At 40.2% G+C, this 72,089-nt stretch overlaps 2 protein-coding genes and 2 pseudogenes across 2 annotated transcripts; 3 read left to right on the top strand and 1 right to left on the bottom strand.

The window, feature by feature from the left end:
* Positions 1–7,592: 7,592 nt before the first annotated feature.
* On the bottom strand, positions 7,593–8,292 carry LOC128577512 (zinc finger protein 706-like). Its single transcript, XM_053579746.1, has one exon. It carries the CDS (start codon positions 8,141–8,143, stop codon positions 7,913–7,915), a length of 231 nt encoding a protein of 76 aa, XP_053435721.1. The 5' UTR covers positions 8,144–8,292; the 3' UTR covers positions 7,593–7,912.
* A 23,496-nt stretch (positions 8,293–31,788) lies between these two features.
* LOC128578551 (histone-lysine N-methyltransferase SETD1A-like) lies at positions 31,789–36,717 on the top strand. The gene is given in 3 exon segments (XM_053581231.1): positions 31,789–33,944; positions 33,946–33,992; positions 34,028–36,717. Coding segments are annotated over 3 exon segments (4,893 nt in total).
* Positions 36,718–37,276: 559 nt separating this feature from the next.
* Positions 37,277–41,919, top strand: LOC128577096 (microtubule-associated proteins 1A/1B light chain 3B-like; annotated as a pseudogene).
* A 17,436-nt stretch (positions 41,920–59,355) lies between these two features.
* LOC128578293 (galectin-1-like) lies at positions 59,356–59,791 on the top strand (annotated as a pseudogene).
* Positions 59,792–72,089: the final 12,298 nt, after the last annotated feature.

Here is a 72,089-nt window from a genome sequence, read left to right as displayed (position 1 = left end):
TATTTTTTGTGATTTCGTTCATGATTCCACATTTGAGTTTCCTGAAAACTGTGATTTCATCCACTTAGGCTCGAGGTTGGAGCTTTTGTTTCTTCGCTGCTTATGCCAGAACTTGGTCAATCCTTAAAGTTGTCAGCTCCTGGAATTACAAGTATTTACATTTCTAAAGCATCCACGTGCCAGGAACTCTATGGTTGTGATTAACTTACTTAAATATAATCCCTTACTTACGATCCCCAGATTTCCCCAAAGGAGCTACAAAATCACAGTATGCAACTTCCTGTAAATATGCAGATTATCAACAAGAACCCTAGAATGAATATCAAGAGAGTTGGTGCTACCACTACTATGGAACCTTGGACAAACTGCTTTCTCTTTCAGAGCCTCAATTGCCTGACACCCAGACATCCTCACTGTGGCACAAGCCCATGTGAGTGAAGGGCCATTCCTTTGGACTACAGTTGACTCATAGGCTTCACTCCACCATATCACGTAGCACTCTGTGTTGTCAATGTTCATCTATTTTTCATTCTCTGTGTTATACCTATAGACTCCTGCATCCCTGGGGTCTAGAATAGTGCTCAACATGTAACTGGTACTACATAATGAGTTATAAACTCCCTTGCACTTCTTACAGTTTCATATGGTATTTTATCCTGAATAATATAGAAAGAGAACAACTGAATCTCTCAATAATAGAACTAAATTTGTTGTGTTTATCTTTGTATAAAAATATTATTCAATACTTTATAGAGGAAGCCAGATGATAATTAGAGATGCAGCCATGTTAAGAGTTCAGAGATCTTGGGTGGCGCCTGTGGCTCAAGGAGTAGGGCGCCGGTCCCATATGCTGGAGGTGGTGGGTTCAAACCCAGCCCCGGCCAAAAAAAAAAAAAAAAAAAGAGTTCAGAGATCTTAGGTTTCAGGGAGAAGGAAGGAGTTTGAGGTTTAGGACAGTGCAGGGATCAGTTTGACATAATCAAGAGCACTGATCCATTTCTTCCCTTCTCATGGCCACAATTTTTTCCATATTGTATCTTTTATTGCTAAAATAGGAGTAAAAGACCGAGAATAACATGATTATGCTTTCTGGAAGCTTCTGGTAAAGTATATCATTCATATTTCTAGTGATTCCTGGAAATTTCAAATGGCAGGATCCACTGTGCAAATTGTTAGGATTCTGCCCGACATTCCTGCATCTGGGAGCTAAACATTCTACGTGTTTCTGCGTACTGAGTCACAAAGACATATTTAGAATTCTGCTTTTGTGTTCATCACTGTGCTGGGGTATGTGGAATCCAGAGATGAACAAGATGAGATTTGCACCCTTGATGGGTTCATAGCCAGTGGGAAGTGCAGTGATTTTGACATAGAAAAATAAAAATTATATTATTAGCATAGTAACTGCTTATACTGAAATGAGAACTAACTTCTGTGGAAGGTGAAAGGAGGTAGTGACTAATTCTGCCTGTGGGGGTGGAGCTTCAAGGGAAAAGAGAAAAGGAGGAGGAGTAGGTGGAAGGAGAAAATCAAAAGCTTGAGAGAAAAAAGAACACTCGAGACATGTCCACAAGAATTAACATGAATGTTCCAGGTGAAGGGGTGGGTAGTCAGAGCATTTCTGGCCGAAGGAAACACCTGCACCCAGAATGGTGAAAATGCAGAATGTGTGCAGAAAATAATGAAAGTGAAGGGTGCCTATAGGGACTGGGGGAGGCTATTGAAGGAAAGCGGGGTGGCTAAAGAAGCAGATTGCAGCCACACTTCCAATGTGTATGAAAGGAGAATAGGTCTACTTTTAGTTCCTTGAGTATTTTCCAAACTTTTTTTTGTACCCCATAAATGCATTGATGTACATAGTTATGATTTAATTAAAAAAAAGAAAGAAAGAAAGAAAGGAGTGTAGGGAAGAAAAAGAAGTGCTAAACAGATCAGAAAGGCATGGACGTGGTTGGTGGAAATGGAGGCTGTGAGCAGAGAAGAAAAAAAATCATTTCTTCAAATTTAAAAGTAATTGAGAAGTTCTGAAGTATCTGGGCTAGCTAGGGAATCAATACAGAAAATAAGTTCAGTTTCAACTATAAACTAGTTAACACTAAGTGACTTCTAACTGCAAACTGGTCACCATGTAGGGCAATTGAGTGGGTGGTTCTCTGAGCCAGGAATAAAACAGCACATGGCCGTCTTCTGTTTGCATTCTATTTGAAATACAGTAAATATCAAATTCCTGACCCTGTTATGCACAGTAAACCAACCTGGATATTTTTCTTGCTAAGATAGCAAACCATCATTCTAGAAAAATACCAGGTAAAATCTAGATCTTGTCTTGAAGTGTATTCATTTTTTATTATTGCCTAAAAAATACCTATGACTTGGTGACTTAAATTAACACTTTTATCATCTGTCAGTTTCTATAAAGTAGAAGTCCAATAGGCACAATTTAGCCAGATCCTCTACTCCAGGGTAATATGTTTGGAATCCAGGTGACATCTGGAGCTGTGGTCTCATTGGAGGTTCACTTGGGAAAAGATCTATCTCTAAGTTCCCTCAGGTTGTTGACAGAACTCATCTCCTTTTTATTGTAGGACTAAAGTCCCCATTTTCTCCCATGGCTGTTGGTTGGCAGAGGGTAGGCTGGTAGTTAACTTCTAAAGGCTACCTGCACTTTTTTGCCTTGTGGCTCTCTCCTTGACCCCTCTACAAACATTCTGGCAGCTGGTTTGCACTTGAGAGTTTCTCTGATCTCAGGGAGGACTCACTGTCTTTTTGAATAGCCTCTGCCTGATTAAATCAGGAACACTCAGGATTATCTCCCTTTTGATCAACTCAAAACCAACTGATTTGGGGACCTTAATTATATCTGCAAAATCCCTTCACTTTTTCATATTCTATTGGGTGGAAGCAAGTCACAGGTCCCATCCACACTCCCAGGGCATGATTATACAGACATGAACAGCAGGAATAAAGGGTTATTAGGGACCACCTTAAGGTCTGTCTACCATGTCAACTTCTTCTCTTAGTCTATTTGATAATTTCAAAATAAACACATCATATATTTTGATAAGACTAATTGTATATGAAAACAATAACTATCCTTTGCTTCTGCACTTCTTTCTGGGCTTCCATTCATACTAACCCCCAAACCCCTAGTCTCTGATAAAATCCATTCACCAGTTAAATGTAAAGTAAGAATAGCCATTTGAGGTCATCAAAAGAAATTTTCTCCTTTAACCCCAGGTCTAGGACAAACTGCCACACCAGAGGGGCCTGCTGTTGGCAAATTATCAGTACAAGAAGTTTCACTGAACTGAACAAATATGTAAGTTTATCTTAAAGTTCTCCTTAAGCAAGCATATAAGACCCGAAATTATGTCTTACTAAATGTACCTCTCCAACAACTAAGCAGTAACAAAATAATGATAAAGTGATGCCAATGGTTAAGCAAATTGTAAACTTCCTGAAGAAGTATACAAAAAGAAAGAGTTCTGGAGATGGTCATTTAAATTCTGAATTCTCCTTGAAGAGACCAAACTTCCCTTGTGCTTCCAGAAAAAAAATGATCAAGAAAGCCAGGCGACGTGGCTCACACATGTAATCCTAGCGCTGTGGAGGGCAAAGCAAGAGGATTGCTTGAGTTTAGGAGTTAGAGACCAGCCAGATGCCATCTGTACTAAAAATGGGGGAGGGAAACTAGCTGGGCATTGTGGCACTTGCCTATAGTTCTAGTTACTAGGAAGGTTGAGGCAAGAGGATCTCCTGAGCCCAAGAGTTTGAAGTTGCTGTGAGCAATGATGATGCCAGGGAACTCTAGCCTAGGGCAACAAAGTGAGACTCTGTCTCAAATAAAAAGAAATAAGAAAGAAAGAAATGACCGAGAAGAGCCATTCTTCTGTTCTCATAGTCCTGATTGTATAAGGGGCCATGGGAACAGAGAAGAGCCCCCAGTAATTGCTGATATTTTCCAAAACAAGTTTAGTAAGACTACCTTTGCATCTAGAGACCAAAGACAGTGTTTACGTGTTTACACATTACAGAGGTTCTTCATCCTACATTATTTCCAGCATAGAATCAATAAGAAAATTCTCATGTTTTACACATAAGAACATTGGCCTTCAAAACAATGGTGTAAATACAGTAGAACTGCAGTAAGTTGACCAGTAACAGTACTGTAACAAACTGATCAACATATAGAGGTGGTCAACATATGGAACTAGGCCTAATGTACTGATATCCTCATGTGGTACATGTCTGGTCTATGGTAATTAGGTAAACTTAAGGAGGGGGTCAATGTGGGGAGGTAGACAGAACTACAATTATATTTAAAAGTGAGAATCATCGCTCGGCACCTGTAGCTCAAGTGGCTAAGGCACCAACCATACACCAGAGCTGGCGGGTTTGAATCCAACCTGGGCCTGCCAAACAACAATGATAACTACAACCAAAAAATAGCCTGGCATTGTGGGGGGGCACCTGTAGTCCCAGCTACTTGGGAGGCTGAGGCAAGAGAATCGTTTAAGCCCAGGAGTTGGAGTTTGCTGTGAACTGTGATGCCACGGCACTCTGGGTGACAGCTTGAGGCTCTGTCTCAAAAAAAAAAGTGAAAATCATTATTCCATTAAAAATACTAACCATGTCAAAATCTCTTTGAGATATCATAAATTCTCCCTCAGTACTCATATATGTATACACAGTTTCAAAATCATTTCAGTTCTCTTGCATGGTAAAATTTCCTGTCAAGGGCATTTACACAGAAGCGGGTTAACTTACACCATTCCCTTGCCTCTACCTTCATTACAACCAATGAAAATTCTAGGGTATGGTCCTAAAGCCCTTCATTTACAAATAGAAATGATCTACTTATCTAGGATAAGGTCTCAGACATTGGAGATACTGAATAAATATTGGGATCTCACCTAATATGCACAATGCAAGGGTATATTTCCAAATAACTAAGAGTAAATTTTAAATGTATTACTACAAAAATAAAAATTCTTTGAATGAGTGAATGAACATATGAAAGAAGGGAGGTACTCTGAAGTCAGACAAACCAAAATCCCAATCCTGTTCTGCTTCTTACATATTCTGTAGCCTTAGCAAAATTACTTAACCTCCAAGTCTTTGTTTCCATACCTAAAAGTGGAAATATTAATAGCTCCCTCACAAGAAGCAGAATAGAATGTTTATGAGTGTAAACTATTGAAACAGACCCCTGGATTTTTCTTTCCAGCTTTTATACGTATAACTCCTCTCGTGTCTATGGACTAACAATAGAACCTGCCTCATCAGCTTGGTGCAAAAATGACATGAGATACTATTTATAAAGATTTTAGGGCAGGACCTGGAAGTTAGTGTTCAAAAAATGTCAGGTATTGTTACCATTATTATCATGACTGAAACCTACTAATAACTATAAGTGAAATGACAGGCTGTGATTGTGTCTATTCAATAAATGTTATTTATCTTTCCCAGTCCAGGTATCATGAACTCTTTCCCTGCCTCTTCTAAGTGGATAAAGACCACTATCTTTTTCCTTCTTACCTCTTCTTCTTCAAAATTGAAGCAGCAAGTGATCAAAAATTAGACAGGACATGTGAAATTACTGATTTTAATTATTTTTATAAAAGTCATGGAACCCTTTCTTCAAAGTAAATTATATGGGGTAGACCTGTAAGATTAACACATAAAAGTGGCTGCTCTGTTTAAAGCTGTGTGATAAGTCAGCTGGTCTATAGCTAGCACTCGCTCTCTCTCTCTCTCTCTCTCACACACACACACACACACACACACACACACACACACACACACACACCTCTTCTGAGGAAGCTCACACACACACACACACACACACACACACACACCCCTCTTCTGAGGAAGCTCACACACACACACACACACCCCTCTTCTGAGGAAGCTCCAGGGCACTGAATAGTATGTTTGATAACCTCTAAATAAGTAGTAAGTCATCAAAATTAAATACAGATACCTGGCACCTGGAACTACTGAGACATTGTCATTTGGTAAGTTGGCTCCCCATAGTGATGTCTCCTGTGACAAGGTCCAAAGTAGGGGCTAAGCTGCCAGAGCTCACCAAGGGAACTGCCACAGCTATTGCTGTAAAATGAAGTTACAAAGACTAATAAAGATGCTGCCAATTTCTGTGGGGACAAAAGCTTTCAAACTTGACGTCGTTGGCCCTAGTGACTTTATTTTTCAGCCCCCAAACTGCTCACATCTCTATAGCATACATCATCAATTGATAACCAACAACATTTGCAGTGTTTTCCGTACTGGTAGTCCTGATTTTGTTCAAGCAGACATTTTTCCCCAATGTAATTCAGGAGAGGAAAGACTCTCTCCAGCTTCAGAGGAAAATCCTGGTGGTGTTCTAACAGATCACCATGACCTACTGTCCTTTCTAGAAACTGGATTTGCAATGAGGATTTGAAACAGTTTTGCCAATAAGGAGAAGTCAGCTAAGGAATTTCTTGGAAAAGTTCACCTAACAAGAGAAATCCTGAGGAAGAGGCAATTGTTTTTCCTCCATTGTACTCTGTCTGGACATGATGCCTATATACAAAGTAGCATCACCCATTTTGTACCGGTGAAGAGAGCTAACCCAAGGAAAAGCTACCATATTGAGAATGACACAGTAAAAGACCAAAAGAATCTATGCACTCAAAAACATGATTGAGCTCTCAGATAAGCATAGGGCTTCCTTTCCTTTAGATGTCACATTGTGTGAGATAACCATCTTCTCAATTTTTAAGGCAAAGATTTTCAAGGAATAAGCATCCAGCATCACCCTGTTAGAAATGCAAATTCTTGGGCATCACTCCAAAACCACTGAATCTGAAACTCTTCGGGGTAGGAGCCACCACTTTGGGTTTTAACAAGCCCTGAGGAAATTCCGATGCGTGCTCAAGTCTGAGAACCACTGAAAACCAAGCCATGTTGCCATGTTGAGTTGGTTTTTCTGATATTTATAGCCAAGTATTTGGACTGATGATTTAAAAAAACTTTATAAAATCTTCAAATCCTTTTTTCCCCACTTTTTATGCACTCATTGTTAGTCACCTCTGCCCTACACTCAGACCTGAGTTCATGGGGATTGATCCAGAGACAAACCCAATGACAGGTCATGAATACTGTCATCAGAATCCTCCTCCTTCTTCTCATACAGGTTTATGAACCTCAGAAAAAATTTTGATATGTCTTATTGTCTCCCCTTCTTACCCTTCTTCATGTAGGTGTCTCCACCCTTAGGTGGCCTCTTAGTCCCTCTTTTGAGTAAACTTCTTGTAGGCCCATTCAGTTCTCCAAAAATGCCTCAACATGAAAGCATTTGTTATACCCAAGTTGTCTTTTAAGCTTCACAACAACCCCTTGAGACAAATATTACTGCCTTATTTTTTATATGAGGGGAAAGTGCAAGGCTCTGGAAAGACAAGGAATTTTTCATTTCTCTTAGCTAACAGGAACTTGAGTTTGCTCTATTATTTCCTTGATTCCAAAAACTATTTTATCATAGCATCCACACCACGAGTCACAATGGCTGTTTGAACCACATTTTGGTGATTTCTTTTTTTTGTTGTTGTTGTTGTAAAATCAAAGTACTACTTTATTAAATGAGTTATTTCACACAATATGAACATCAATATAATTACAATTGTAAAAAAGTTTTTTATAACAAGGATGGACTGATTTTCAGATTTTCAAATCAGAGTCAACTGTACATTTACACAGAATTGTCTTTGCATGAAGCCCAAAAGGTAACAGCATAAAAATGAGTGCTTCTGTAGCCCCTTTATTTTTGCTGATCAACAGTTTGTTAGAAAAGCAGCTGCAGGTTTGTTACCTAAGGTCTGAGACAGTAGAAGAGTCAAAGGTGTCATGAATTCACCTGTAAACAACTTTATGCCTGAACATCAGCCAATTCTGGAGGAAGTGGAGTCTTAGGATGCTTGCTCTCAAAGTGCTGCTTGAAGGTCTTAGGGTCTGGCATTTGTGTCCTACAGACAGTGCAGGTATATATTAAGGCAGCTTTGGCAGCAGCCTTTTGGTCATGTCCTTGTTTCTTCTTTTGTCCAGCTTGCTTTTTGGCATTTTTCTGCTGAGACTGAATCTTCTGCTGTTCACGAGCCATATCTGGGCCGGGACAGTCTTGGGTTGGAGAGATAGCGCAGCGCTAGAGGGCCGGGGGAAGTCGCTTGAGGGAGAGGAAAGGGGAGCGCGCCTAGCACCGCTTCAGCCGCTTCTGCCCGCCAACAAGGGGAAAGAGGAGAGCCCGGAGCACCCACATTTTGGTGATTTCTATCAGAGAGACGTAGATCTGTTCAAAATAATTCAGACAGATTCTGGACCCACAATTGCCTAAAATGTTGTTCAGAAATGTCCCTAGTGTTAGTCCTACTTTTAGACATATTTGCTGACTTTTTAGACATATTTTCTGTCTAAAACTAACTCTTCCTCTTTGGAAGGTCTAGAACCAAAGGTGTTGGAAAAGATCAACCTGGAAGCTAAGAACACAGACCAAGGTACTCATAGGCTCTGGTTGTTCAATTAAATATTTTTATAGGCCATGAGCTCTGTGTAGAACTGAGGCCACAAAAAAGTGTTATGCACAATAGGTATCCACTTAAACTATGACTGGAACCTATAGGAGGTATCAACTCATTGAATAATTTACCCATAATCTTGGGAGAAATTCTAAATATAGTCCTATTCTGCTTTACAAAAAAATAAAGGATAATTGATACTAGAGTAAAAACAATATGTCCCTGGCAGCTTCTTTCTCTCTCTCCCCCCCCCACACACACACCTCTTTCTCTCTCTCCCCAACTCCCTCCCTCCCTCTCTATTTCTCCCTCTCAGCACCATTTTACATTTAACATAGAAGTAGTACTGGTAAAAAGATTTGGATTCTGAAGACTTAGGTTGCATTATTTCCGGTAATATCATTTAGTAGGCACTTGTGGGGCTTAGTGCAACTCAAACTCTCTGAGTCTCAGTTTTCTCATCTGTAGAATGAATAATTTAATCCCAATACTGTACTCAGAGATCTTTTACTGGGGGAGAAGAAGAATATTAATTAAGAAAACACACACACAAATATTTAATCATTGGTAATATAGTGGGTTATCATTAAATATTAATAATGATAACAGTTTCAAAACATTGAGTAAATACTCATTCCTTGCCAAACTCTGTGCTAAAACTTTATGTGCCTTATTTCTTTAGATTCTCACAATAATCATATAACAACCATTCTATTATTTTCCTCATTTTACATATGAAGAAGCAGACTAAGGTAAGTAGTAGATTCCCTGAATTTAAATAAATAACATGTGGCAGAAATGGGATTCGTTCCTAAGACTGTTTGATTTCAAAGACAAATAGGTGAATACTATTATTGTTCCCGTTTCACAGATGAGAAAAACAAAAAGCTTAAGAGATGGCATAACCTGCTGTAGCAGATAGTAAAGCTGTGATACAAACCCAGCTTTCAGTCACACGCTTTTCACCACTTCTAAGAGATATTTGTTGAAATAATTAACACAGCATGAACTAAGAATAGGGCTAAAATGTCCCTTCATGAACACTTGAGTTTCAAGTACTCATATCTGTTTCCCTGAACCTTGCTCCTATTTTGATCAACTTGACACTGGTCTTAGCAATACGTAGAAATTATTTACATAGCAGGGTTTTTTTAGATGTTTTCCTTGGAGACAAAAGAAATAAAAAGAGTGTGGTGGTATTTATTTAAAATACAAGATTAAAATGGTTCAGGAAGCAGCAATCACACTAACCACACTAGCTTTAGGATTCCCTAGTTCAAAATTGCTATAAAAAATACAAGATTATTGAGGTTTTCCACAGATTGAAGTATTCCTTTCAAGTACACATATACAATATACCCAGGAGTATGGACATTAGGAATATACTGCTTTCTTTAATATGTGTTGCTTTAGTCCATTTTTGTTGCTATAAAGGAATACTGGAGGTTACATAATTTATTAAAAGAAGAGAATTATTTGGTTCATAGTTCTTCAGGCTGCACAACTGTATTTTTCAACCTTTTTTATCTCATGGCACAATTGAACCTATAGTTAAAATTCCATGTCAAACTTAAATTACTGTTGATTGAACAGAGTTTAAAAAAGAATATACTTACTGTGCTTTGAACTTCTTTCAAAAAATAGTTTAATTAATGATGTTTAAAATTTTTCACAGCACACCTAAAATCCTCTCACACCACACCAGTGTGCTATGGCACACGGGTTGAAAATCACTGCTGTACAAGAAGCACAGCATTAGTATCTGCTTCTCGTAAGGGCTTCAGGGAACTTCCACGAACAGCAGACAGCAAAGCAGAGAGCCAGCATTTTCAGAGATCACATGGTGACAGAGAAAGAAAGAGAGAGATAGAGGCAGTCCCATGCTCTTGTTAACAACCAGCTCTCCCAGGAACTAGTACAAGTGAGAACTCAATCTACTTACCTCTCCCAGCGAAGGCATTAATCTAGTCATCATGAGGAATGTGCCCCATTTTCCCAAGCATGTTCCATCAGGCCTCACCTTCAACACTGGGGACCAAATTTCAACATAAGGTTTGGGGGGGACAAATATTCAAACTATAGCATGTACCTTTTGTATTAAACCAGCTAACATTTATTCCCATGTTGTGCATCACATAAATCTTCCTGACACTGAGACGTATTATAACATTAATATAAAATAATATTTGTTAATATTAATTCATTGACTGGAATACAAAGCTGGAAAATCTTTTTGTTTTCCCTTTTGGCTACATTCTCAGATAATACCACCTTATCCATGAGACCACAGATAAAGCCCTTTCTTTCAGCTCATCTGCCAAGCTCGGTCGGCAAGTCTTTCCTAGCTATTAACTTGTCTTCTTTTTCACATGTTTTAACTCCAGCCTAGGCAGATCTCTTCTGTCTAATCAATGATAATATCACCTTATCATGATCTTTTCCACAACATAGTGCTATTCCCTGGACTAGCTAATCCACACCTACACACAGCTACCTGAGAACCATTTCCTTCATCTAGTGCTCTAATGAGTATGTGTTAGCAGCAGAAGTCTGCTCCCTTCTGGATGGTGGGGTCACCATAGTCCCATAGCAAACAAATTAATAGGGAGAGCTTGCATATTGCTAGAATATAGTACCAAACATAGCAATTCAGATCCAAGAAGAAACAGAGACAACCAGAGAAGAAATGAGGGCACATTAGGTTTTAAATCAGGCAACCAATAGTTAATGATTCTGGCTTCCACTGTACTTAAGGTTACTTGAAACATCTCTCCCCAGCAAATAAAATATGACTGCTGAGCATTTCCCCCCCTAGAAATGTACTTAATGAATATATTTAACTGTTTAATTCAATAGAAAACCTCTATTAATTCACATGTGATGGAGGCCACCACTAGAGGTTAGTGGGAAGGAAGAGACAACAGAGAAGGTTCAAAATAAACCTAAATTTAAGCAGTCATTTGGCCCTAGAAAAATTAGTGCAACAAACCAAATCAAATGCAAAACCAAAAAGTGAAGAAATCTGTAGGGTCCTTGCATATGTAAGAGGATAAAGCATACTTAGATTTCTTTAAAACATCTCTTTCAAATTTCTGGATACTTTTATGTAATAAACAGAAGATAAGTAATGCTTTACAATAACTGTCTCATTAAATCTAAATTAAGTGCTTAAGATACTTAAATGTGATCAATTTTGTACTATATTATGGGTTTTTTCTTATGGCTTAAAATCATGTAAAATGTAGCTATGGTCAATTTCTGCCCCAGTAAACCTGACAAAAAGAGGTTATTATTTATAACACTCCACTGCTGAACTGACAAGTATTGTAGAAAGGGAACGACTCAGGAGGCAAACTCACAACTCAGAGGAGAGATGAGTCATCCAACATATTTAAAAGTGAATTTGAATTAAACCAGCCCACCCATTAACGTGGTGAGGATTAGTGACAGGGTATGATTCAATTTACAGATGAAACTTTCTTTTCTTTTTGTTATTTATTTTAAGTTAAGGTGTATGCCACTCATATATTCAAATTAAGACACCAGGAATTCGGGTACTTGCGTGTGCCTATGAGGTCATATACTAGTTATTGTATTTGTCTGTGGAAATCATTTCTCTTTTGGCATTGATGAAATTAAAAAATAACTAATGGCATTATGATAAATCAGATAGTCAGGCTATAGTTCAAAAAATTTACTTTTTAAATTCCAATATTAAATATGCCTTTAATTTATGCATCTACTTAAAATGAACAATGCTAGTGATGGAGTTCTAGAAATAATTAAGATAATCCTGTCAAAACAAATAGAGGTTTGAGGAGCAAGATGGCAGCCAAGTAACAGCTTCCTTGCAACTAGGCTTGTGAGCCTGGAGAGAGAAGACTCTAGGCATCTCTGGCTGGTGGGATCTGCCCAGAAACATCTTTGGGGACACAGGGAGTCAGCAAGAGACTTCTAGACCCCATGAGGAGGACAAAAGCAGTGGAGAACTGGCAAGTGTTTGCATGTGTTCGTTTGGTCTAATCCCGCCAGCAGCTGTATGTACAGCAGCAGTGAGATTGCAAACTGGAAAGGTCTTACCTGTGAGCTCTTTGGGGGTTTTTTTTCGACTTGGCACTCAATTGATCTACCTGGGAGAACTTGGGCAAGAGTGTGGAGGACTTTAAGCATTGTGTAGGGCCCCAGACTGAGCCGTTGAGCCAGACAAAGATAATAATGTTTGGCTGTGGGCCGCATGGTGCCACTGTGGGAGAACTGCCCTGGCAAGCTCCACCCTCAGGATTGCAGAGCAAGGATCAGGCATGTGCCAGTAATCAAGTGACTGACCAGCCTCAAGGTGGGGACTGAGAGGCCTTACACCCTTAGCCCTCAGGGGCATAGAGTGAGATCAGCTTTAGCACACTGGGACTCATCGAAACCCTAGTCCAGAGGTATGGCAATGTAAAGAGCAAGAGAAAGTGAAAGGAAAATTAGGGCAAGAAAACAGATAAAATAAATCACTCTTGTGGAAGAATCAGCAGAAAAATCCTGGCAACATGAAAAACCAGTCCAGAGCAACCCCCTAAGGGATTGTGGGGTAGCTACTGCAGAGCATTCCTCCTATAAAGAAATGTTAGAAATGACGGAAAAGGAATTTAGAATACAGATGATGAAAACAATGAAAGAAATTATGGAAACAATGAAGGAAACTGCTGATAAAGTGGAAAACAACCAAAAGGAAATCCAAAAACAGAATCAGATAAGAGATGGATAATACGAAGAATATAGAAAGGATATAGCAGAGCTGAAGGAACTGAAGCAGACAATTAGGGAACTTAAAGATACGATAGAAAGTATCAACAACAGAGTAGACCATGCAGAAGAAAGAATCTCAGAGGTAAAGGACAAAGCTCTTGAGATAACTCAGATAGTTAAAGAGACAGAAAAAGAGAGAGAGAAAGAAGAATTTTCACTGACAGAAATATGGGACTTTATGAAGCATTCAAACATACAACTTATAGGTATCCCAGAAGGGGAAGAAGAATGACCCAAGGGAATGGAAGCCATACTAGAGAATATTATAAATGAAAATTTCCAAAATATCACCAAATATTCTGACACACTCCTTTCAGAAGGATATCAGACACCAGTTTGCCTCAATTCTAACCAAGCTTCTCCAAGACACATTGGGATAAACCTGTCAAAGTCAAGACAAAAGAAAAAATTATTCAAGCTGCCAGGAGTAAGCACCAGTTGACCTACAGGGGCAAATCCATCAGGGTGACTGCAGACTTCTCTACTGAAACTTTCCAAGCAAGAAGACAATGGTCATTTACCTTTAATCTACTTAAACAGAACAATTTCCAGCCCAGAATTCTATATACTACTAAGCTAATTTATGGAGAAATCAAATCATTTACTGATATACAAACATTGAGGAAATTTGCCACAACAAGACCAGCTCTACAGGAAACAATTCAACCTGTTCTACACACTGACCATCACAATGGATCAACAACAAAGTAAGAACTCAGCAATTAAAGGACAGAACCTAACTTCCACACTGATGCAAAAGATAAAACTAAGCAATGGACTCTCACAAAATAAAATGAATAGAACACTACCACACTTACCAATTATCTAAATAAATGTTAATGGCTTGAATACCCCACTGAAGAGGCATAGATTGGCTGAGCGGATTAAAAAACACAAGCCATCCATTCGCTATCTGCAGAAAACACATCTAGCTTCAAAAGACAAATTAAAACTCTAAGTTAAGGGTTGGAAGAAAATTTTTCAGGCAAATGGAATTCAGAAGAAAGAGGAGTTGCAATCTTATTTTCAGATACATGTGGATTTAAAGCAACTAAAGTCAAAAAAAATCAAAGTCATAAAAGACAAAGATGGTCACTTTATATTGATGAAGGGAAAAATACAACAAGAAGACGTTTCAATTCTAAATATTTATGCACCCAATTTAAATGCTCCCAGATTCTTGAAACAGACCTTACACAGTCTGAGCAATATGATATCCTACAATATCATAGTAACAGGGGACTTTAACACTCCTCTTACAGAGCTGGACAGATCCTCCAAACAGAAATTAAACAAAGATATAAGGGACTTCAGGGAGACCCTAGAACAACTGTGCTTGATAGACGCATACAGAACACTCCATCCCAAAGATAAAGAATATACATTCTTCTCATCAGACCATGGAACATTCTCCAAAATTGATCATGTTCCAGGACACAAAACAAACCTCAACGGAATCAAAAGAATTGAAATTTTACCTTGTATTTTCTCAGACCACAAGGCACTAGTGGTGGAACTCAACTCCAACAAAAACGTTCAACCCTACACAAAGGCATGGAAATTGAAACAACCTTCTGTTGAATGACATTTGGGTGTAGGAAGAAATAAAAGAGGAAATTACTAACTTCCTTGAGGATAACAATAATAAAGACACAAGCTAACAAAACCTGTGGGATACTGCAAAAGCAGTTTTGAGAGGAAAATTTATCACTTTAGATGACTACATTCAAAAACCAGAAAGAGCACATCAACAAACTCACAAGCCATCTTATGGAATTGGAAAAAGAAGAACAATCTAAGCCTAAATCCAGCAGAAGAAAAGAAATATCCAAAATTAAATCAGAGATCAATGAAATTGAAAACAAAAGAATTGTTCAGAAAATCAATGAAACAAGGAGTTGGTTTTATGAAAAAAAAATAAAATAAAATAGATAAACCTTTGGCCAGACTAACTAGAAATAGAAAAGTAAAATATCTTGTCACTTCAATCAGAAATGATAAAGAGAAAATAACAACAGATGCCACAGAGATACAAGAGATCATCTCTGAATACTACAAAAAAATCTATGTCCAGAAATTTGATAATGTGAAAGAAATGGATCAATATTTGGAATCACACCATCTCCCTAGACTAGCCAGGAAGAAATAGATCTCCTGAACAGACCAATTTCAAGCACTGACATCAAAGAAACAATAAAAATATCTTTCAACAAAGAAGCCTGGTCTGGATGGCTTCACACCAGAATTCTATCAAACTTTCATGGAAGAGCTTATTCCCGTACTGCAGAAATTATTTCAAAAAATTAAGGAGGAAGTAATCTTCCCCAACACGTTCTACAAATCAAACATTATGAGGATACCAAAACCAGGAAAAGACTCAACTAAAAAGGAGAATTTCAAACCAATTTCACTAATGAATACAAATGCAAAAATTCTCAACAAAATTCAGTCAATAGATTACACCTTATCATTAACAAAGTCCTACATCATGATCAAGTAGGTTTCATCCCAGGAATTCAAGGCTGGTTAAACATATGCAAGTTCATAAACATTATCCACCGTATTAACAGAAGCAAAAACAAAGACCATATGATCCTCTCAATAGATGCAGAAAAAGCATTTGATAAAATCCAGCATCCTTTTCAAATTAGAACACTGAAGAGTAGAGGCATACAGGGAACATTTCTGAAACTGATCAAAGCTATCTATGACAAACCTACAGCTAATATTTTACTGAATGGAGTAAACTGAAAGCTTTTCCACTTAGAAGTGGAACTAGACAAGGTTGCCCTCTGTCACCATTATTATTCAATATAGTGCTGGAAGTTCTAGCCAATACAATTAGGCAAGACAAGGAAATAAAGGGAATCCAAATGGGAGCAGAGGAGGTCAAACTCTCCCTCTTTGCTGACGACATGATCTTATAGGTAGAGAACCCCAAAGACTCAACCACAAGACTCCTGGAAGTCATCAAAAAATACAGTAATGTCTCAGGATATAAAATCAACGTCCACAAGTCAGTAGCCTTTGTACATGCCAATAACAGTCAAGATGAGAGGCTAATTAAGGACACAATTCCCTTCACCATAGCTCCAAAGAAAATGAAATACCTAGGAATATACCTAACAAAGGAGGTGAAGGAACTCTATAAAGAAAATTATGAAATCCTAAGAAAGGAAATAGCACAGGATATTAACAAATGGAAGAACATACCATGCTCATGGATGGGAAGAATCAACATTGTTAAAATGGCTACCTCCCAAAGCAATCTACCTATTCAATGCTAACCATATTAAGATAGCAACATTGTACTTTCAAGATTTGGAAACAATGATTCTGCATTTTGTATGGAACCAGAAAAAACCCTTTATAGCTAAGGCAGTTCTTAGTAATAAAAACAAAACTGGGGGCATCACAATACCAGATTTTAGACTGTACTACAAAGCCATAGTGGTCAAGACAGCATGGTACTGGCACAAAAATCGAGACATAGACATTTGGAATCGAGTAGAAAACCAAGAAATGAAACTAACATCTTACAACCACCTAATCTTTGATAAACCAAACAAGAACATACCTTGGAGGAAAGACTCCCTACTCAATAAATGGTGCTGGGAGAACTGGATATCCACATGTAAAGACAGAAACTGGACCCACACCTTTCTCCACTCACAAAAATTGATTCAAGATGGATAAAGGACTTAAATTTAAGGCATGAAAAAATAAAAATCCTCAAAGAAAGAATAGGAAAAACAATGGAAGATATTGGCCTAGGGGAAAGACTTCATGAAGAAGACTGCCGTGGCAATTGCAACAACAACAAAAATAAACAAATGGGACTTAATTAAACTAAAAAGCCTCCATACAGCTAAGGAAACAACAACCAAAGCAAATGGACCATGTACACAATGGGAATAGACATTTGCATATTTTGAATCAGACAAAAGCTTGATAACTAGGATCTGTAGAGAACTCAAATTAATCCACATGAAAAAAAGCCAACAATCCCATATATCAATGGGCAAGAGACATGAATAGAACCTTCTCTAATAAAGACAGATGAATGGCTAACAAACATATGAAAAAATGTTCATCATCCCTAATCATTAGAGAAATGCAGATCAAAACCACCCTGAGATACCATCTAACCCCAGAGAGAATGGCCCACATCACAAAATCTCAAAATGGCAGATCCTGGTGTGGATGTGGAAAGAAGGGAACACTTTTACCCTGTCGGTGAGACTGCAAACTAATACAACCTTTTTGGAAGGAAGTATAGAGAACCCTCAAAGAACTCAAGCTAGACCTCCCATTTGATTCTGCAATCCCATTACTGGGCATCTACCCAGAAGGAAAAATATCCTTTTATCATAAGGACACTTGCACTAGACTTTATTGCAGCTGAATTTACAATCGCCAAAATGTGGAAACAGCCTAAATGCCCACCAACCCAGGAATGGATTAACAAGCTGTGGTATATGTACACCATGAAATACCATTCAGCCAGTAAAATAAATGGAGACTTTATAGCCTTTGTATTAACCTGGATGGAAGTGGAACACATTATTCTTAGTAGAGCATCACAAGAATGGAGAAGCATGAATCCTATGTACTCAATTTTGATATTAGGAAAATTAATGACAATTAATGACACTGTGGGGGTGAGAGAAGGGGAGAGCAGAGAGAGAAAGGAGCAGGGAGGGATGGGGAAAGGAAGAGCAGAGAGAGGGAAGGAAGGAGGGGATGTGGTCTTGGTGTGTACCACACCTTTTGGGGGCAAGGCATGATTGTAAGAGGGACTTTACCTAACAAATACAATCAGTGTAACCTGGTTTCTTGTACCCTCAATGAATCCCCAACAGTAAATTTAAAAAAAAAAAAGAATAGAAGTGGCACATCCTTATTAGCTCATAATGCCTGTTTGAATGCAAGATTCTCTTCCCTTGCTTTTATTTCTTGTAAAAGATTATCCATTGAAAAGCAGGCCATTCCCTGATTTATTACTGGCTCCAAATAAAGTTGGGTTCCAGAAGAGATCTAAAATACCAGTAAAACTCAGGGGTCAGGATTGGCTGCTCCCTGATTTCACCAGTACTGTATAGTCTATTAGAGGTAAAAAGTTATCTGACTCTTTAGGAAGAAAGATTTCCACAATTAATCCAGGGATATATATATATATATATATATATATATATATATATATATATATCCCTGGTGTGTGTGTGTGTGTATATATATATATATATATATATTTTTTTTTTTTTAAGAGACAGAGTCTCACTTTATCACCCTCGGTAGAGTGCCATGGCGTCACAGCTGACAGCAACCTCCAACTCCTGGGCTTAGGCAATTCTTTTGCCTCAGCCTCCTGCTAAGTTCCGGCCAATTACATATAACTGGAAATATTATGATTATGTTAGACCTCAATACAGACTTATTAAAGGGAACTGTCTTAACATAGAGATAGGCACTATTTGCCTTCCTATCATTCTTTCTCCTTGCTGCATGAAATGTAGCCCAAATGGCTAGAACTTCAGCAGCCTTCTTGGTCCTTGAAGTGATGTGAAAGGTGGAAGCTCCAGCATTAGTATGATGAATCATAAAGACAAAAGGGGACCGAGTATCTTTTGATCTTGGAAATGATATGTTAGTCCTGGACCTCTTACCTCCAGATTTCTTTCATATGAGAGATAAACTTTCATCTTTTGTAAACCACTGTTACTTTCGGTTTTCTGTTCTATGAAGGCAAATGCAATCAATCCTAACTAATGCAAGATGACACTAATATCTCTTTCTTACAGATAGGAAAATTGAAGTATATAGAGGTTCAATAATTTGCTCAAGGTCTTAGAGCTACTAAGTAGTGAAGCATAGCTCTGAATCCAAGTACACACACGTACATCCTATATACTGCATACAGTGAATATTAACTACATATATATTTGGTATCTTTTTGTTTGTACACTTTCACCTGCAGAGGAAATCATATAGTTAACATTTACTGAATACCTAAAATGTGTCAGGAACATTGTTAAGTCCTTTTCACGCATCAACTAGTTTAATCATCACAACAACTATAAAAAATAGCTACTATAATTATTCCCATTTTAGAGATGAGGAAAATGAGAAGATTCAGAAAGGTCAAGGCCTCACAGCTGGAAAGTAGTACAGCTAGTACTCAAAGTCAGGTCTATCCAATATATTGAACTTTCAAGGAGACTTTACTGCTAAATGTGTCTGTCTACCACCCGCATAACAGTAGAGAATACCCATCTTTTATGGTCCTGGTGTCTGGTAGCTAGGAAATGTTGGCAGCCTCAACAATGAAGAAAATGTACATTGGCGTTCCACTGCTGCTTGCTCAATATATCACTGACACACTGTTTTTGGTATGTCTCAAACTTATCAAGCATTAAGTCTAGCCTATAGGGAAGAGAAACTATAGGACTTTTTTCATTTTTTCATTAACTTCACATGGCTTTTTCCTTTTCACCATATAAATGCCACTTCCTCAGAGAGTTATTTCCCTGAAAATCTAAAGTAGCAACTGTTTGCTCATCATACATTTTATTATGTGATACTGTGCAGTTTATTCATTAACTTGCATATTGGTTATCTTAGTTCACTGGAATGTAGACTACAAGAAGCTTAATTACTAGAATGGCTAATTCTTCTCTACCTTGTCTTTTTTGTTATCATTGGGGATTCATTCAGGGTACAAAGAACCAAGTTGCATTGATTACATTTCTTAGGTAAAGTCCCTCTTATAATTGTGTCCCACCCACAAAAGGTGTGTCACACACTGTGACCGCCCCTATTCCCCTCCCTCCTTCCCTCTCTTTACTCCCCCCTTCCCCGACCTCCCACCATGTACTAGATCATTACTTGTCCTCATATCAGAATTGAGTACATAGGATTCTTGCTTCTCAATTCTTGTGATGCTTTGCTAAGAATAATGTGTTCCACTTCCATCCAGGTTAATATAAAAAATGTAAAGTCTTCGTCTTTTTAATGGCTGAATAATATTCCATGGTGTACATATACCACAGACTGTTAATCCATTCCTGGGTTGGTGGACATTTAGGCTGTTTCCACGTTTTGGCAATTGTAAATTAAGCTGTGATAAGCAGTCTAGTGCAAGTGTCCTTCGGATAAAAGAATTTTTTTTTTTCCTTCTGGGTAGATGCCCAGTAATGGGATTGCAGGATCAAATGGAAGGTCTAGTTTGGGTCCTTTGAGGGTTCTTCATACTTCCTTCCAAAAAGGTTGTATTAGTGTGCAGTCCCACCAACAGTGTAAAAGTGTTCCCTTCTCTCCACATCCACACAAGCACCTGCAATTTTGAGATTTTGTGATGTTCTCCATTCTCACTGGGGTTAGATGATGTCTCAGGGTAGTTTTGATTTACATTTTCCTAATAATTGGGAATGATGAGCATTTTTTCATATGTTTGTTAGCCATTCATCTGTCTTCTTTAGAAAATTTTCTATTCACCTCCCTTGCCCATTAATATAAGTGACTGTTGGCTTTTTTCACGTTGATTAATTTCAGTTCTTTGTAGATCCTAGTTAGCAAGCTTTAGTCTGATTCAAAATATGCAAATATCCTTTCCCATTGTGCATGTTGTCTGTTTGCTTTGGTTGTTGTCTCCTCAGCTGTACAGAAACTTGTCAGTTTAATTAGGTCCCATTTGTTTATTTTTGTTGATGTTGCAATTGAAGGCTTTACCCAGGGGATATCTTCAAGTGTTTTTCCTACACTTTCTTTGAGGATTTTTATCATTTAATGCCTTAAATTTAGGTCTTTTATCCATCTTGAATCAATTTTTCTGAGTAGAGAAAGGTGCAGTCCAGATTCAATCTTTTATATGTGGATATCCAGTTCTCCCAGCACCATTTATTTAATAGGGATTCTTTCCCCCAGTGTATGTTCTGGTTTGGCTCCTCAAAGATTAGGTGGCTGTAAGATATCACTTTCATCTCATGGTTTTCTATTCAATTCCAAATGTCTATGTCTCTCTTTTTGTGTCAGTATCATGCTGTTTTGAACACTGTGGCCTTGTAGTACAGCCAAAAGTCTGGTATGCTGATGCCCCAAGCTTTGGTTTTACCACTAAGAAGTGTCTTAGCTATACAGGGATTTTTCTGGTTCCATACAAAATGAAGAATTATTTTTTCCATGTCTTGAAAGTACAATTTTGGTATTTTTTTTCTTTTTTTTATTAAATAATAGCTGTGTACATTGATATGATCATGGGAAATCATTCACTAGCTTCACAGACCGTTTACCAAGTTTCACATATACCCTTGTAAGATGCACCGCTGGTGTAATCCCACCAATCCCCTTCCCTCTGTAGGTATAGCCATTTGGGAGGTATAGCCTAGAATTTATTTCTTCATTTTGCTAAGTATAAATATAATTTTTCATTGTTGCCTTCCTTAATAATAAGAACTTCATTTTCATTAGTGTTTCTGCTCCTGTTATTTGGTTTTTCCTCCAACTTTATCTTGTAAGGTTTTTTGTTTGTTTGTATTGGTTTGATTTATAGTAATTTTGTTTTTCCTCTCTATTTGGTGAAGGTGGGGTACAGTGTCTGCTCAGGCTGCCAAAGACATGCAGAGCTCAAGGGAATGATCCAACCCAGTACCCCAAGAGGTTGGAGTTTTTAAAGTGTGGGTCAAAATACCCAAAAAATACAATAAGTAACTAAGCAAACATTTACTGAGTGTTTCCTCTGTGCAAGGTCACCTGATTCCTTTGCAGTTAGTGACTGTTTACTCTGGGAGACCAAGAAAAGACAATTTTGATATATACCTTTATAGAAATAGAAGACGTAGCCCTATTCTCCAATGACAATGCTGCAAATATTACCACTAGGTCTCTGTTCAAGGAACCCTTTCAGTATAAAAATATTGATTTGCAGAGCTTGAGATTAAAGATGGCGGCCGAGTAACAGCTTCCCTGCAACTGGGAACAGCAAGTCTGGGGAGACAAGACTCCAGGCATCTCTGGCCGGTGGGATCTGCCTATAATCATCCCTTTGAGGATACAGGGAGCCAGCAAGGGACTTCTGGACCCCAAGAGGAGGACAAAAACAGTGGAAAACTGGCAAGTGGTTGCGTGTGTTCGATCGACCTAATCACGCCGGCAACCATAAGTGCAAGCAGCAGTGAGACTGCAAACCGGAAAGGCCTTACCTGTGAACTGTTTCGGTGTTCTTGGACTTGGCACTCAGTTGAACTGCCTTGGGGAGAGCTTGAGCAGGAGTGTGGAGAACTTTGGGCATTATCTGGGGCCCCAGACTGAGCCACTGAGCTGGGCGCAGGAAGCTATTGTGAAAGAACTACTCCGGCAAGCTCCGCCCTCAGGGTCTCAGAGCAAGGATTGGGCGGGTCAAAGTAACCTACTGACTGAGCAGCTGAAAGGCGGGGACTGAGCTGCCTTACAGCCTTAATCCTTAGGGGCAGAGTGAGACGGTTTTGGCACACTGGAGCCTTGGGCTGTTGCCCTGAGTAGAGTGCCATGATGTCACAGCTCATAGCAACCTCAAACTCCTGGGCTTGGCACCGCCCAGACCTCCATAAGAGCTGTGCAGCGACCCCCAACTGGTGACCCGCACCCACCGGGCCTCCACATTCCCTGACCAGGAACTGTGGGAGCCACACAACCCTGCATCCTACCTCCTGGGTCCTCCCAGCCTCCACAATGGCCCGCTCATCTGGCCAGGGATACTGGTAGCTACATGCCCTCTGGAGCCCTCCCTGCCTCTATGCAGAGCCCTTCTCCTGGCCAGAGACTGCTGGAGCCTTGGGCTCTCTGTGCCAAACTCACTGAGTGCCTGGCACTCCCAGAACCGTGCACACCACCCCCAGCCCTGTTGCTGGATCCGGGTGTGTCACAAACCGGAGCTGCTTCCACAACCAGAACTCGCTAGCTAGAGCAGCCCCAGAGGAACTACACAGGGTCAATCCCTACAAAGATCCAGCAACAATAGAGTGATCCCGCTGGGGTCTAATCTTGGAGAGACACCTCCCCAACTCTGAGGACAGCCAGAGGCAATGGTGAAAAACAATCATGAGGCAAAATCAACAGAAAAACTCTGGCAATATGAATAATCAGAGTAGATCAACTCCCCCAAGGATCAATGGGGCAGAAACAGCACAAGACCCCATGCACAAACAAATAGCTGAGATGTCAGAAATTGAATTCAGGATCTGGATAGCAAATAAGATCGAATTAGAATTCCAAAAGTTATCTCAAGAATTCAACGGATTCAAAGATGAAATGACCAAAGATTTTGACACATTGAGACAAGAAGTTGCATCCCTCAAAGATCTGAGAAACACAGTAGAATCCCTCAGTAACAGAATAGAGCAAGCAGAAGAAAGGATTTCTGACATTGAAGACAAAGCTTTCGGACGCTCCCAAACCCTCAAAGAAGAAGAGAAATGGAGACCAAAAACAGACCACTCTCATAGACAGCTCTCGGATAATTTGAATAAAAGCAATATTCGTCTTATAGGGATCCCCGAAAGTGACGAAGTGGCTTCACAAAGCACAGAGTCTCTTCTCCATGAGATTATGAAGGAGAACTTTCCAGACATGCCAAGAGATTCTGAAATTCACATAGCAGACATTCTCAGAACTCCAGCATGACTCAACCCAAATAAGACATCCCCCAGACACATCATAATCAATTTTACTAAAGTTAATATGCAGGAGAAAATTTTGAAAGCTGCCAGATGAAAGAAAACCATTACCTACAAGGGGAAGAATATCAAAATAACTGCAGATCTCTCTGCTGAAACCTTTCACGCTAGAAGAGGATAGTCATTGACTTTTAATCTCCTAAAACAAAATAACTTTCAACCCAGGATCCTGTACCCAGCTAAACTGAGCTTCATTTATAATGGAGAAATTAAATACTTCAACGACATTCAATGTTGAAGAAATTTGCCACAACTAAACCAGCTCTCCAGGACATTCTTAGACCTATCCTCCATAAAGACCAGCGTAATTCTCCACCACAAAAGTAAACCCACCCAAAAAATTTTTGATCAAATTCCAACTTCCACAGTCGCAAAAGGATTAAAAATGTCCACCGGTCTCTCGAAAGGCTTATCAATACTCTCAATTAATGTGAATGGTTTAAATTGTCCTCTAAAGAGGCATAGGTTGGCGGACTGGATACAAAAACTCAAGCCAGATATCCGCTGCATCCAAGAATCGCATCTTACATTAAAAGACAGATATGGACTCAAGGTGAAGGGATGGTCATCTATATTCCAGGCAAATGGAAAGCAGAAAAAAACAGGCATTGCAATCCTGTTCGCAGACACAATAGGCTTTAAACCAACCAAAATAATTAAGGATAAGGATAGACACTTCATATTTGTTAAAGGTAATACTCAATATGATGAGATCTCAATTATTAATATTTATGCACCCAACCACAACGCACCTCATAAGAGAAACTCTAACAGACATGAGCAACTCGATTTCCTCCACTTCCATAGCAGTTGGAGATTTTTAACACCCCTTTTTCAGTCCTGGATAGATCCTCCAAAAAGAAGCTAAGCAAAGAAATTTTAGATTTAAACTCAACCATTCAACATCTGGACTTAACAGACATCTACAGAGCATTTCATCCCAAAAAAACTGAATACACATTCTTCTCATCAGCCCACGGAACACACTCCAAAATAGACCACATCCTAGGCCACAAATCTAACCTCAGCAAATTTAAAAAAACAGAAATTATTCCTTGCATCTTCTCAGACCATCATGGAATAAAAGTTGAACTCAATAACAAAAGGAACCTGCATACCCATACAAAAACATGGAAGCTAAACAACCTTATGCTAAAGGATACATGGGTTATAGACGAGATTAAGAAGGAAATCACCGTATTTTTGGAACAAAACAAATATCAATACACGAATTACCAGAACTTCTGGGATACTGTAAAGGCAGTCCTAAGAGGGAAATTTATAGCACTGCAAGCATTCCTCAAGAAAACGGAAAGAGAGGAAATCAATAACTTAATGGAACATATCATGCAACTGGAGAAAGAAGAACACTTCAACCCCAAATGCAGCAGAAGAAAAGAAATAACCAAAATCTGAGCAGAATTAAATGAAATTGAAAACAAAAGAATTATACAACAGATCAATAAATCCAAAAGCTGGTTTTTTGAAAAGATCAATAAAATAGATAAACCTTTGGCCAACATAACCAGGAAAAAAAGAGTAAAATCTTTAATTTCATCAATTGGAAATGGTAATGATGAAATAACAACAGACCCCTCAGAAATTCAAAAAATCCATAACGAATACTACAAGAAACTCTACTCTCACAAATATGAAAATCTGAAAGAAATCGACCAATACCTGGAAGCACACCACCTACCAAGACTTAGCCAGAACGAAGTGGAAATGTTGAACAGGCCTATATCAAGTTCTGAAATAGCATCAACTATACAAAATCTCCCTAAAAAGAAAAGCCCAGGACCAGATGGCTTTACGTCAGAATTCTACCAAACATTTAAAGAAGAACTAGTACCTATACTACTAAACCTCTTCCAAAGTATAGAAAAAGAAGGACTATTACCCAGCACATTCTACGAAGCAAACATCACCTTGATCCCCAAACCTGGGAAAGACCCAACAAGAAAAGAAAATTATAGACCAATATCACTAATGAATATAGATGCTAAAATACTCAATAAGATCCTAACAAACAGAATCCAACAACACATCAAAAAAATTATACACCATGACCAAGTTGGATTTATCCCAGGATCTCAAGGCTGGTTCAATATACGTAAATCTATAAATGTAATTCAACACATAAACAAACTTAAAAATAAAGACCATATGATTCTTTTAATTGATGCAGAAAAAGCTTTTGATAATATCCAGCATCCCTTCATGATCAGAGCACTTAAGAAAATTGGTATAGGGCAGCGCCTGTGGCTCAGTGAGTAGGGCGCCGGCCCCATATGCTGAGGGTGGCGGGTTCGGACCCAGCCCCGGCCAAACTGCAACAGAAAAATAGCCGGGCGTTCTGGCACATGCCTGTAGTCCCAGCTGCTTGGGAGGCTGAGGCAGGAGAATCGCTTAAGCCCAGGAGTTGGAGGTTGCTGTGAGCCATGTGACGCCATGGCACCCTACATGGGGGCGGTACAGTGAGACTCTGTCTCTACAAAAAAAAAAAAAAAAGAAAAGAAAATTGGTATAGAAGGGACATTTCTTAAACTAATAGAGGCCATCTACAGCAAACCCACAGCCAATATCGTATTGAACGGAGTTAAACTGAAATCATTTCCACTTAGATCAGGAACCAGGCAAGGCTGCCTATTGTCTCCATTGCTCTTTAACATTGTAATAGAAGTTTTAGCCATTGCAAATAGGGAAGAAAAGGCGATCAAGGGTATCCACATTGGGTCAGAAGAGATCAAACTTTCACTCTTTGCAAATGATATGATCGTATATCTGGCAAACACTAGGGATTCTACTACAAAACTTTTAGAAGTGATCAAGGAATATAGCAATGTCTCAGGCTAAAAAATCAACACCCATAAATCTGTAGCCTTTATATATACCAACAATAACCAAGCCAAACAAACAGTCAAGGACTCCATTCTTTTCACAGTAGTGCCAAAGAAGATGAAATACTTGGGAGTATACCTAACAAAGGATGTGAAAGATATCTACAGAGAGAACTATGAAACTCTAAGAAAAGAAATAGCCGAAGATGTTAACAGATGGAAAAACATATCATGCTCATGGCTGGGAAGAATCAACATTGTTAAAATGTCCATACTGTGCAAAGCAATATATAATTTTAATGCAATTCCTATTAAAGCTCCACTGTCATACTTTAAAGATCTTGAAAAAATAATACTTCATTTCATATGGAATCAGAAAAAACCTCAAATAGCCAAAACATTACTGAGCAATAAAAACAAAGCAGGAGGAATCACACTACCAGACCTGAGACTGTACTATAAATCCGCAGTGATCAAAACACCATGGTACTGGCACAAAAGCAGAGTAGTAGATGTCTGGAACAGAATAGAGAACCAAGAGATGGATCCAGCTACTTACCGTTATTTGATCTTTGACAAGCCAATTAAAAACATTCAGTGGGGAAAAGATTCCCTATTTAACAAATGGCGCTGGGTAAACTGGCTGGCAACCTGTAGAAGATTGAAACTGGACCCACACCTTTCACCATTAACTAAGATACACTCTCACTGGATAAAAGATTTAAACTTAAGACATCAAACTATAAAAATACTTGAAGAAAGTGCAGGGAAAACTCTTGAAGGAAACGGCCTGGGTGAATATTTTATGAGGAGGACTCCCCAGGCAATTGAAGCAGTATCAAAAATACACTACTGGGACCTGATCAAAATAAAAAGCTTCTGCACAGCCAAGAACATAGTGAGTAAAGCAAGCAGACAGCCCTCAGAATGGGAGAAAATATTTGCAGGTTATACCTCCGATAAAGGTCTAATAACCAGAATCCACAGAGAACTCAAACATATTAACAAGAAAAGAACACGTAACCCCATCTCAGGGTGGGCAAGGGACTTGAAGAGAAACTTCTCTAAAGAAGACCGACGCAAGATCTACAAACACATGAAAAGAAGCTCATCATCCTTAATCATTAGAGAAATGCAAATCAAAACCACTCTGAGATATCACCTAACCCCTGTAAGAGTAGCCCACATAACAAAATCCCAAAACCAGAAATGTTGGCATGGATGTGGAGGAAAGGGCACACTTCTACACTGCTAGTGGGAATGCACACTAATATGTTCCTTCTGGAAGGATGTTTGGAGAATACTTAGAGACCTAAAAATAGACCTGCCATTCGATCCTATAATTCCTTTACTAGGTTTATACCCAGAAGACCAAAAGTCACAATATAACAAAGACATCTGTACCAGAATGTTTATTGCAGCCCAATTCATAATTGCTAAGTCATGGAAGAAGCCCAAGTGCCCATCGACCCAGGAATGGACTAGCAAATTGTGGTACATGTATACCATGGAATACTATGCAGCCTTAAAGAAAGATGGAGACTTTACCTCTTTCATGTTTACATGGATGGAGCTGGAACATATTCTTCTTAGCATAGTATCTCAGGAATGGAAGAAAAAGTATCCAATGTACTCAGCCCTACTATGAAGCTAAATTATAGCTCTCACATAAAGACTATAACCCAACTATAGCACAAGACTATGGGGAAAGGGCCAAGGAAGGGGAAGGGAGGGGGGAGGTTAGGGTGGAGGGAGGGTAATGGGTGGGCCCACATCTATGGTGCATCTTAGAATGGGTACAGGCGATTGCACTAATGTACACAGCTATGATTTAACAATAAAAAAAAATATTGATTTGCAAAAATAAAAGTAATACTCCTGAACCTCCAAGGTCTGAGACTCTGTTCTTTCCTCATTCTCCTACCAACTTTATGATTAAAAGCATACATTTGCCAGACAATTGATAAGGAAGGAAGGAGGATGGGGTATCTCTAGTCAGGAATTAGTACAAATATAAAGAACCCAAATGAGAAGCAAATTCATGACCTCAGTCTCTAGAGTCTAGGAAAATGTGCTACATGGTATTCATGGCTTCAAAATGGATGCTCTTAAGAAATATGTTTCCATTTAGAATACTTACATTATAGGTATGTCTTAAGTTGTACACAGTGTGTCACCATAATCAGGGTATTCATATCCAAACTGCTGAAAACAGTCATCATAACTATTATTCTTATACACTGCCATCTGTAAAAATAAGATACGGCTTTGAGGGGATAAAGGATGAGAACATTTTCATTCAAGTTATTAGCCTGTTTTTAAAAAATTAAACTTTTTTCAGATTTTAAGATAAGTATATTTTAGGCTGGACATGATGGCTCATGGCTGTAATCCTAGCTCTCTGTGAGGCTGAGGCAGGCAGATTGCTTGATCTCAGGAGTTCAGAGACCAGCCAGAGCAAAAGTAAGACCCTATTGCTACTAAAAATAGATGGGTGTTATGGCAGGTGCTATAGTCCCAGCTACTCAGGAGGCTGAGGCAAGAGGATCACTTGAGGCCAAACGTTTGAGGTTGCTGTGAACTATGACACCATGGCCGTCTACCCAGGACAACAGAATGAAACTGTCTTTAAAAAAAAAGTGTATTTTCAGTGTAACTGGCTTATTATACCCTCAATGAATCCCCAACAATAAAAAAAAAAAGAAAAAAAAAGTGTATTTTAACATGTTATTATAAGAAATAATACAGTGTATTTTTTATCCAGGTTGTTCCAATAGTGACATCCTTTGGGAACTATAACCATAATATTTTATCATCATCCAATCATGGATTGGGAAAACTCAGGCTTATATAATTTTCTTACAATGTTTTAGAATTAAAATTCCTTTCATATAGGTTTAGATAGAAGAGCCTTACTTGTAAGATCAGAATCATGTCACCCCATTATACCAATGATTTTTTTAATTTATTTTTTTTTTCTGTTTCATTCTTTTTTTTTTTTTTATTGTTGGGGATTCATTGAGGGTACAATAAGCCAGGTTACACTGATTGCAATTGTTAGGCAAAGTCCCTCTTGCAATCATGTCTTGCCCCCATAAAGTGTGACACACACCATAGTCTACACCAGAGTGGTGAGTCTAAAAACAAGCATGTCAGCAGTGAATAGAACACTAGCTTTTCTATCAGAACAATGCATTGGGGTCAGGGCTTAAAAACAGTCTCTGTAGAAAACACTTTTCAATTATTGTTTCATAATAAGTTAGTCTGATTATAGTTTTTGAATTGAAAGTAACTCACCCCCCTAAAAGTTAAAAACAAATACACTGGTCAAGCACAATCACAGAGCAAAAGCCTTACTGGAAATATTTTGTTGACTGAGCTCCATGAGAACTGGAACTTTTTGCCCATCATATTCACTGCTATAGGCCCAACATAGTGCCTGGCTTACACTAGGTGATCATGACATAAATATTGAAGGCCTTTTTGAATGAATAAATACTTCATCAGCAAGTCACAATTTAAAATTTGAGGCTAATAATTGCTAGAGAAGCTACAATAAAGTTTCTACTTAAAATAATTAGCACAAATTCCTCTATTATAATAAAGAGACTTAAGCAATCTGCCCTACTGTAATTTAAAACATCATGGCTAAATTATAGGAAATGTTGCTAATCATTCTATCATAGATATTTAATACAATTTGAAAGAAATAAAATCTACCTTTATTTTAGTCCATCAAGTGGGAAAAATGTTGATACATCAACTTAGGTACAGACAAATATTTTCAGAAATATAAACTGGAAAGGTAATAGGCTACTATGTATATAACATTCAAATGTGAATAAAAACATATAAATTATCATAAGAAAGGATTTGAAGTATCTTTTTCAGCAAACTTTATTTTTTGTTTGTTTTTTGTTTTGTTTTGTTTTAACAATTGGTTGGGTTAGGGCAGAACCAGTGTTTCCAGGTTCATTCAATTGCAGGTCCTCTTGCCTCAGCCCCCCAAATAGCTGGGACTACAGGTGACCAATACAAGGACCAGCTATTTTTTTTTTCCATTTTTAGTAGTGTTGGGGTCTCTGTCTTGCTCAAGCTGGTCTGGTGAGCTCAAGCAATCCACCCGCCTTAGCCTCCCAGAATGCTAGGATCATAGGTATGAGCCACCATGCCCTGCAAGAATTTCTTTTTATAAATATAGATACACCTTAAAATTCTGGCCATATTTCTCAACTAATAAAAGTCTATCTTGAACACTATTAAGATCTTGGCTGTCACATCTACAGTGCATCTTAGAATGGATACAGGTGAAACTTACTAAATGCAGAATACAAATGCCTGCATACAGTAACTAAGAAAATGCCGTGAAGGCTACGTTGAACAGTTTGATGAGAATATTTCAGATTGTATATGAAACCCGCACATTGTACCCCTTGATTGCACTAATGTACACAGCTATGATTTAACAATAAAAATAAATAAATAAATAAATAAATAAAATAAAATAAAAATATTAAAAAAAAAAAGATCTTGGCTGTCAGGCTGGCCTCCACCCCCTCCGCCCCACCCACTGTGCCTTAGGGACTAGTCACAGCTTTCGTTACTGCGGATTTGTCAGGAACCTCAGGACAGAGCAGCAGGGTTATTGTGGTGAAGCCCACTCTCTGAGGGAGGCAAACAATCTTCAGGTTCCCAGGGTTGCAACTCCAAAGCCTTACAGTGCACCAGCTGAGGTGAGGCCTTTGCCCTGGGCCATGGTTCTCCAGGTGACACCCATGGCGAAAGTGCGAATGCAGACATTGTGCCCGCTGCGCCTCCGCGAGGAAACTGCAAGTACCGACGTTAGGACCGTTAGGACCGTTGGGCTTCGCGCAGCGTAAACCAACAAAGATGGATCGGGAAGGTGGGAAAGACAGGCGGAAGGTCCTGAGCTTCCAGTGGCAGAACTATAAGCTCATCGTTGATCCTGCCTTGGACCCTGCCTTTCGCAGAACTTCTCAGAAGGTGTACCGCTACGATGGAATTCGTTTCAGTGCCAATGACTCCAAATACATACCAGTTGAAAACGTCAAAGACCCCCGTTGTCTTATCAGGCCCAAAAGGAGAGACATTTTCCTTCCAGTACCTAACTTTAAGCTGGATGAGTTCTATATCGGACAGATCCCACTGAAGGAAGTGACTTTCGCAAGGCTGAATGACAACGTGAGGGAGAACTTCCTGAAAGACATGTGCCAAAAGTATGGTGAAGTAGCAGAGGTAGAGATTCTTTTTCATCCCCGTACTCGCAAGCAGTTGGGCCTGGCGCGTGTGCTTTTCACCAGCACTCGGGGCGCCAAAGAAGCTGTCAAAAACCTCCACCATACTTCCGTCATGGGCAACATCATCCACGTCCAGCTTGACATCAAAGGACAACAACGAATGAAGTACTATGAACTAATTGTGGATGGCTCCTACACACCTCAGACTGTGCCTACCGAGAGCCAAACTCTGAGTGAGAAGCCTGAATCCCACTCTTCCTCTGACATGGCTTCATACTCAGCAGACACTACTGTGGTGGGCAACGCTGACAATGGCATCCCCAGCTCCCAGAACACAAACTTCTTCAGCAGCCAACAAGGCACCCCATCTTCCTTTGGCCAGTTCACCCCTCAACCCTTCCATGGAACCCCCCACATGTCTCGGGGCAGCAGGTCCAACTTTCAGGACTCTGCCTACTCCAGCAGCAGCACTTCAACCTCCTTCAGGCGCCGGCGGTTAGTGAACAGGTACCAAGATTCCTTTTCCCGCCGCCATTTTTCTGCATCTCCAGCCTCCAGGGCCACCTCTACTACAGTTTCAGCCACCACTAGAGCCACCTCTGTGTCCTTTACCACTTCTTCCTCATTGTCCACATCCTCCTTATCGTCGTCTTCCCCATTGTCCTCTCAATTTCGTGGTTCTGACTCAATATACCCAGCATATTATGAAAGATGGAATCGGTACAAGCGCCATGGTTCCTACCCACCCCACCGGGCAACTCGAAAAGAGCCCCCTGGGGCCACTTACACTAAAAACATGGCTGAGCGTTTCCCATCTTCCTACACCTGCTACTTTCCCCATGAGCCCAGCTGGTCTGCGAACCAGGACTATTGGCCTCCTGCCTTAGAGGCTTCACTCCTGGAAACTCCAGAACCTGGTGGAGGAGGGGATGGTCAATGGCCCAAACGTGAAAGAAAAGAAACTCAGACCTCTCTCTACCGAGCCTTATCTGCCCGCTCTGGTTCCCCAGCCCCAGAGACAACCACTGAGAGTGTGCCCTTCACACAGCACAGCAGCCTGGATTCCCGCATCGAAATGCTGCTGAAGGAGCAATGCTCCAAGTTTTCTTTCCTGGATTCTGTCACAGTGGAGGAGGAAGATAACAGTACAGGACCTGGGGCTAGAAACACAGGGATGGTGGTGCCTTCTGGGTCAGGTTATGGGCCCTGCACACCCTCTCCAGCCCTGGCTAATTTTGAGAACATGGCACCTGCAGGGAGTGGGGAACCAGGAGCTACTTGGGAGTCTTCCAGGGCCAGCAGACAGAACCAGCCTTCTCCATGCTTTTCTGGAGAGGATATGGAGATCTCTGATGATGACAGGGGTAACTCACCCCCTCTAGCCCCAACACCCCCTCAGCAGCCTCCACTCCCTCCCCCTCTTCCTCCCTACCTTGCTTCCTTTCCCCTTGCTTATCCTCCCTACCAACCTGCCTACCTTCTCCTACCCGGACCTGATGGGCCACCACTCCCCAAGTACCCCACACCTCCACCACTCCCTTACATGTATGATTCTATGAACTCCTTGACACTTACAGATCAACTTGGGGCTCAGTTGGGAGGTATGCCACACATGTTAACTTCACTCCACCATCTGCATCAGGGCAAGGGGTTGACTGCTGCCTCAGCTGGTTGTCCTGGTGGGGACTTTGGGGATGTCATGCTCCCATTCCAACCTCCCCAGAAAGCAGCCTATGATTTTCCCTATGCTATGTATATACAAGGGCAAGAAGGCCAATGGGCATACTCAGGAGGCCTACCACCTGCCTTTGCCTATAGCAGTCAAGCCCCAGCCCTCCTCCCACCTTTGCCCATGGCAGTCAAGCCTCAGCCCTCCTCAGTCTTTCAAGAAGAGTCACAGCTGCCTTCTAGGGTGGAAGCAGAGCTAACAGATGGCAATGCCCTATCATCAACAGACATCACAGGCCTTGTGATGGCCACCGTAGTCAAAGAGATGAAGAGCATCATCCAGCGAGACCTTAAACGCAAAATGGTGGAGAACGTGGCCTTTAAAGCCTTTGACCGATGGTGGGAAAGTATGGAAAAACAGGCCAAGCCATTCCAGAATGCAACCAAACAGAAAGGCAAGGAAGAGGATAAAGAAAAGATGAAGCTCAAAGAACCTGGTGTGTTATCCCTTGTAGATTGGGCAAAAAGTGGAGGTACCACAGGCATCAAGGCCCTCGCCTTTGGATCAGGCCTACAAGGGGCCCTGCAGCTGCCTTCATTCAGGGTAAAGAGAAAAGAGCCATCAGAGATTTCAGAGGCCAGTGAGGAAAAGAGGACCCGGCTCTCTACACAAGCTGAAGAAGATAAAGATGGCCCTGAGCAAGAGGAGGCAGCCAGGGAGCCAGGATATCTAGGGACCAAGCCTCCAAAGCAAGATGAAGAGCAAGGCAAGACCCATGGTACACTTTGCATGTCCTTTGCTCTTGACAAAGGAGAGGAAGCATCCCAGAATTCCTCCTCAGAGAAAGATGAGGAAGATAATGAGAAAAATGAAGACAGAGAGGAAGCTATGGCTACCGGTAAGGAGATAGAGGCATCAAATGTTGAAGATGAGGAAAGCGATTCATCCTCCAATTGTGCTTCAGACTTCAAGAGTAGCAGCACCTCTTCTTCATCTAAGTCATCCTCTGAAGATGAAGATGAAGAGGAGCAGCCAGCAGCCATTCTCACAGTCTCACCACCCCCCAGAGAAGTCCCAGAACCAATGCTAGCACTTGTGAAGGAGCCTGAGCCAGAGAGGGCTGCATGCTTCCCAGGCATACCCCTGCCTGAACAGGAAAAGTCAACAGCAAGACCTGCAGGTCCTGCTGAGGAGCCACTCCCCAGTGTGCCCAAGCCATTTCCAGAGCTACCAGCTGGGCCCTCAGCCCCCACCCCTTGCCCTGATGAATGCCACTCTTCTCCTATCCCCTTCCTGCCCCCACTCAAGAAACGCCGGAAAACCATATTCTCTTTTGTGGAGGAGGTGCCAGCCCCACAGCCTCCCCTAACTGACCTACTGCAGTCCAACTCTCCTGACCCAGTCTCTAGCAAAGTACCCCAGGGTGTGGAGAAAACCATTTGCAACCTGCCTCTGGGTGGTGAATTCCCTGTTAAGAGATGGCCTGAGGAAGTGCCCCAAGGAGGTCAGAGCCAGGCTGGAGATGGAGGCCACTCCACCAAGGAAGAAGAGGCTGAGGCAGGGACAGAAGTAGACCTAGCAGTTATGGCTGACCTGGCCCTGACCCCAGCCCTGCATGGACTAGCTGCCCTGCCTCCTACTGATGAGTCAGAGGCCACAGAGACCTTGGATGAGGCAGATGACCCCAGCCTCTTGCTCTGCCATATCTTCCTAGATCATAACTATGCTCTGACCATCAAGCCCTCCAAGCCAGCCCCTTGGGCCCTGAAGCCATTCCTTTCCCCTGAAGCTCTCTTCAGCTCTCCAGAAGTTGACATTCTAGAGGCCTCAAAGGTGGTGGTAGCTGAGGCAGAGAACCCAAAGAAGCGACAACTGCAGCAGCAAGAGGGGGGAAAGGAAGAAGAGTCCGATTCCGCTGAAAAGAGTAGCCACAGTGATAGGGAGGGGGCCAGCTGGCACGCTTCCCACACTCAGTGCCACCAGCCCCCACCACCACATCCGTCACCTTCTACCTTTCAGCCACGCAATGAGTTTCAGCAGATAGCCATCCTGTATGACATTTGGACCTCAGGCCTAGACTTAGAAGACATGAACTACCTGCGGCTCACATATGAGCAGCTGCTACAGCAGAGAAGCGAGGCTAACTGGCTTAACAACACCCGTTGGGTCCCTCACAGTGTCACCAACCTGAGCACTACAGAACATGAGCTGGGGACCTGGGATGGGCCCCGAGACCACCAGACAGGGTCTGCCCGCAGTGAAGGCTACTACCCTATCAGCAAGGAGGAGAAGAACAAGCGCCTGGATGTGTACTCTATCTCAGCCCGGCAGCTGGAAGGAGTGGACACTCAGGGGCCTAATCGTGTTTTTTCCAAGCGCAGGTCTGAGCAGCGGCGGCTGCTGAATACCATTGGCACCTCTACCATTATGGATGGTGATCTGCTAAAGCTAAACCAGCCCAAATTCCAGAAGAAACTCCGATTTGGAAGGAGCCAGATCCATGAGTGGGGTCTGTTTGCCATGGAACCCATTGCAGCTGAAGAAATGGTCATCGAATACATGGGTGAGACCATCCGCCAGACGGTGGCTGTAATGAGGAAGAAGCGCTATGTGCAGGAGGGCATCAGCAGCAGCTACTTTTTCCGGGTAGACCATGACACCATGATTGATGCTACCAAGCGTGGCAACCTGGCAAGATTCATCAACCACTGCTGCATGCCCAACTGCTATGCCAAGGTGATCACTGTCAAGTCACAGAAGAAAATCATAATCTACTCCAAGCAGCCAATCAATGTAGATGAGGAGATCACCTATGACTACAAGTTCCCACTGGAAGACAAGAAAATCCCATGCCTGTGTGGCACTGAGAGCTGCCGTGGGTACCTTAATTGAGTTAGAGCACAACTGATGCTCACATTATTTATTCCCCCTTGATAACCTGAGCTCCCAGCACCCTGCCCCAGCCTTAGTGGGCTCAGCAGGGCCCACATGCCCCCATCTCCAGGTATGGGGTTGGAGAACCCAGAGTCCAGCAAGGGAGCCTCAGTCCCTTGAGGCAGTTTCTGCCTCCCCTGTCACCCCTCCCTATTATCCCCTATTTTTTTTTCTTGGCAGAGAAGCAGTAGCTGTAAATGTTTTCTTTAGCAGCCAGCAGCTGTTTAGCCAGCTATGAAAACCTGCAGTGCCAGTGTGCACAGATCCTGTTCTTGGGGGTTTACATACCCTTTTGTTTGTGTTAAAGCAGAATTCCCCCTTATGCTCCGCATATACCCTTACCCAGTTTAGGGGTCTCTAGGTCTGTGGCCATGTTCTCCCACTGGGGATGCCCTGTGTCCCCAGTCCAAGGGACTTTGTGCAGGAACTCTGCCTCATCATCTGTTCCTGCCAGACCCTATGGGCCACCCTCCCCTCCCACCCTGGTGCCTAGAGGCTCTAGCTAAGCCAGACCGCAATGGTGGGGTGGGCCCTCCTTGTTGGGCTGGATTATACATATATATAGCACTATAGTTAATAGCGTAAACCCAATACCATGTTTTTATAATTGTGGTTAAACTTTATTATACAAAAAAAAAAAAAAAGATCAATTCAGCCTCTCCAACTAGCAAAGTGAACATCTACATAGATTCAAGACTTTGACTCACCTCATAAATACACCTCTATTCTCTTGTGGGAATGGCCCATAGCTTTAAGACATCAAATGAAATCTGAGAATGTTGATAATAAAATTTTTACTGTAACTGTTATTATTGCTGGTGACTTTTTTCTTTCAATAGATTTCACTTTACATACATTATATAGTATTAATAATGATCCTTTGTAATCTGTGCTATTCTAAAATCTTTAAGTAATTTTACCAATATTCATTTTAAAAGCATATTCTTATATTCATCCTATGGGTAATAAGCACATCACATTCTGAATGTTATTTTAGAAAAATCATAGTACTCATCTTTAAATTGTGATGCCAATTTAGTCAAACATTTCCTTCATTGAGGAGAAATTAGGTGAATTAGTTGCTTCACTGAATTCAATCATTGTCATTTTAACTTCCTATTTTATCAAGCATCTCTGGAGTGCTTTATACTAAGAGTAACCATAAAATGTATATTTTTGCATGTGAAAGCAAGTGCTATTACTAAGTACACCTGGACAACAGACATATAGCAGGACTGTCATAGGCAAACCAGGACATATGGTCCCCCTATTTGTAGTTTACAAAGCACTTTCACTCACAGACAGTCCTAGGTCAGGTTCTCCCAGAGGCAGACTCTGAGCCAAGGATTTGAGTACATGTGATTTATTAAGAAAACACTCCCATCCCTCTCCTCTTTCCCCTTCTTCTTGGGCTATAGTTGGGTTATAGCTTTCATATGAAAGCTATAAATTGGTTTCATAGTAGGGCTGAGTACAGGGAGGGGAAGGGAAAGGGGAGGGAGGGCAATTGGTGGAACCACACCTACGGGGAATTTTACAAGGGTACAAGTTAAATTTACTAAGAATAGAATATAAATGTCTTAACACAATAACCAAGAAAATGCAGTGAAGGCTATGTTAACCAGTCAGATGAAAATATTTCAAATGGTATATAAAACCAGCACATTGTACCCCATGATTGCATTCATGTACACAGATATGATTTAATAAAAAAAAAAAGAAAAGAAAAGAAAAAGAAAAAACACTCCCAGAAGAAAAGAGGAAGGGGGTGGAGGAAGCAGGACAGGGAAAGGGAAGAAGCCTGGAAAGGATGTAATTTCAGGTGAAGTCCCAGCCTCAGCCTGCTCCCAAGAGAAATATTAGAGAATAAATTACACTGGAGTTTATTCCATGTCAGGCAAATAAGCTGGGCTTTTGTCATCCCACACCAGTCAGCCCTTCCCTTCAGACCACTCCCATCAGATGAAGTAAAACTCTAGCTCTTCAAGCTGGTAAAGAAGTTCCAGTGCCCAAGGACAATCTTCTGAAGGTTATAAAGAACACAGGAACATGGGGGATGGGCCAGGTACCACCAGTGTCCATTGTATATACATCCATTTACTCAATTCTCCCAACAACTCTGCAGAACTACATTTTATAAATCTCCATTTTAAGTATGAGGAAATTACTGTGCTACTGTGAGTCTTTTCAAAGAGGCCTGTCCAGGATCACATAGTATATCATCAGCAGAGCTGATTTCTTTGTTATTAATGGTTAAAGGGAAAAGTTAATTTGTCCGGGTTCTCCAGAGAAACAGGAGATACATGTATGTGTGTGGCACGTATGTTCACATGTGTATGTCTATGTGTGGGTGTGTGTATGTGTAGGGGGGAGGGGGAAGGAGAGGGATATTTATTACAAGGAATTGGCTGAAGAGATCATGAAGGCTAACAAATCTCAAGATTTGCAGAGTGAATTGACAAGCTAGAAGCCCAGGAGAACTAATGGTGTAGTTCTGGTCTGAGTTCAAAAGAGAGCTGACGGTGTAAGTTCCAGTCTAATGGCCCATAGGCTTGAGATAAAGGAAAAGCCAATGTTTCAGTTCCAGTCCAAAGGTAGGAAAAAAATATTTCCCAGTTCAATGGTCATCATGCAGGAAGAATTTCCTTTACTTAGTAGAATGTCAGTCCTCCTGTTCTGTTTAGGTCCACCAACATTCGGGGGGAATCTTTATTTGGTTTTCAGATTTATATGTTAATGTCATCTAAAAGAAATCTCTCAGAAATACTCAGAATACAGTTTGACCAAATATCTGAGTACCACTCGGCCCACTCAAATTGGCAGGTAAGATTAATCATAATTGGTATTGCCCCAGTGCCTTGTGCATGACTATAAAAACAGTATTTTTTTAAATTATTCAGCTTCCTAATTTAGAAACACATAGTTCCTCTTATTATGATCTGCTAGTATTAGACTATTTCTATATTATTAAATGAAAATTACACGTCTTTTCTCAGAATCTATTCTCTTGAGTTTTTCTGTCTTCTTTTCAGTTAATGTACAGGCACTTACATATAGGAAGTAATCTTATAAACAAATGGAATAGATTTTGATATTATCAATTTTTTGAGAGGAAGAGAAGCAATAAAACAAAAATTGTTTTAGTGTAGTCATACTGTGGGAAGAAATTTTTAAATATTTAGATCTACTTAAAGAAGTAAAACTGTTTCTATGATATGAAACCACAACTGGATTTACTGGAGGCAAAAGTCAAATAGTTCCTTTGAACTGAACTGATAAATTCAATTAAAGTACAAGGTCACAAAACAGTAACACAGCTAGCACCCAAACCCAGCTCTTAGCCACCAAGGTCTACTGTTTCCCTAAAATAGAATGTTTACTTTTCCATATGTATTATTTTCAAATATGTTGCTTATCTCTAGCATTTTCTTAGTTTAAAAATATCTTTTCAGTTTGGCGCTCGTAGCTCAGTGGTTAGGGTGCCAGCCACATACAGTGGGACTGGTAGATTCGAACCCAACCCGGGCCTGCTAAATATCAGTGACAACTACAAAAAAAAAAAAAATAGGCGGGCATTGTGGCAGGTACCTGTAGTCCAAGCTACATGGGAGACTGAGGCAAGAGAATCACTCAAGCACAAGAGTTGGAGGTTGCTGTGAGCTGTGATGCTATGGTACTCTACCAAACGTGACATAGTGAGACTCTGTCTCAATAAAAAGAAAGAAAGAAAAAAAACAAACCTCTCCATTCCTCTTCTTGCTATTGAAACTTTACTAATCTTTGGAAATTCAACACAAAAGCAAGCGCCTCAAAGAAACTTTTCAAGTGCTCTAGTTGGAATGCTTCCTCTACTCCCTTGCTTTTTAAACACAATCCTATGACAGACCTCTGTCAGAGCTCGTGTTTGACCTTATGTCAGTCTCTCTTGCTGGAGCATGAGAACCCTGCGGGCTCACAGCATCTATGACTGAGAATTGTGCAAGTGCTTAATAACTACTGAATAAAGATTTCTCATTCAAATTTACTTCAGTGACAGAGAAATAACTACTCTCTGTGGGATCTAAAAGACTTGTGCCTGTATCCCACTTCAACTACTTCACACCTATGAGCTTGCAACCTTAGAGCTCATTACTTTGTGTTCACTTTCAAACAAAGGGTTTATATAGAATGTCTTCATTCACTCCTTTTTATATATATGACATATTAGTTTTCTTTCTCTTTCTCCTTTTTTCCTTTCTTTATCTAATCACTTATTGAATAACCTCATTCTTTTAATGGGAATATACCCATTTTTGGACTCTCCACTATTTCAAGGTATATTCCTTAAATCATTGGGAGTCAGGGATATTTTTAGTTTTTATAAGCAGAGTCTACAGCAATGAGCTCTCCTAGAATCTGAAATTTTTCAAGAAATTACCCACCCATATTATTTTTTCCTCATAGCTTAGGAATAAACATCTAGATAGAGTAAAAGTAAAACTTATTCATGATAAGCACTAAGAAAACTGCACCCCTAGGTATATCAAAATTAAATTGCTAAAAACTGAAGCTAGAGACGCATCCAGTATGCACTGGCAAGAATTAATCAGTCACGAAGCTCTACCTAACTTCAAAAGGGACAGGAAATGGAGAAGATTAAATGGTAATTACTAGTATTATCATAGCAATTAGGAAAAATACATTTCAGACTAGGGAAGTAGCTATCGCCAAAGTAGGAGTTTCCGCAGCCATGGTGCCCCGGAACCTCTGGGACCCTCTGCGCAGTCAACCACTGCCCGTGTCACGCTGTGGGAGACCTTCAAGGAGTGTCACACCTCCGAACAAAGAGTAGATGATGTCCGGCTCATCCAAGAGCAGCACCCTACCAACATCCTGATGATAATAGAACAATATAAGGGTGAGAAGTACCTTCCTATCTGGATAAAACCAAGTTTCTCGTACCTGATCATGTCAAATGAGTGACGTGTACTTATCAAGATAATTAGAAGGCCCTTACAGCTCAGCGCTAACCAAGCCTTCTTCCTGCTGGTGGATGTACACAGCCTGGTGAGTGTCTCCACGCCCATCTCCGAGGTGTATGACAGTGAGAAGGACAAAGACGGGATCCTGTACACGGTGTACACCTCCCAGGGGACATTCAGGGTGAAACTGGCAGTATAAGACCAGAAAAATAAATCGATTCTAGAACTTTTTATGCCCTTACCAAGGAAAAAAAGGGGTGTCATCAACTGAAATTGATCAGTTTACCTAATCATAGATCATTAAAACAGTAGTATCCCCACGTCCTGGAGTTTTAGGAAGTTGTTTTTGTAAAACTGAGCTCCAAATGAGCACGTTCAGCTTCAGAAAACTATGTCACTTAACCTAGTCTATCTTGTTTTTTTTAATTAATATTAAATCATAGCTGTGTACATTAATGTGATCATGGGGCACCATACATTGGTTTTATAAACAGTTTGACACATTTTCATCACACTGGTTAACATAGCCTTCCTGGCATTTTCTTAGTTATTGTGTTAAGACATTTATATTCTACATTTACTAAGTTTCACGTGTACCCTTGTTAGATGCACCTAGTCTATCTTGTTTTCAAATCTTAGAAGTTTAAAAATAAAATACTTTGCATTCTAAATCACCAACAAATAAACCTGCAAGTTACTTTGATGCTCCTTTCCCAATAGGAACTTGCAACTTGAGCAATAATTTAAAGGCGTTCAGAGACAACGAGTTTTCTCCTTAGAATCCAAGAACCTGCCACCTTTTTTATAGAAAGGTTTCTACTCAACTCTGGAAATCTTCCTAGAGGATCTTTAGGCCTAATGTGTCAAGCATAGTCCCCCCAAAACGAATTTACCTTACTAGTTGGCACCAAAACAGCGTAAGTGGGATGGCAAGAAAACACCTGCTCAAGGTTCCTGACTCCTTAGCAGAAGTGTACTACAAATCCACACTCTCTGGACAGCTATAGAAAACTGCTCAATAGCAACCAGAATAATTTATAATTTTGGTCTAGTTTCTTAGGAGGCCCCAGAGAAAGAGCGGTATTTCTTCTTTTGGATTTTCTCTAAGAGCTCAAACTAGTGCCTGGGTTGGTAAGTAAACAAGTGGTTGTACCAGGGTCATCTTTTAGGGTGGTGGCAGAAACCACAGAATAAGAAAATTGAAAGCATTAAAACTCAGAGGCACTCCTACCTTTTGGCTTTAAAGCTGTAGGTGATCCATATATATATATATATATTTTTTTTTTTTTTTTTTTGGCCGGGGCTAGGTTTGAACCCGCCACCTCCGGCATATGGGACCTGCGCCCTACTCCTTGAGCCACAGGCGCCACCCCGGTGATCCATATTTTTATGTTGAGGGTGTAACTATGATGTTATTAAAAGGTTTTCGTATTTTTAAAAGTAGTTCAGTTATCATTTAAGTCAAACCACCATCAGAATTTTCCCACTATAAGTGAATGTCAGCTGTGGAAAAAACACAGCAAGGAGAGATGCCTGCTCCTTAAACACATCTACATGGATGCAGCCATTGCCTGGGGTAGCCAGTGCTTCCTGTACCTTCACGGGCTTCAGTGTTTACTGCTTTCTTGGGAGTATCACGGGAAGATCACAATGATGCCACCGAGACACGTAGCAGGCCACAGCTCACCCCTGTGTGTGGAATACCCATGTCTGTTAATTTACTGTAACGGGGGGAAAAGCGAGTGTCCTCACTTGGACCTTCAACTAATCTTTAAGGGGGTTCCCATCACCTTAGTCCCCCATGTGCATGTGTCCACTTGGCTAACTTCTAATATGTATATTTTATATCATGGAAGTTCTCAGCAGGCTTGTCTTTGGATTGTACACATTATATCTGACATTCTTGTAACTACTGTGTGATCAGTAGGATTCCTATAAGAAATATTGCCTTGAAAAAATACCACATTGGGGAAGGTGTGTGTGACCTATATCCCACTTTAGCAGGTAGTCCCTTTATTTATAAGATCTTTAAAACAAGTACATTTTTAATGAAGTGACATGAATAAAGGCACAATTAAAAACTGTCAAAAATGAAAAAATACATTTTATAGAGTTATAGTGAAATAATCATGATATATAAGTAGAAAGCAAACTGAAATATACAGTGTGGAGTATAATCTCAGATTTGTAAAAAAAAAAAAAACAAAAAAAAATACTACATTTGTTTTTACTTGATGCATTTTGCAAATGTTCTGCCATAAAATAGATACATTTTATAATAAAATGATTTTTTTAGCTAATTATAATTTAGCTTTGGGTATTCAATTCAAACTTTTTTTCTTCTTTAACGTACCTACCTTATGTCAGATACTGTGCTAGGCACTCAGGATTCAGAGATGGACAAGATAGCCCATACCCTCAAGAAGTTCATAGTCAAATGGAGGAAAAAAATTCGTAAGCTCAATTGGAAGTCACATGTGCACTGTGATATGATAGTAGGTATGCATATAAAGTACTATGAGAGCAGAGATAAGAGGAAGTGAAAGAGAAGAGACAGATAATTCTCTAACAATGAGGAAATGTTTGTTCTGAGCTTTAAAAGGAATACATGAGCTTGCAACATAGAAGGGTCTTGGTTTTAAAAAACTGAATTCCTCTGCCTTATTGCCTTATCTCAAGGTTTGTAAGATAATGGAAGCCCCATCCTGACAAGGACCTGAGGACAACAATAGTTCCGTGCTTTAGTGAGAATCTAAGATACCTAGGCTAGAGCCACAAATACCCATGTGCTTAGTTTTATGTGGTCTTTAGCATATAGTCCACATCACATGCCTGTTCTGTGATAATATATACTTCTTCACTGGAAAAGTTTTCAGTCATAGCATAGAAGGCTCAGACCCTTAGAAGGCCTAAGTCCCCTTCCCTTGGCCCTCACATAACAAATCACTAATTTGGTTGCAGCTCCATAACCTCCCACCCTTCACTTGTCCACGAAGCATGACAACTGTAACTCAGTGGCAAAATTCGCCTTTTCCCAGGCACCTACTACCTTATCACCTCCATCAGAATGTATATACATCATATATCAACATTAGCCCCAACTGAACACACATTCATTGCATCTTCTTTGGAAATAGTGATTCAGACCATTGGTTGCCTTTGGAGGTTATAAGTGGATAATGGCAATTCCTTTGTGGGATCCCGGTAGTATGAAGTCCTCGAATACCCCTGGGCAACAGCCATTTTGGTTATGCCACTGTTTTCAACTTTCCCTTATTAGACCAGCAATATGAGTTCTGACTATCATGTCGTTAATATTTACCATCTTTACCAAGCATGCACACAGCCTTTTTAGCATGATGGTTTGTTAAACTGACACAACAATGATTTTTGAACTGATTGTATTCACAAGAATAGCAAAGTCATTTTCACATATAAAATGCAATTATCTTTAGATTGCTCACTTTTAGAGAAAATCATTGTATTTAGCACAATGAGGTATTACTCTGTAACTCTTTACTGTTTCTAATGGTTAATGATAAAAACTTACCCAGTACGTAATTCATCATTTCAAGATAGATAGCATAACTGGAAAAAATGTTGTCGACTTAATAAAACATATATAAAAAAAAATAGTCCAGGCAGACTTTGTGAAAAAAAAAGAGAGAAATGCAGTTAGATTAACAAGGACTAAATACATACATCTTTCTTATGGTGGTATAGTACATATTGAGAGTATTACCCCACTGCCACAACCATTGAATTGAGAGGTTAGTGTCTGAGAAATATTTATTACATAATACCACACAGAACCTGATAACATTTTATGAATGCTGGTACAGTAAATATTTCAAGACTAAAATTAGACACAAAAAGTATGTGTGTATATGTGTAGAACAACTTTCTAATAGACTAACAGTAATAAACAGTCATGGGCAATAATTTTATACAACAGAAAACATTAGGATTTGATTTTTAAGAAAACAGTTTGCTTATGAAATTTTTATGGATTAAAAGCAAAACTAATGTTTTATGCAGTTCAGATTTAAATTTAAAAAAGACATTTATTTTAGTCTTAGGAATATACTTCAGGTTATTTTTTTTAAATCTTTCTTTTAACATCACCCAAAATAGGCTCTAAAGCAGAGGTCTGCAAACCATACCCACAGGCCAAAACCAGCCTATCACCTGATTTTGTCAATAAAGTTTTAGTGGAATATAGCCATGCTCATTTGTTTCTATATTGTCTGTGATTTTTTTTCCTCCTGTAACAATGGCAGAGTTGAGTTGTAACAGAATCCACATGGCCCACAAAGCCTAAAATATTTACTACTTGCTTCTTTAAAAGTTTGCTTTTTGGTCCCTATTCTAGAGCTCCTTTCCTCCCAGAGCTGTTCCTCAGGGCACCAGACTCTGGGGTTTCCATTTCTCTTACACAACCAGTCTCTAAGAGACAAACACAGGATGAAGCATGGGTACGAATCCCACGCACACCATACTAGCCATATTTTAAATGCTCAAGAACCACATTTAGCTAGTGGCTACCATGTTGGACATAGAAAATTATAGAATATGTCCTTCATTGCAGAAAGTTGAACTGTACAGCAAGAGAGCCTTGCTACTCAAAGTGTGGTCCATGTTCCAGCAGCATTGTTAAAAATGCAGAACATGGGACCCCTACTAAATCAGAATCTACAGTTTAAAAAGATCCCCAGGTGATTCCTATGTACATTAATGTTTGAGAAGGCAGCTCTGGACAGATATGGAAGAAAGTATATAGATAGGGAATAGATGATTTAGTAATGAGAAGACAGTGCTATCACCTACGGGGAATGAAAAACAGAAAAGTTCCCCACAACAGAGACTCCATTCGCAGACAAAGATCTTCCCTGAGCACCTTCTTGTCCTTCAGGTTTCCTGTAGCCTTTTAGCTATTATTATTATCGTTGTGATTAAGGCTCCTGGTGATGTTATGACCTGAGGACAGATATACAAAATGAAAGCCTGGGAAGTTCTGGGACTCAAGAAGAGATGCCCATCCAACCTTTACTGTGCTGATGAACTGTTTGCATATATGTGAGCAGAGACAAACCAGGGAGCTGTATTTTGGTGGTAGAGTGGCTTAGAGCTCAAGCACAAATTACCTTCTCTTCCTCCAAACCCACAAAAATCAATCCAGTTTGTATCGTAAACTGAAAGAAATGCTGTCTTGGTTTTATTTGAGGGGGTGGGGTTGTTTGTTATTGTTTTACTCTCAGTTCAAAGTATTGGAAAACTAAGGAGACAAATGATAGAAGTCTTCATATACTCCTACTCCGTAGAATTTTAATTTATTTTAGAGACAGAATCTTGCTAGGTTGCCCAAGCTGGTCTCAAACTATCCTCCCACCTCAGCCTCCCAAACTGCTGGGATTATAGGAATGAGCCACTGTACCTGGTCATATAAACCTATTCTAAAAAGGGAGCATGCCCAGGTTCCATCCTTCCAAATTCTAAGAGCAAAGCATAGAAGTTAGGAGGAAACAGATGTTGGTCCACTATCAAGTGGGCCTACCAACACTTAGAGATCTAAAAATAGATCTGCCATTCAATCCTATAATTCCTCTACTAGGTATATACCCAGAAGACCAAAAATCACATCATAACAAAGATATTTGTACCAGAATGTTTATTGCAGCCCAATTCATAATTGCTAACTCAGGGAAAAAGCCCAAGTACCCATTGATTCACGAATGGATTAATAAACTGTGGTATATGTACACCATGGAATATTATGCAGCCTTAAAGAAAGATGGAGACTTTGCCTCTTTCATGTTTACATGGATGGAGCTGGAACATATTCTTCTTAGTAAAGTATCTCAAGAATGGAAGAAAAGTATCCAATGTACTCAGCCCTACTATGAAACTAATTTATGGCTTTCACATGAAAGCTATAACCCAGTTATAACCTAAGAATAGCGGGAAGAGGAAATGGAAGAGAAGAGAGGGGGGAGGTGGGCAGAGGGAGGGTGATTGGTGGGATTACACCTGCGGTGCATCTTACAAGGGTACATGTGAAACTTAGTAAATGTAGAATATAAATGTCTTAACACAATAACTAAGAAAATGCCAGGAAGGCTATGTTAACCAGTGTGATGAAAATGTGTCAAACGGTCTATAAAACCAGTGTATGGTGCCCCATGATCACATTAATGTACACAGCTAGGACTTAATAAAAAAAAAAAAAAAGAATATTCCCAGACATGGTCAAATGTCTGCTAGTGGAGGGGAATCTCTCTCACTTGAGAATCACAAGTTTTCAATGACCAAAGTCACGTAACTGAATCAAAAGAAACTGGACCTTAAGTTGATCGAGCATCCTGTTTGGAAGTCACTTGGCACTCTTATATAGTATGTTTATATCTTAGGTGTCCATATTGCATCAATTCAGCCAGTGTTTGTTGAGCCCCCTCAATGGACAAGGCACAAGATCAAGCAAGTACTTCTGTGTATCCACAAAGCAGAAAAAGACAGTTCTCCACAGCAGGCACGTACGTCATTGCCATCCCTGATCACAGCTATCAGATACTGCGTGAGACATACTTATACTAAAAAATTATTCATTACTGATCTGAAACCCAAATTTAACCAAGTATCTTGTTTCATTTTTGCTTTTTTTCTTAAATCTGGCAACCCCACCCTGATAGACTCAAAGTTTTATCTCTGTTTTTAGTTCTGGCCATATACTTTATAATTTGACTTCACTAAAAATAATAAAGGGGAGATTTGGGGCTTTTTTTAAAAAAAAAAAAAAAAGAGGGCCTACCTGTCACAGCTAAAGATTAGGAGAACTGTCAACCTTATAAAGGTGATAGTAGAAGAATACTTTGGAGCAGTGATTTTTCAACAATTAGACAAACCAGAATAATCTGGGGTAGGAGTAAGGGTAGATAATGACATATTTTTTTAGTCCCAGAAAGAAAATTATGAAGTAAGTTTCAGCTTGGTATTTAGACATTTCAAATTATAATCAAAACAAATGCATGATTTTATTTTTATTAAAACATGATACAAATTAAAAGAATTTTGAAAAAAGAAAAAAAAATGTTGAAAAGCTTTTACAGGTAGAGGTCGAAATGACTCATAAGGTTGTCCTTATGATCTTACTGAATAGCTCTGCACTAAGATCTAACACCATGCACTGAACACTCTGAAACCTGAATGAGTCACTCAGGAAGAGCGGACGTGAATCCACTCACTACTCAAAGGTGCACCCGTGTTAATCAAGCTCACAACCAAACACTAATTTATAAATGCACAATGAAAAATAGGTAACAGAAATCAAATAGTTGACATAACTCATTTATTTTCTTCTTTTTCTCCCATAAGTATTTCTATATGGCAATTCAAAATAGAATGTGAATGCCAATTTGTTAGTATGCAGGGAGACTTACTGTCACAGGACCCACACTGTTTCAAGGAAGGCATACTCTTTCTGTCCTTAAACACACATTTGAATATAAACCATATTCTAATGATAACCTTGTTCTGTTTTATGGATTTAGCTAAAGATAATGTTTTATACTATTTTTGCAGTAGGAATTACTTGCCAAGAAATAGGAATACTTGCTTCTGTGATTCCTTTCATTTGTTCATTTATTCACTCACTTATGCTTTTGCTTAAGTCCACCAGTAATTTACCATATGTTAAACTCTAAGAGTCTACTAGGCATTAGAAAGACAGTAGTGAACAAATCAGACAGAAACATTATTCTCTTGTCACTCATATTCTAAATAGAAATTAAGGGAGACAAGGCAGAACAGGAAAACAAAGTTTAGAGGGTGAGGAATGAAATTTTAAACCACACCCTTACCTTCTGATACGTTCTTTCTTTTCTAAAGAAAATTCTGTGATGTAACTGAAGTCCTGAAGCTTGTAAACTACTCTTTTTAAGGCAACATTCTCAGCCCAGACAGCAAGTGGGAATCACTCAGGGAGCTTTTAATAAAACACCTGAACCCCACTCCAACCCAATTAAATAAGAATTTCTGGTGGCGGGTCAGGGGCATGAGTAGTTTTAAAATCTCTCCAGGTGATTCCAATGTGCAATTAGGACTGAGAATCACCTTTCTGCTTTAAGGTGACTTTGCTTTAAACCAATATCTGTTGAGGATAAAGTTTAATTCTTCAAAGGCAACTTTATTTTCTATTTTGGAGGCAATATGCTTTAGTCTTCCATATTCTTCCATAGAAAAATAAGGTGTATTCTCTTTAAACTGCTATATGCAGAGAAAAGAGTTTTAATAGGTTTGATTCAATACCTCTTATCAATTTCTAAAACAGCATCAGAAAAAAATACCAAACAATCCTATTTTGAAATAACTTTGACAAATGTAAAAATAAAACCCCTTCCAAGACTAGGATTTTTCTTTCCTTGCAGACTTCTTACCAATAATAAAGCTCCTACTCTTGTTCATCAGGTTCCTCAGTATTAAAGGTTGTGCCTCTTTCTCCCTTAGAGAATAGAAGATTGAGTTAGTAATCTAGCTGCGGTCACATTTAGCTATTGATTTGTTTCAGCTCTAAGACAGGTGCTGTATTGAAATTTACAGCACTTGGTTGCTGGATACCAGGGAGATTTCCACATATCTCCTATCCAGGAAGCCTTTTACAGGAAATTAAAAGTTGTAATAGGCACCACTAGTGTAGTGCTAAATGAGTAATTAATGGGTAATTAATACAAAATAGAGCAGATCTGTGTAATAGAAGTGCAATACAAGAGGACAGTGTAATCCGGAAGTTAAGAAGGGAGATTTTGCTGATTATGCACACAAGTAATCCGACATGGAGTGGTTGAATTGTCTCAACAGCTTATCACACCACCTAGCCAATCGGAACGGTTCCAGCAATGGTATCTGATAGGAGAACCCAAATCTGCTTTATCCCAAATCTAACACCTGTCAAGATTCGCTCATGAGAAAGTTGGAACTTGGTATCTGTCTCACTTTCTCTTGAGATGTACATGTGTTTCATCGTAAAGTAAAGCCTCTCCTTCAAGGGTATAGCAGAGAGCCATGGCCCACAGGAATTTCACTGAGAATATTAATCCCCTCCTGAGGCAGGCACAACAGCAACAGAGAGAAGAGAATGAGAACTTCAAGCACAACTACTGCACTGCAAGGCTCTTCTTGCCTATCGCTTATTTCTTTTCATTCATATGTTCCCTCACTTGAAAGGAACTTTTGCTCCAAAATATAGGCTCCAAAATGTAGGGAGGGAAAAAATAACTGGTTTAGCTATAGGATGCATATCATGAAAGCATCTTCTTCTCTATGTCCTCGTAATAGATACACTCCCCTATGAAAATGAGGAAAGTAGAGAGATTAAAGATGGCGGCCGAGTAACAGCTTCCCTGCAACTGGGAACAGTGAGTCTGGGGAGGCAAGACTCCAGGCATCTCTGGCCAGTGGGATCTGCCTATAATCATCCCTTTGAGGATACAGGGAGCCAGCAAGGGACTTTTGGACCCCAAGACAAGGACAAAAACAGTGGAAAACTGGCAAGTGGTTGCGTGTGTTCGATCAACCTAATCACGCCAGAAACCGTAAGTACAAGCAGCAGTGAGACTGCAAACTGGAAAGGCCTTACCTGTGAACTGTTTCGGTGTTCTTGGACTTGGCACTCAGTTGAACTGCCTTGGGGAGAGCTTGAGTAGGAGTGTGGAGAACTTTGGGCATTGTCTGGGGCCCCAGACTGAGCCACTGAGCTGGGTGCAGGAAGCCATTGTGAAAGAACTGCCCCAGCAAGCTCCGCCCTCAGGGTCTCAGAGCAAGGATTGGGCGGGTCAAAGTAACCTACTGACTGAGCAGTCTAAAGGCGGAGACTGAGCTGCCTTATAGCCTTAATCCTTAGGGGCAGAGTGAGACGGTTTTGGCACACTGGAGCCCTGGGCTGTTGCCCTGGGTAGAGTGCCGTGACGTCACAGCTCATAGCAACCTCAAACTCCTGGGCTTGGCGCCGCCCAGACCTCCATAAGAGCTGTGCAGCGACCCCTGACCCGTGACCCGCACCCACCGGGCCTCCACATTCCCTGACCAGGAACTGCGGGAGCCACGCAACCCTGCATCCTCCCTCCTGTGTCCTCCCAGCTTCCACACTAGCCCGTTCATCTGGACAGGGACTCTGGTAGCTAGGTGCCCTTTGGAACCCTCCGTGCTTCTGCGCAGAGCTCTTCTCCTGGCCAGAGACTGCTGGAGCCTTGGGCTCTCTGTGCCAAAGTCACTGAGCGCCTGGCACTCCCAGAACCGTGCACACCACCCCCAGCCCTGTTGCTGGATCCGGGTGTGTCACAAACCGGAGCTGCTTCCACAACCAGAACTCGCTAGCTAGAGCAGCCCCACAGGAACTAATTTTAATGCAATTCCTATTAAAGCTCCATTGTCATACTTTAAAGATCTTGAAAAAATAATACTTCGTTTTATATGGAATCAGAAAAAACCTCGAATAGCCAAAACATTACTGAGCAATAAAAACAAAGCAGGAGGAATCACACTACCAGACCTGAGACTGTACTAAAAATCTATAGTGATCAAAACAGCATGGTACTGGCACAAAAGCAGAGTAGTAGATGTCTGGAACAGAATAGAGAACCAAGAGATGGATCCAGCTACTTACCGTTATTTGATCTTTGACAAGCCAATTAAAAACATTCAGTGGGGAAAAGATTCCCTATTTAACAAATGGTGCTGGGTAAACTGGCTGGCAACCTGTAGAAGATTGAAACTTGACCCACACCTCCCACCATTAACTAAGATAGACTCTCACCGGATAAAAGATTTAAACTTAAGACATCAAACTATAAAGATACTTGAAGAAAGTACAGGGAAAACTCTTGAAGGAAACGGCCTCGGTGAATATTTTATGAGGAGGACTCCCCAGGCAATTGAAGCAGTATCAAAAATACACTACTGGGACCTGATCAAAATAAAAAGCTTCTGCACAGCCAAGAACATAGTGAGTAAAGCAAGCAGACAGCCCTCAGAATGGGAGAAAATATTTGCAGGTTATACCTCTGATAAAGGTCTAATAACCAGAATCCACAGAGAACTCAAACATATTAACAAGAAAAGAACACATGACCCCATCTCAGGGTGGGCAAGGGACTTGAAGAGAAACTTCTCTAAAGAAGACTGACACAAGATCTACAAACACATGAAAAAAAGCTCATCATCCTTAATCATCAGAGAAATGCAAATCAAAACTACTCTGAGATATCACCTAACCCCAGTAAGAGTAGCCCACATAACAAAATCCCAAAACCAGAAATGTTGGCGTGGATGTGGAGGAAGGGGCACACTTCTACACTGCTGGTGGGAATGCCCACTAATACGTTCCTTCTGGAAGGATGTTTGGAGAACACTTAGAGACCTAAAAATAGACCTGCCATTCAATCCTATAATTCCTTTACCAGGTTTATACCCAGAAGACCAAAAGTCACAATATAACAAAGACATCTGTACCAGAATATTTATTGCACCCCAATTCATAATTGCTAAGTCATGGAAGAAGCCCGAGTGCCCATCGACCCATGAATGGACTAGCAAATTGTGGTACATGTATACCATGGTATACTATGCAGCCTTAAAGAAAGATGGAGACTTTACCTCTTTCATGTTTACATGGATGGAGCCGGAACATATTCTTCTTAGCAAAGTATCTCAGGAATGGAGGAGAAAGTATCCAATGTACTCAGCCCTACTATGAAGCTAAATTATAGCTTTAACATGAAGACTATAACCCAACTATAGCACAAGACTATGGGGAAAGGGCCAAGGAAGGGGAAGGGAGGGGGGAGGTTTTGGTGGAGGGAGGGTAGTGGGTGGGGCCACATCTATGGTGCATCTTAGAATGGGTACAGGTGATTGCACTAATGTGCACAGCTATGATTTAACAATAAAAAAAGGAAAAAAATGAGGAAAGTAATCTTTGAGATTAGATTTCTGCAACAGTTCTACATTGTATCTTAGCCATTGAGTCCTTCTGGATAAAGGTTACAGGGGAGAGACATTTGACCTACACTGAGGTAATCTGTGCAGTTAATCTGTGCTGAGTCCCCCTAAAACTCAAGTCCACCCACAACCTTACTGGGAAATAGTCTTTCCAGATGTAATTAGCTAAGCATCTTGATATGATACTGAATTTAGAGTGATCTCTAAATCCAATGACTGGTGCTTTTATAAGAGAGGAAAGGACATGCAGAGACACAGAGAGGAAGGCCAATTGAACTTAATGTGGCCACAGCCAAGGAACATTTGAGGCCATCAGAAGTTCAAAGAGCCAAGGAATATTTCTCCCCTAGAGATTTTGGAGGGAACACGGCCCTGACAACATTTGATTTCAGACTCCTAACCTCCAGAACTATGAGAGAATAGATTTCTATTGTGTTAAGCTACAAAATGTGTGGTGATTTGTTAGGGATGCCCTGGGAAATTATAACATGATCCCATCCAGAAGAAATTTATGAGGCAAACATGCAAATCCTTATTTTACAGGTGAGAAAACTGAAGCCACTCAGCAGTGGAAACATAATTTTAAATGTATCTGTCTAACCTCAAGGCTTGTTCCCTTTCCAGTAGCCCACACTGCTTGTCTAATAAGAGAAAGCCCTAGCCAACTGTCTTCTGAGCTTGAACTTTCTCAAGCTTTAATGTGTCTATGAATCACCAGCAGCTCTTACTAACATGCTGTTAAGTTCATAGGTTTGGAAGGCACCTGAGATTATACAAGTCTAATATGCTGTCAGTTGACTCCTAGGCTGCTGATGTACTGTAGTTTAGGTAGCAGTGGTTAGAAAAGTGTTTTTGCAAAAAGGCACATAGCAAATAGCTTCAGCTTTACAATCCCTACAGTCTCTGTAGGCAGGTAAGCAGCTACCCAACTTTACCATTGTAGCATGCAAGTAGCCATAAACAAACAAGTAGGCTTGGCTGTGTTGCAATAAAAGTATTTATAGACTTTTATTTAGTCTATAAATAATAGTATTTATAGACTAAAATTTGAATTTAATATCATGTTAATATGCCAGGTAATATTATTTTGATATTTTTTTACCATAAAGAAATATGGAAAACAAAAAAACATTCTTTAGGTCACATGACATACAGAAACAGGTGGCAGACTAGATTCGGCATGTCGACCATAGTTTGCAGACACCTGGTCTAAATGATTAAGACCACTTTTTGTTGCAGGGTATGCAAAAGCTGATCTTATTTTTTTTTTAAAGCAACATATTTGAGAAATATCCAGGTAGGACAGAAAGAACATTGATTGGGAATTGGAAGATATAGTTTCAAATTATATTCTTATGCCTAATTAGCAAATGACTTTTTTTTTTTTTTTGCAGTTTTTGGCCAGGGCTGGGTTTGAACCCGCCACCTCCAGCATATGGGGCCAGTGCTCTATTCCTTTGAGTCACAGGAGCCGCCCCAAATGACTTCTTTTAACTGCCTACCTTTTGCAATTCTTCAATGGAATTAATCATAAAAACTGTCCTCCTCCCCTTCCTGGGTTGTTTGCAGGTTAAATGGTGGGAGGTATTTCTCAGCTGCCATTTCTTCCTGTTCCTCCTGCCTCCTTCTTTCTTTACTTGTATATGAATTTACCCCCTCCTCGCAAATTAGATGTGATGAGAGAACATTAACTGGAAAAGTGGATGGGTGTTGACATCAATCATAGAAATAAAGGTGCTGGTAGGCCATGAAGCCCTGTACATCACACACAAAAAAAATATGGAAATATATATACATACACTAGCAACAACAAACCCAATACCAAACAACAAACCCAATACCAAACAGGCATTAAGAGATAATAGAGGGGCAGCACCTGTGGCTCAAAGGAGTAGGGCACCAGCCCCATATGCAGGAGGTGGTGGGTTCAAACCTAGCCCTGGCCAGAAACTGCAAAAAAAAAGAAAAGAAAAAAGAGAGAGAGCACAGAGAACAGTGACCAGGTAATGGAGAAAGGAGATGGGACTATGAGGAATGAAAGGCAGAACAAATGCCTTCCCTTCAGTTTGGAAAGCATTTCTGGAACATTTACTATGCATCAGGTACATCAGGTGCTGTGCGAGACCCCATCCCTAGCAATGAGTTCAAAGAGAGAAGGACATGGCCTATACCCCCAAGGAGATGAGAGACAGGCATACTAATAAATAACTATCATATAATAGCGAACATAAACAATGAAAAGAGAAGCATGTGCAAGGTCCAGCAGTAAAGAGAAGAAAGAAATGATTTATTCTGGTTGGGGCCAAGAGAGCAGGGGCAATGAGATGCAGACTGTACAGAGAATACCAAACTAGGGTTTTGAAGAAGAACAATAATACCTAATGAATATAGAATGTTATGTGCTGCTCATTAGGCTACATTAACACATTCGATCCTCATGACAATCCATTTCACTCTTTTCCTAGAATTTGGTAATGAGATTGGACTGAAGACACACAAGTGCAAAAAGTATGAATTAGGGCCGGGCGCGGTGGCTCAGGCCTGTAATCCTAGCACTCTGGGAGGCCGAGGCTGGTGGATTGCCTGAGCTCACTGGGTTCAGACCAGCCTAAGCAAGAGCAAGACCCTGTCTCTAAAAATAGGCAGGTGTTGTGGTGGGTGCCTGTAGTCCCAGCTACTCAGGAGGTTAAGATAAGAGAATTGCTTGAGCCCAAGAGTTTGAGGTTGCTGTGAGCTGTGATGCCACGGCACTGTACTGAGTGAGCAAGTGAGACTCTGTCTCAAAAAAAAAAAAAAAACGAAGAACCTGAAGGAAATTGACGAATACTTGGAAGCATGCCACCTCCCAAGACTTAGCCAGAATGAGGTGGAACTGTTGAACCGGCCTATATCAAGTTCTGAAATAGCATCAACTATACAAAATCTCCCTAAAAAGAAGAGCCTAGGTCCCGATGGCTTCACATCAGAATTCTACCAAACTTTTAAAGAGGAACTAGTACCTATATTATTCAAACTTTTCCAAAATATAGAAAAATAAGGACTACTACCCAATACATTCTATGAAGCAAACATCACCTTGATCCCCAAACCAGGAAAAGATCCAACAAGAAAAGAAAATTATAGACCAATATCGCTAATGAATATTGATGCAAAAATATTCAACAAGATCCTAACAAACAGAATCCAGCAACACATCAAAAAAATTATACACCACGACCGACTGGGATTTATCCCAGGGTCTCAAGGCTGGTTCAATATACGTAAATCTGTAAATATAATTCAGCACATAAATAAATTAAAAAACAAAGACAATATAATTCTCTCAATTGATGCCGAAAAAGCTTTTGATAATATCCAGCATCTCTTCATGATCAGAACACTTAAGAAAATGGGTATAGAAGGGACATTTCTTAAACTAACAGAGACCATTACCTACAGCCAATATCATATTAAATGGAGTTAAATCGAAACCATTTCCACTCAGATCAGGAACCAGGCAAGGTTGCCCATTGTCTCCATTGCTCTTTAACATTATAATGGAAGTTTTAGCCATCGCAATTAGGGAAGAAAAGGCGATCAAGGGTATCCATATAGGGTCAGAAGAGATCAAACTTTCACTCTTCACAGAGGATATGATTGTATATTTGGAAAACACCAGGGATTCTACTACAAAACTCTTAGAAGTGAGCAAGGAATACAGCAATGTCTCAGGATACAAAATCAACATCCATAAATCTGTAGCCTTTATATATACCAACAATACCCAAGCTGAAAAAACAATCATGGACGCTATTCCATTTACAGTAGTGCCAAAGAAGATGAAATATTGATAGTTTATCTGACAAAGAATGTGAAAGATCTCTATAAAGAGAACTATGAAACTCTAAAAAAAGAAATAGCTGAAGATGTTAACAAATGGAAAAACATACCATGCTCATGGCTGGGAAAAATCAACATTGTCAAAATGTCTATACTACACAAAGCAATATACAATTTTAATGCAATACCTATTAAAGCTCCACTGTCATATTTTAAAGATCTTGAAAAAATAATACATCGTTTTACATGGAATCAGAAAAAACCTCGAATAGCCAAGACATTACTCAGAAATAAAAACAAAGCAGGAGGAATTACACTACCTGACCTCAGACTATACTATAAATCAATAGTGATCAAAACAGCATGGTACTGGCACAAAAACAGACAGGTAGATATATGGAACAGAATAGAGAACCAAGGAATGAACCTAACTACGTAACCGTTATTTGATCTTTGACAAGCCAATTAAAAACATTCAGTGGGGAAAAGATTCCCTATTTAACAAATGGTGCTGGGTGAACTGGCTGGCAACCTATAGAAGACTGAAACTGGACCCACACCTTTCACCATTAACTAAGATAGACTCTCATTGGATTAAAGGTTTAAACTTAAGACATGAAACTATAAAAATACTAGAGGAAAGTGCAGGCAAAATTCTTGAAAGAATTGGCCTGGGCAAATATTTTTTGAGGAGGACCCCCCAGGCAATTGATGCTGCATCAAAAATAAACTACTGGCACCTGATGAAACTAAAAAGTTTCTGCACAGCCAAGAACACAGTAAGTAGAGCAAGCAGACAGCCCTCAGAATGGGAGAAGATATTTGCTGGATATGTCTTCAACAAAGGTTTAATAACCAGAATCCACAGTGAACTCAAATGTATTAGCAAGAAAAGAACAAGTGATCCCCTCTCAGGCTGGGCAAGGGACTTGAAGAGAAACTTCTCTGAAGATGACAGGCGCATGGCCTACAGACATATGAAAAAGATGCTCATCATCGTTAACCATCAGAGAAATGCAAATAAAAACTACTTTGAGATATCATCTAACTTCAGTAAGATTAGCCCACATCACAAAATCCCAAACCCAGAGATGTTGGCGCTGATGTGGAGAAAAGGGAACACTTCTGCACTGCTGGTGGGAAAGCAAACTAATATGGTCCTTTTGGAAAGATGTTTGGAGAATACTTAGAGATCTAAAAATAGATCTGCCATTAGATCCTATAATTCCTCTACTAGGTATATATCCAGAAGACCAAAAATCGCACTATAACAAAGATATTTGTACCAGAATGTTTATTGCAGCCCAATTCATAATTGCTAAGTCATGGAAAAAAACCAAGTGCCCATCAACTCATGAATGGATTAATAAATTGTGGTATTTGTACACCATGGAATATTATGCAGCCATAAAGAAAGATGGAGACTATACCTCCTTCATATTTACATGGATGGAGCTGGAAAATTTTCTTCTTAGCAAGGTATCCAAAGAATGGAAGAGAAAGTATCCAATGTACTCAGCCCTAATATGAAACTAATTTATAGCTTTCATACGAAGGCTACAACCCAATCTCAGTACAAGAATATGGGGTAGGGGGCAAGGGAGGGGAAGGGAGGGAGAGGTAGGGTGGAGGGAGGGTGATTGGTGGGTCCACACCTAGGGTGCATCTTGGAAGGGTGCAGGTGAAGTTTACTAAGTGAAGAGTATAAGGGTTTGAACACAATAATTAAGAAAATGCCATGAAGGCTATGTAAACCAGTCGGTGAAAATATTTCAGACTTGGGGTGGAGTCTTCAGATCTTCAGACAGCTGGTGCACCGGTCCTCGAACATCCTCCCGCTTCAATCATGGCTTGTGGTCTGGTTGCCAGCAACCTGAATCTCAAACCTGGGGAGTGCCTCAGAGTACGGGGCGAGGTGGCCCCCAACGCCAAGAGCTTTGTGCTGAACCTGGGCAAAGACAGCAACAACCTGTGCCTGCATTTCAACCCCCGCTTTGATGCCCACGGGGAGCCAATACTATCTTGTGCAACAGCAAGGACGCCAGGGCCTGGGGAGCTGAGCAGCGGGAGGCTGCCTTTTCCTTGCAGCCTGGAAGTGTCGCAGAGGTGTGCATCAGCTTTGACCAGGCAGACCTGACCGTCAAGCTGCCAGACCGTTACACATTCAAGTTCCCTTACCACCTCAACCTGGAGGCCATCAACTACATGGCAGCTGATGGTGACTTCAAGATCAAGTGTGTGGCCTTTGATTGAAGTCAGCTGGCCTGTGACCCCCAATAAAGGCAGCTGTCTCTGCTCTTCCTGAAAAAAAAAAAAAAAGAAAATATTTCAGACTTTGTATGGAACCAGCATATTGTACCTCATAATTGCATTATTGTACCCAGCTATGATTTAATAAAAAAAAGAAGAAGAAGAAGTATGAATTAGCCATGTCAGGCCATGTGCACACCGGAACCCTCAAAACTGGCCTGCAGAGAATGGGAGAGAAAAGTGGATAATAAGAATGAATGCTTAGCAAAATAACTAAGAAAATGCCAGAAAGGCTATGTTAACTAGTGTGATGAAAATGTGTCAAACGGTCTATGAATCAAGTGTATGGTGCCCCATGATCATACTAATGTACACAGCTATGATTTAATAAAAATAAATAAATAAATAAAAAGAATGAATGAAATGGTATGCAAACAGAAACAAAGATGAAGAGATAGAGTGAGCAAACAAGAGTAAATGAGAAAGACTGCCTGTTTAAATGAGCATTGACAGGTTTACCTCCCAAGTTTGCATGGTCTCGATTTAAACAGTCCATAGAAGCAACTCATAAACGGTCTCAAAGACAGTCTTATTGGCTTAGCTTTGGCCTATTCTCAATCACAACTCTAATAGCCATAGTTTACTGAAACAGAATTGGTTATATGATCCACCTTAAAGCAGCAACCTTCTGCCCTGTAGATGCCAAGAAAGTGAAAGCCAGTTTGAAATTTGAGTCAAAAATTAGGTGGAAGCCTAGATAGAGGCAGAATTAATGTGACAGTAGCTAATTGAACCTGGCCTCCTGAGAGTTTTCCAGCCTCTGTTTTGTTTCTTGTGGTGCCCAGCTGTCCTCTTGAGTTCCAAAAGATATCAGTATCTTGCCAATCAAATTCCTGATATTTTACTTGTGGTATATTAAGTGGAAGTTTCAGTTGCAATTGAAAAAACCTTACTTCAAAGCAGAAAGAAGAATAGGGGTAAGTATTTTTCAGGAGTATATAACGTCACTGTACCAGCATGCTCTGGAATGAATTCTCTTGTTTCATTCATAACAGTTCATTCTGACTTGCAAAATTAGGCAGATAATAAAATTATTTCACAAAATATTAATATATTAAATAATTGAAACTGAAATGCTTTAGGTAATATGAATTAACATTTCTCTTTATGCACCATAATTTTTTATTTTTAAATCCTCTATTATAGAACTACTGGGTTTAACAATTATGATTTTAATGATTAAGAAATTGAAGCAAGTAAGACAGTCGTGTATTAAATACTCCTTTGCACGTAAAACTCAATTGAACAGGATGGATTACAGGACTCCTTGTTCCATGTTGTTTTCCCATAAAGAAACAAAATGCAGTTGCCACTCAATGAAAGCTTCTCCAAACACTACAGGGATTTTCATATGTGGTTTGTTTTTTCAACAGCTATCATTGTGTCCTATTCATAATATGGATAATGGAGAAAAAGATTGAGATTGGATTCAAACTCACATTAAAGCAAGTGAAGGTATATCTAGGTCTGCTAGAAGCTGAGATCTTATTTGTCCTTGTCCTGCTTACCTTGTAGGGTAATGTTGAAGATCAGACAAACCTGGAAATGAAAGTGCTTTGCAATTGCAACACCTTGTAAAATGTGAGAATTTAGAAAAAAGGAAAGGGTTGAAGAGGGAATTGTCAATTATTGACTTGTATGTTATCTCATTTAACCCACAGGATAATCCTAGGTATTAGCTTTTAACTTTTACTCCCCACTTTACAGATGAGGATAATGGAGGCTCATTGAGGCTTTACATCAACATGGTGGATATAAAATCAGCTTATCTATATTAAAATTATATTTTTCATAGCCCAGCATTAAAATTATCATCATATTTCAAAGGTAGCTATAAGAACTCTTGATTCAATAAGTTATGTATATTCTACATGATGAAATAACCTAATAAGAATCTATGCTACTTCCCTACACTAAGCATCCCTTTTCCCGTTATTCTGGTTGTGATGATTTAGAATAACCCATTTCATAGGATCACATCAAGCTAAAAAGCTTTAGCACAGCAAAAAACAATCAAAAAAGTAAAGAGCCAGCTTATAGTATTAGAGAAAATATTTACAAACTACCCATTTGACAAGGGATTGATAACTAGAATATATAAGAAACTCTAAAAACTCAACAGGAAAACATCAACTAATCTGATTAAAAATGAGTAAAGGATCTGATATAAATTTCTCAAAAGAAAACAAAAATAACCAACAGGTATCTGAAAAAATGCTCATTATCACTAGCTATTAGAGAAACACAGATCAAAATTACAATGCACTATCATCTCACCCCAGTTAAAATGGTTTATATAGAAAAGGTAGGCAATAATAAATGCTGGTGAGCATGTATAGAAAGGGAAACCCTTATATACTGTTGGTGGGGATGTAAATTAGTGCAACCACTATGGAGAACAATATGGAGGTTCCTCAAAAAACAAAAAATAGAACTACTATATGACCCAGCAATCACACTGCTAATATCCAAAGGAAGGGAAATTAGTATATTCGAAAGATATCTTCACTCCCTTGTTTTTTTATAGTACTATTCACAATAGCCAAGATTTAGAATCAACCTACATGGCCATAAATAGATGAAAGATAAAAAAGTACGGCACAGGGCTGCACCTGTGGCTTAAAGAGTAGGGCACCAGCCACTGGAGGTGGCAGGTTCAAACCCAACCCTGGCCAAAAACTGCAACAACAAAAAAAAGTATGGCACATATACAAATGGAATATTATATAGCCACAAAAAGAATGGAATCCTGCTGTGTGCAACAACACAGATGAACTGGAGAACATTATGTTAAGTGAAATATGCCAAACACAAAAAGATGAATCTTGCATGTTCAACACCCATATGTGGGAACTAAATATTTAAAACAATTGATTTTGGAGACAAGGAGGCAAATGATTTTTACCAGAGGATGGAAAAGGTAGCAGGAAGGGTGTATCAAGTAGAAATGGTTAATGGGTATAGCAGTATGGTTATAGAGATAGAATGAACAATATTTGATAGCACAACAAAGTGACTATAGTCAACAATAAGTTAGGGTATACTTCAAAATAAGTAAAAGAGTAGAATTGGAATGTTCCTAACACAAAGAAATGATAAATGCCTGAGGCGACTCATACACCAATTACCCTGATTTGACAAATTCACATTGTATGCCTGTATCAAAATATCACACATACCCTATAAAGATATACAACTACTATGTACCCATAATAATTTTAAAAAGTTAAAAATAATCTATTTGGCGATAATAACTTGTTTACCTCACTGGGAGGGCAAATAACAGGACAGGACTTCTTGGTTCTTAAAGAAGAGTAGAAAAGAAGATAGTGCCATATGTCCACCAACCTTCCTAGCACACTTAGTTGGGCTCAATTGCGTTAACACAGGGTAGGAGGGGAGAATGAAATCCTGCTATAGATCTGATCTTCAAGCCTGGCACAATGGTGTGGAGTTACATTCTCCTCCCAGAGGTTAACATTTTTCTGTTGACATGGTCAAGGGCACTCACCAAGATCTATGTCCCTGGGGCTGCATAAGTGCAGGAGGTGTGGCTTTTACTGATTAATAAAAAGTGCTGCATCAACTAGAAGCTCCCCTTTTCTTTCAAAGGAACATTTTAATCCTATGGTCAAACTACTTCTACATACAGAATAAAGCACACCTGTACGTAGTCCATATCGGTCAGGTATCCCTAAAAATAAAAGGCTGGTCTTAGAAACAGAGATTTTGCAAAGTTATAATGCAAGTGAAATATTTGCCACCAGCAGAATCAAAGAAAACTTAAAAACACAAAGATAGTCCTTTCCTTCTGGTCACCTCAATATGGGCCCGGATCACAAGGGACAGATCTTCTAAGATAATGCCCTGCCCTTCTTTGTGAAAGACTCTGAGAAAATTTTCTATTCTAACTATGTACCACATCATGAGACTCTGGGCCTGGTATTTTTTTAAAAACTTAATTTTTATTAAATCATAACTGTATACATTTATAGGGTACAATGTGATAATTTGATAAACAATATGGAATACTTAAAACAAACTAACATAACCATCACCTTACTTATTTTTGTGCTAAGACATTTATAATATACTCTTGTATATTGTTGTTTTGAAATGTACCCTTGCATTGGTCTTTGATTTTGATTAGAAGTCTTTAATTTGGTGGGAAACGGTGGAAAGGAACCTTAAGGAAGTAGAGACAGCACCCCAGATCCAGACGCTCTAGGAGAGCTACCAGAGCCTTAGTTCTCAACATGGTGTTGGTCTTTCACAATAAGCTCTTATCTATCCTGACATTAGTTTTAATGGACAATTAATACACATATGCTAATGGTTGGCTTTAGAAATATGTAAGTAGAACTTATTCTCCCTGATCCATATTCTATTAAAATCTATGTGAGACTGATAATGTGGTACTTAAGTGATGAACAGAAAAATTCGACGTGGCTGGTCAATTATCATTAGAAACTTCTGCTTGCAGAATTAGCCATTTACCAAAGTGTAGGAACTTCAACTTTGGGAAAACTTTCACCACTCCTTAAATAAAAAAAATGTAGATCACTGTGCCTAAACTGTTTGTGCAAATAATATAACTTACCAGCTGATGAAAGAAAAATTCATTTAAACCACTGAATATTTGTTAATTTCTATCTTGTTTTTTCCTCAAAGGTTTTAAGGCAGCTTACAACAAGAGTATGCATAATAATACTGCATGATCTCATGATATAAAGATATACATATGAGCATAGTGAAAAAGATTGGAAAGAATAGAACAAAACATTAACAGTTGTTTTCTCTAGATGAAGTGATAGAATTCTAATGCTTAATATTTTTTCCCTAACTGCATTTTCAACATGTACATACAATGAGCACACATTGCTTTTATAATGGCACTAAAAAAGGATTATATAAAACAAAATGTTAAAACATAACTAAGTTTAGAAAAATCAGCCAGGCATGGTGGTATACACTGTAGTCCCAGCTACTCAGGAGGCTGAGGTAGAAGGATGAGAACACCCCACTGGGCTGTATTCTGGAGCACTGGGACATGTTTGATCCCCAGACACTGAAAAAAGAATGTATGGTTTACTTCTGTACCCAGGTATGGCCTCAGTATCAAATCTCCACTGGTGAAGAATGGCCCCTGGAGGGTACTCTTAATTATGACACCCATTTTGCAGTTAGATACTTTTTGTAAACAGGAAGAAAAGTGGTCTGAGGTGCCTAGGTGTGAGCTTTATTTTCCCTCAGGGACAACCCCCAACTGTGTAAGACCTGTCAGATAGATTCTGCTCTCTTAGCTGTAGTAACTTCCCCAAATGGTCAGGAATTCCTGAGAGAGACTCTGTCACAATCTAGTTCAAACCCTCCATCTACTTCTCCCACACCTTCCTCTGTGTGTTCAGAAAATGCCAGGAGGGAGGCTGTCCCAAAAGTTTTTACTGGTCCTACTAGGACCCCCAGAAGGCAACCTTATCTTTCTAATAAAATACCAGAATATCCTTACAAAATTAACTAAATATATAAACAATTCTTACCTACATTCAAAGAAAGCATATATACTATCAGGGAGAGGGAAAGAACTAGAAGAGGTCTACAGAGATAAATAGAAAAAAAATGGGACCATGGAATAGAAGAGAAGATAGTAAAAGCTGGGAGACCATGAGTTTTCAAAGGCCCTCCCAAGTCCTGGGGTTAGAACCATTGCTGGGGGCCCCAGGGCCTCAGATCTCAACCAGGGAAAAGGAGTAAATAGAGAATATGTTCAAAAGTTGTTTAACATTTGTTTTGGCACCTTTTCAGAGCCAAGAGGAATTAGAAAGTTTGTACCCCAACAGCCTCTTACCCGTGACCTGGAGGTCAGCATCTGCTCTATGCACATTTACATGCTGATGAGCATCGAAATTATTAGTCCCCATTGTTACAAATATAGAGAAAACCAGGATAGAGGTAGGTGGTCCCATTACTTATCACAGATGTCTTCTTTCCATCGTCTTTCCCCATACAGGCCACCAAATATGATACTGGAACTTCATGTTCTCTCCTGACTGGCTCGCCAAATCTGATACATATGTTAAAGGTTCTTGGTCTCAGGTATTTGAAGAATGAATCCACCAACCACAGGATCAGTGGTAAGACAGAGTTTATTCACAGAAACAAAAATTACAGCTTACAAAAACCAAAGGTCCTGGCAGAGAGAACGCAGGAGGGAAACAAGCTCTCCTGCTCCCTCTTCGAGGTCTGTCCTCAGGCTCTCTGCTCAGGGGTTTATATACTCACAGGGGGTTGTTTTGCCAGAACTCAATGTTGACTTTTAGGGCATTGTCCTCATCAGGTACAGCCAGTTGTCCAATCAGCAGCAAAGTGTCAGAACTCCCTGCCCCTGGAACTCAAATGAGGAGGCAGCAAGGCGCCATCCATGAAATTGACCAGCCAGAAATGCAGGAGAAGGAGACAGCAAGGCACCAGTGTCTCCCCTGCAAGTATCTGGCCCTTCCAGCAAGCTGGTTCCTCCAGCTGCCACAGCATCAACACTGCCAGGGCTAAGGTGGCAGGTCGTGGCACCACCTGTCCTGCATCAAGATGTTTGTAACTTGGGGACTACCTGTTTAGTCCTGAGGGTCAAGGACCTACAGCCCTGTTGTCTGCCCTATCTCTCACTCACATGTCCTCAAAAATGAAAAGAGCTGTTGATGAGGGAGACAAGATGGCTGACTAAAGCCAGCTTTCAACAGAGGCTCCCATCCAGAAGGAGAGTTAAAGGACAGAAATTTACCAAGTAACCTGGTGGATTAGAGCTACACCAAGAGAGAAGGTTGAAGAAAGCACATCAACCCTGCTGAGGTGAGCTGCGACCCCAAGGATACAAACAAAAGGTACAAAATCCATCGCCAAGCAGATGGGAGTCTCCTCCCCCATGAGAACAGCACAGAGTGCTCCACAAACCAACGAGCAGAGGTCAAAGTTCCTCCCACTACACTCCACGGGAGAGACTCTCTAAAAACTAGACCTACCTCCCCTATTAGGGTGCCATGGCATTCTCCTGCCATGCAGAAAACTGTGTAAAACTGTATATATTCTCTACCTGCAACTCTGAGCTCCCAGCACTCCCCTCCACTCTCACTCTGAGGTCTGGAAGACTATCCCCCAGGAGTCAAGATTCTTGGGTGATTTTTTGAGGGGTGTGAACAGCTGGGGCCTAGAGTGCAGCTGGTCAGTGCTGATTCTGCGGCAGGGGAGTGAGAAGAGGATGGTCGGCAGAGAGGGAACCACACCAGAGCAGCAGTGCCCCGAGGTACAGAGCAGCAACCGTTTTTGGAAATAATACGGTTCATTCCCAGATATTCCGAAGCCATACCCCCTGTCTCCCCGGGCAACCAGAGGAGGCCAGGCATCTTTCCAGGTGGCAACCACTGCAGAAGAGATCTGAGATGGAAACACGGGCCCCATGAGTAAGGGGTTTGCCTGAGGTGATACCAGCTTGGGTAGAGTGCGGGACTAGAAAATGCACATGCAGAGCCGGGAAATTCCCAGGGTGGGGTTGACCCACAGGATTGCTTTACTGAGCCTAAGATGCACATGGTCCTCAGGGGATCATCAGCCTACAGATAAAGGAAGGCAAGAGGCTAGAACTGACAGCTAACTGAATACAAACATGCAGGAGCAAAGACAGGGCCTAAGACACAAAACAGCTTCTCTTCTGCAGAGAAATTTAGCTGCAAGGTGGGGAAGGAGGCATCAACCTTCCCAGACTAATCTATTTTCTGGGTGGGTCGTCCTGACTTCACGGAACACTGGAGCAAGTCATATCTGAGTTGTCACCAGAACCCTGCGATCAAGTTGCCAGAGACATTTTAAACTCTCCCACCTAAGGCAGGTGCTGACTGAGACAATTGATTTGGACCTTTTGAACTTAGCCAATCGCCTGAGGAATATTCAAGTAGTGCCCTGGGCGTGTGGTTGTAAGAAGGTTTGATTTTCTTTTTCCAATTGTTACCTGTGAGGGGAAGGGTGACTTAATAGCTGGTATTTCTCCACAGCTGAGAATTCAACCCAGAGTAACTGTTTCACAAGGGTCAGACAGAGACCAGCTGAAAACAAGATGAAACCACTAAGCCCCACCACAACAAACAGGTCACCAGTTTCTCAGGCCATAGCACTGTATGGGTCCTCAACCAAGCTCCAGGGGAAAAATCAAATGGTGTAAAATAATCATGGGGTGGAATCAATGGAAAAACCCTGGTAACATGAATAACCAGAATAAATCAACCCCCCAAAAAAAGATATAGCAGATGTAACTGAAGAACCCATTCATAAAAAGCTGGCCAAAATGTCAGAAATCGAATTCAGAATTTGGATTGCAAACAAGATTAATGGAATAGAGGAAAATTTGGAATTAGAAAGTAGAGGAGCAATTCAAAAGTCGGAATTACAAATTCAAGGAGAAATTCAAAAGTTATCTCAAGAATTTAATGAATTTAAAGACAAAAGCACCAACGATTCTGATGCATTGAAGCAAGAATTTGCAGCCATGAAAGATCTGAAAAATACAGTAGAATCCCTCAGTAACAGAGTGGAGCAGCAGAAAAAAGGATTTCTGACTTAGAAGACAAAACCTTTGAACACTGCCAAACTCTAAAAAGGAATAGAAATGGAAATGAAAAACAGATCATTCTGTCAGAGAGCTCTGGGATAATTCGAAGAAGGCTAATATCCACCTCATTGAAATCCCTGAAAGTGATGAAGTGGCCTCGCAAGGCATAGAGGCCCTTCTTCATGAAATTATGAAAGAGAATTTTCCAGACATGCCAAAAAATTCTGAACTTCGGGTAGCAGACAGTTTCAGGAACCCAGCACGACTCAATCTGAATATGACATCCCCAAGGCATATCATAATTAACTTCACTAAAGTTAATATGAAGGAGAAAATTCTGAAAGCAGCCAGACGTAAGAAATCCATTACCTACAAGGGGAAGAATATTAGAATGACTGCAGATCCCTCTGCTGAAACTTTTCAAGCCAGAAGAGGGCGGTCATCAACTTTTAACTTCCTAAAGCAAAATAACTTTCAACCACAGATCCTATATCCAGCTAAACCGAGTTTCATTTATAATGGAGGAATTAAACACTTTAATGACATTCACATGTTGAAGAAATTTGCCATAACCAAACCAGCTCTTCCAGATGTTCTCAGACCTATCCTCCTTAATGACCAGCCCAATCCTCTACCCCAAAAGTAAACTCACTCAAAAACTTTTGATCAAACTCCAACTTCCACAGTGGCAAAAGGACTAAAAATGTTCACTGGACTTTTGAAAAACTCGATACACAAAATTACCAGACTTATCAATATTCTCCATTAATGTGAACAGCTTAAACTGTCCTCTAAAGAGGCACAAGTTAGCTGACTGGATACAAAAACTCAGACCAGATATTTGCTGCATACAAGAATCACATCTTACTTTAAAAGATAAATACAGACTCAAGGTGAAAGGATGGTCATCCATATTTCAGGCAAATGGTAATCACAAAAAAGCAGGTGTTGCAATTCTATTTGCAGATACAATAGGATTTCAACCAACAAAAGTAAGGAAGGATAAGAATGGTGACTTCAAATTTCTTAAGGGTAATATTCAATATGATGATATTTCAATTATTAATATTTATGCACCCAACCAGAATGCACCTCAATTTATAAGAGAACTCTAACAGACATGACCAACTTGATCTCCTCCAGCTCCATAATAGCCAGAGATTTCTATCCAACACTCCTTTGGTAGTGTTGGATAGATCCTCCAATAAGAAGCTGAGTAGGGAAGGCGGAGCAAGATGGCAGCCGAGTAACAGCTTCCTTGCATCTGGGCACCGTGAGTCTGGGGAGATAGGACTCCAGGCGTCTCTGGCTGGTGGGAACTGCCTATCATCACTCCTATGAGGATACAGGGAGTCAGCGAGAGACTTCTGGACCCCAAGAGGAGGACTAAATCCGTGGAAAACCGGCAAGTGGTCGCGTGTGTTCAATCCGTCTAAACCCGCCCACAACTGTAAGTTCAGTAGCAGCGAGACTGCAAACCAGAAAGGCCTTACCTGTGAACTGTTTTGATGTCCTTGGACTTGGCACTGAGTTGAACTGCCTTGGGGAAGGCCTGAGCGGGAGTGCGAGAACTTTGGCCGTTGTCTAGGGCCCCAGTCTGAGCCGCTGAGCCAGACGGAGCTAATAGTGTTTGGCGGTGGGTCACACGGATCCATTGTCAGCGATCTGCCCCGGCAAGCTCCGCCCTCAGGGTCGCAGAGCTAGAAATGGGTGGGAGCTGGTAACCCAGCAACCAAGTAGCCTAAGGGTGGGGTCTGAGCCACCTTGCAGCCCTAACCCTCAGGGGCAGAGTGACACCGGTTTTGGCACACTGAGTAAGTGGATAGCCACTTCAGCAGCGATTCTAGCAAGAAAGCTGGGAAAGCTTCTGCTCAACAAGTTTACAAGTTCGAAGTGCCTTTTAAGTAGGCTGAAGAGAGATTCAGGGTGTCTACCTGCTGGGGTTTGAGTAATCAGCAGCCTCCAGTCGTATCTGAACTGTGACTAACATCTCATACCCCAGAAGACCACGTGTTGCCCAGACAATATTCATTAACATATACAAACTGCTTTGTTTTTGGTTGTGTACTTTTTTCTTTCTTTTTTTGCTTGGTTGTTTTTTTTGTTTGTTTATTTTGACGTTGCTGATATTCTTTTGTTTTTTTAATTTCAATCTTTTCCACACAGATCCCTTTTTCTTTCTCAATTTTCCTAGTTTAATTATAATTTCCCATTGCTGCTTTTTTTAATAACTTCAACTTCATTTTTGCTAGTGTTTCTACCGATATAATTTGGTTTTTCAACCAATTTTATCCCTGTAAAGTTTTCTGTTTGCTTCTTTTGGTTTGATTTATAGCATTTTTGTCTTTCCTCTCTACTTGGTGGAGGTGGGGTACTGTGTCTGATCAGGTTAGCAAAGAGCTGCTGACCTCAAGGGAACCACGCAACTGGGCACCCCCAGAAGGTGGGGTTTTTTAAGGTTGTGTCAAAGTACCCTACTGTACACCTATATTGCCCTGTCTCCCTCTTTCTGTGCCTCTCTTCTTTTTGTCAATATTCCTTATACCCACCCCCTCTCCTTTCTCTATCTTTCTTTTTTTCTTATCACTCGGTCCTCCTTTCTTTCATCCCCTTTTTTTTTGCTCTTCAACCTTCTCACCCTTCTGGTCCTGTAACCTTTAGTCCACAGGCACAGAACTTAAAGAGCAAGAGGAAGTGAAAGGAAAATTAGGGCAAGCAAACAGATAAAAGAAATCACTCATGAGGAAGAATCAGCAGAAAACTCCAGGCAACATGAAGAACCAGTCTAGAACAACCCCACCAAGGGACCATGAGGTAGCTACTGCAGATGATTCCACCAGTATAGAAATGTTAGGAATGACAGAAAGGGAATTTAGAATACACATGTTGAAAACAATGAAAGAAATGATGGAAACAATGAAGGAAATTGCTAATAAAGTGGAAAATAACCAAAAGGAAATCCAAAAACAGAATCAAATAAGAGATGAACGATATGAAGAATATAAAAAGGATATAGCAGAGCTGAAGGAACTGAAACAGTCAATTAGGGAACTTAAAGATGCAATGGAAAGTATCAGCAACAGGTTAGACCATGCAGAAGAAAGAATTTCAGAGGTAGAAGACAAAGTTCTTGAGATAACTCAGACAGTAAAAGAGGCAGAAAAGAAGAGAGAGAAAGCAGAACGTTCACTGTCAGAATTATGGGACTTTATGAAGCGTTCCAACATACGAGTTATAGGAATTCCAGAAGGGGAAGAAGAATGCACCAGAGGAATGGAAGCCATACTAGAGAATATTATAAAAGAAAATTTCCCAAACATCACCAAAGATTCTGACACACTGCTTTCAGAGGGATATCGGACCCCGGGTCGCCTCAACTCTAACCGACCTTCTCCAAGACACATTGTGATGAACCTGTCCAAAGTCAAGACAAAAGAAAAGATTCTGCAAGCTGCCAGGAGTAAGCGCCAGTTGACCTACAGGGGCAAATCCATCAGAGTTACCGCAGACTTCTCTAATGAAACTTTCCAAGCAAGAAGACAATGGTCATCTACCTTTAATCTACTTAAACAGAACAATTTTCAGCCCAGAATTCTGTACCCTGCTAAGCTAAGCTTCAAAATTGACGGAGAAATCAAATCATTTACGGATATACA

The sequence above is a fragment of the Nycticebus coucang genome, chromosome X (genome assembly GCF_027406575.1).
Source record: "Nycticebus coucang isolate mNycCou1 chromosome X, mNycCou1.pri, whole genome shotgun sequence".
NCBI classification, from domain to species: domain Eukaryota; kingdom Metazoa; phylum Chordata; class Mammalia; order Primates; family Lorisidae; genus Nycticebus; species Nycticebus coucang.
Note: the sequence above shows the minus strand (reverse complement) of the source record. Positions and strands in the feature narration are given on the sequence as shown.

Bases quoted from the DNA above. Each gene is read 5' to 3' on its own strand.
- LOC128577512 (XM_053579746.1), bottom strand. From the start codon at position 8,143: ATGGCTCGTGAACAGCAGAAGATTCAGTCTCAGCAGAAAAATGCCAAA.